At 46.5% G+C, this 72,089-nt stretch overlaps 3 protein-coding genes across 7 annotated transcripts; all 3 read left to right on the plus strand.

Moving 5' to 3' along the window:
• The first annotated feature begins 11,483 nt into the window (after positions 1–11,483).
• LOC123120904 (GBF-interacting protein 1-like) lies at positions 11,484–21,918 on the plus strand. The gene is made up of 11 exons (XM_044540876.1): positions 11,484–11,885; positions 13,925–13,968; positions 14,401–14,506; positions 15,728–15,851; positions 16,436–16,773; positions 16,871–16,975; positions 17,716–18,100; positions 18,923–19,184; positions 19,633–19,791; positions 20,177–20,677; positions 21,096–21,918. Exons 1-11 carry the CDS (start codon positions 11,729–11,731, stop codon positions 21,387–21,389), a joined length of 2,475 nt encoding a protein of 824 aa, XP_044396811.1. The 5' UTR covers positions 11,484–11,728; the 3' UTR covers positions 21,390–21,918.
• A 205-nt stretch (positions 21,919–22,123) lies between these two features.
• Positions 22,124–27,475, plus strand: LOC123120905 (uncharacterized). The gene is made up of 2 exons (XM_044540877.1): positions 22,124–23,473; positions 24,741–27,475. Exons 1-2 carry the CDS (start codon positions 22,851–22,853, stop codon positions 25,366–25,368), a joined length of 1,251 nt encoding a protein of 416 aa, XP_044396812.1. The 5' UTR covers positions 22,124–22,850; the 3' UTR covers positions 25,369–27,475.
• A 4,565-nt stretch (positions 27,476–32,040) lies between these two features.
• On the plus strand, positions 32,041–33,266 carry LOC123124659 (uncharacterized). Of its 5 annotated transcripts, none has more exons than XR_006461185.1 (3): positions 32,041–32,349; positions 32,434–32,674; positions 32,786–33,225. XR_006461185.1 is itself a non-coding variant. In XM_044545238.1 (2 exons), exons 1-2 carry the CDS (start codon positions 32,287–32,289, stop codon positions 33,077–33,079), a joined length of 357 nt encoding a protein of 118 aa, XP_044401173.1. In that variant the 5' UTR covers positions 32,041–32,286; the 3' UTR covers positions 33,080–33,260. The 5 variants fall into 5 exon arrangements, 1 of the variants encoding a protein (XP_044401173.1); XR_006461186.1 differs by having other exon boundaries at positions 32,042–32,349; positions 32,504–32,674; positions 32,786–33,220; XR_006461184.1 differs by having other exon boundaries at positions 32,043–32,384; positions 32,504–32,674; positions 32,786–33,217.
• The last annotated feature ends 38,823 nt before the right edge of the window (positions 33,267–72,089 follow it).

The raw sequence follows: 72,089 nt of genomic DNA on the forward strand, positions 1-72,089 counted from the left end.
TAATACATATTTTAATCATGAGATATGAAACATGGATGACAATAGGATTTCCATCTGATGGAAATGAAACCAAGGACTTACATGTGTTACACTCCAAGGCATTTTGTCTATCCAGAGGATGCTAGTAAGGGTGCAAACTTCACAGTTCCAGCGATGGACAGAAGAGAGCAAAATGGAGTTGGAATCTTCGTGCTTTGATGAAATGGTCAAAGGGGTTTGACTTCATCAATGGGTAACAAAGATGCTTGTAATTCAAGAAAGTAAGTGGGAGCGTAATAATATTTCTAAAAACCTTATGTGCTTGACACATTGTTAATTGGAAATAAATTTCTTGACACGAATTAGGACTTCATTTGAAAATAGTTTTTTGATGAAGTGCTTAGGCTAAATAGCCTCAATATTAGGCATAATGATCTATGGAGATAGATTTACCTAATAGGGCTAAGCAATTAATACATATTGACAAGGTGCTAAAACCTTTTAGCATTTAAAACCGCCAAGGAGTGATTCTTGCCAGAGTCACATGGAAGAGTTTTTTGCCAGCCTCGGTGTCCCAAAACACTGATGAGCAAAATACATGATGCAGATTCCACACACTTTTGTGTTTGGATTAATCATGTATTCCATGGTATGTAAAACAACCAGATATGTCCGATACTCCCAAGGTGTTGCGAGTATGGATACTAAAGTGATCAAAGTACTGATCGTTGGACAATAGTGAAAGATGTCATTGAGTACTAGAGTAAGTACTGATGATATGTTTTCTCGCAAGCGGAGATCATGAAGAGTTCGTTGTAAAATGTTACATTGAAACAATCTTCATCTTTTCTCCATGCGATTTTCGATTTAAGTTAAGGGTTTTGTGTAACACACAATATGGTGGCACAATTAGTTGGAATTTGTTCAAACAAGTTACTGTGGCGAATTCTATAACAAAGGCAAAGTATGTTGCCGCCTTTAAAGCGACAAAGAAGATGTTGAATCATATAGTTCATTCATGAACTTAGTGTGGTTCCAAGATGGCTTTTGTCAATGGGACACTACTGCAAGTAGTTGCTCCATAACTCGGTCTGAGGAATCCAGGTTCGACCTGTGATTCGCATACATACCAAGCCAAGTCCACACAAAATATGAATTTTGTGAAAGCGTAAAAACACGAGGATATGCAAAGATACACACGGAGCTGAAGTCGTCAGATCCATTGGATATCAGGCTATACCACAAGCGAAGCATATTTACACCGGTGTGCCACAGGTGTGAAGTGCATTAGCATTAACTAGATTTTTGACTCTAGTGAGTGGGAGTCTGTAGGAGATATGCCCTAGAGGCAATAATAAATGATATTATTTATCTCCAAGCTCATAATTATGTTTATGTTCCATGCTATAACTACTATGGTTCTCGAGTCTGCAATAACACGAGGCTCGGAGGAAGACTCATATGCACGTGTGGAATAATAAACGGTAAGAAGTATTCTTAGTCTGGCCTCTAAGACTAGCTCAAGTGTTGCATGATGGTTCTGTTTTCCTGATCATGGGCATGTCAATGCTAGCAACTTTGAGGGCACAATGTTAAGAGAACATTTGTGTTGAATCGACCCGGATTGATGTTATGCTATGAGATTCATTCGTCACAAGTTAATGGTACATAACACAGAGATGGTTAATGTTTGCATGATTCCTTAGACCGTGAGAGTATCGAGTTTCTTCATGCTTGCTTCATGAACTTTGGGGTTTGTTAAACGTCATCCGTAAATGGGTGGCTATTACGGCGGCTTACGGGTTCATGGAAAAGTATGTCAAGTAACTTGATAGCTCAAGATTGGGATTCGCTCCTCCGACGATGGAGAGATATTCTCGGGCCCTCTCGGTGTTACGGTATCCATAATCGTCTGGCCAGACACCTTGTGATTTGATCACTGGGATGCCGGAACACGGAAACGAGAAAAGAGAACAAAACCGGTAACGAGGTAACTTGCATGATGGACAAATTGTTCGTCCATGGGTACGCAATAAATCTCACCTCGGGTGTTTGTGACATATCACGAAGCAACAGGAATAGCTCACTGCAACTAGAGGTTCACTCGAATATTTTATTCGTGTGGGTATAGGGGTCAATATGGGTGTCCACGGCTCCGATGTTGATCATTGATCGGAAGAGGTTCCGGGTCATGTCTATACTTCACCGAACCTATAGGGTCACACGCTTAAGGGTCATCTATCTGCTGAATACTAGACAGGGAGTCTGAGAGAAAATCACCGAAAAGTTTCGGACAGCGGAAAAGTTCCGCGGAGAGAGGTCACCGGATGAGTTTCGGTGAAACTGAAAAAGTTGTTTTGGGGTATGCCATTAAGTCAAAATGGTTTCGGCACATGCCTGATAATTCTTGGAGGGTGCCAGAATCATTCTGGAAACTTTTTGGAATTTTCAGAAATAAAAACCGGAAATGTTCCGGAGCTGCAGGAACCGGTTCACATGCTTTTCGCAGATGAAAATCACTAAACGGGGATTGTTCCAGAATGCGTTGAAAATTATTATGGTGGGTACTGGAAATGTTCTAAGCCCACATAAATATTTTCAGTTCGAACGGATGCTGAAAAATGTCGTCGTGAATAGTGAAAGTGCTTTTTGGGATATTTTATGGAAAGCCACCTTTTGGGGCTTTACTCAAAAGATCTAGGGATGACATGGATGGATTGGGAGGCCCTCATGGGGGCCCCCCAAGGGGTGTGGTCGGCCACACTTGGGGCTCCACCTTGGAGCCCCTCTTGTACCTTGGTTTCGCTCTTATGCCCTTGAGGAAGGACTTCATTCATGTGCATTTTGGGTTTTTGTGTTAAACTACCCTACCCCTTGGGATTTCCTATAAATAGAGGTGGAGGGGCAGCCCTCCACACTCACTCTTTCTCGCATACAAGTGCCATGCATGATCTGGCTTCTCTCTCCCTCCCAGCGAAATAGTTTTGTAGAGCCGAAAGGCTGTCTGGGTTCCGGCAGGAACTAGTTCTGGACGGCGAAGCCCTGCTGGATAGATGACACCGTATGTGTGCAACCCCGTAGAGAGGTCGTAGTTTCGATCCTTTTACCCGAGGGGCTGTTTTGAGAGTGCCTCCCGAAGGGCTGTCCAAGTGACGGTCCGAGTTCTGTGAATCCTCCCGAAGGGCTGTCCGAGTGACCGTCCGAGTTTCGATGGTCCTCCCGAAGGGCTGTCCGCGACACCGTCCGAGGGACTGTCCGACCGCCTCCTGGAGGGCTGTCCGTGGGGCGGATGAGGGTATACATCCTCGCGGTTGGGAGGTTGTAAATCCTAGCTGCGGGGATCTGCACCGCTGTTCGTCATCGACTCTACTTCCGCTGCGCTACGAGTCGGTAACGAAAAAGATCAAACCATGTATGCAGTCTCCATAGTGGTCCTGGGCTGGTGCGTAGGTCGGAATTTTTTTGTTTTCTGCTGCGTTACCCTACAGGAACCCCCCCCCCCCCGGGGAAGTAATGGACCTATTGGGCCTTAGTGGAGAAGAGAGAGGGCAGCCAGGAGGTGGCGCGCGGCCCCCCTTGCCCTAGGCCGAATTGGACAAGGGAAGGGGGCGGCGGCCCCCCTCTCCTTCCATCTCTCCACCTCCTCCTTCCCCCCTTCTCCTACTCCTACTAGGAAAGGAGGAGTCCTACTCCCGGTGGGAGTAGGACTCCCACCTTGGTGCGCCCTCCCTGGCCGGCCGCCTCTCCCCCCTTGCTCCTTTATATACGGGGGCAGGGGGCACCTCTAGACATACAAGTTGATATGTTGATCTATTCCAGCCGTGTGCGGTGCCCCCCTCCACCATATTCCACCTCGGTCATATCGTAGCGGTGCTTAGGCAAAGCCCTGCGTCGGTAGCAACATCATCACCGTCACCACGCCGTCGTGCTGACGGAACTCTCCTGTGAAGCTCTGCTGGATCGCAGTTCACGGGACGTCATCGAGCTGAACGTGTGCTGAACTCGGAGGTGCCGTACGTTCGGTACTTGGATCGGTCGGATCGTGAAGACGTACGACTACATCAACCGCGTTGTGCTAACGCTTCCGCTTTTGGTCTATGAGGGTACGTGGACAACACTCTCCCCTCTCGTTGCTATGCATCACCATGATCCTGTGTGTGCGTAGGATTTTTTTTGAAATTACTATGTTCCCCAACAAGTCTGTACTCTAGTTGACATACGAGGTTCAGTAGTAACTTGATCTGAAGTTTCATGATCATCATCATTAACTTCCTCACTAATTGGTGTAGGAATCACTGGAACTGATTTCTGTGATGAACTACTTTCCAATTCGGGAGAAGGTACAATTACCTCATCAAGTTCTACTTTCCTCCCACTCACTTCTTTTGAGAGAAACTCCTTCTCTAGAAAGGATCCATTCTTAGCAACGAATATCTTGCCTTCGGATATGTGATGGAAGGTGTACCCAACGGTCTCCTTTGGGTATCCTATGAAGACACATTTCTCCGATTTGGGTTCGAGCTTATCAGGTTGAAGCTTTTTCACATAAGCATCGCAGCCCCAAACTTTAAGAAACGACAGTTTAGGTTTCTTGCCAAACCACAGTTCATATGGTGTCGTTTCAACGGATTTAGATGGTGTCCTATTTTACGTGAATGCAGCCGTCTCTAAAGCATAACCCCAAAATGATAGCGGTAAATCGGTAAGAGACATCATAGATCGCACCATATCTAATAAATTACGGTTACGATGTTCAGACACACCATTACGCTGTGGTGTTCCAGGTGGCGTGAGTTGCGAAACTATTCCACATTGTTTCAAATGAAGATCAAACTCATAACTCAAATATTCACCTCCACGATCAGATCGTAGAAACTTTATTTTCTTGTTACGATGATTTTCTACTTCACTCTGAAATTCTATGAACTTTTCAAATGTTTCATATTTATGTTTCATTAAGTAGATATACCCATATCTGCTCAAATCATCTGTGAAGGTCAGAAAATAACGATACCCGCCGCGAGCCTCAACACTCATCGGACCGCATACATCAGTATGTATTATTTCCAATAAGTCAGTTGCTCGCTCCATTGTTCCGGAGAACGGAGTCTTAGTCATCTTGCCCATGAGGCATGCTTCGCAAGCATCAAGTGATTCCAAAAGTCCATCAGCATGGAGTTTATTCATGCGCTTTACACCAATATGACCTAAACGGCGGTGCCACAAATAAGTTGCACTATCATTATTAACTTTACATCTTTTGACTTCAATATTATGAACATGTGTATCACTACAATCGAGATTCAACAAAAATAGACCACTCATCAAGGGTGCATGACCATAAAAGATATTACTCATATAAATAGAACAACCATTATTCTCTGATTTAAATGAATAACCGTCTCGCATCAAACAAGATCCAGATATCATGTTCATGCTCAACGCTGACACCAAATAACAATTATTCAGGTCTAAAACTAATCCCGACGTAGATGTAGAGGTAGCGTGCCGACGACGATCACATCGACTTTGGAACCATTTCCCGCGCGCATCGTCACCTCATCCTTAGCCAATCTTCATTTAATCCGTAGCCCCTGTTTCGAGTTGCAAATATGAGCAACAGAGCCAATATCAAATACCCAGGCGCTACTACGAGCATTAGTAAGGTACACATCAATAACATGTATATCAAATATACCTTTCACTTTGCCATCCTTCTTATCCGCCAAATACTTGGGGCAGTTCCGCTTCCAGTGACCAGTCCCTTTGCAGTATAAGCACTCAGTTTCAGGCTTAGGTCCAGACTTGGGCTTCTTCCCTTGAGCAGCAACTTGCTTGCTGGTCTTCTTGAAGTTCCCCTTCTTCCCTTTGCCCTTTTTCTTGAAACTAGTGGTCTTGTTAACCATCAACACTTGATGATCCTTCTTGATTTCTACCTCCGCAGCCTTTAGCATCGCGAAGAGCTCAGGAATTGTCTTTTCCATCCCTTGCATATTATAGTTCATCACGAAGCTTTTATAGCTTGGTGGCAGTAATTGAAGAACTCTGTCAATGACACTATCATCAGGAAGATTAACTCCCAGCTGAGTCAAGTGGTTGTGGTACCCAGACATTCTGAGTATGTGTTCACTGACAGAACTATTCTCCTCCATTTTGCAGCTGTAGAACTTGTTGGAGACTTCATATCTCTCAACTCGGGCATATGCTTGAAATATTAACTTCAACTCCTGCCTCCTGGAACATCTCATATGCTCCATGACGTTCAAAACGTCTTTGAAGTCCCGATTCTAAGCCGTAAACACATGGCACACTGAACTATCAAGTAGTCATCAGCTTTGCTCTGCCAGACGTTCATAACGTCCGCAGTTACTCCTACAGCGGGTCTTGCACCTAGCGGTGCTTCCAGGACGTATATCTTTTGTGCAACAATGAGGATAATCCTCAAGTTACGGACCCAGTCCGTGTAGTTGCTACCATCATCTTTCAACTTAGCTTTCTCTCGGAACGCATTAAAATTCAAAGGAACGGTAGCACGGGCCATTGATCTATAACAACATAGACATGCAAAAACTATCAGGTACTAAGTTCATGATAAATTAAAGTTCAATTAATCATATTACTTAAGAACTCCCACTTAGATAGACATCCCTCTAGTCATCTAAATGATCACGTGATCCATATCAACTAAACCATGTCCGATCATCATGTGAGATGGAGTAGTTTTCAATGGTGAACATCACTATGTTGATCATATCTACTATATGATTCACGTTTGACCTTTCGGTCTTAGTGTCCCGAGGCCATATCTGCATATGCTAGGCTCGTCAAGTTTAACCCGAGTATTCTGCACGTGCAAAACTGGCTTGCACCCGTTGTGTGTGAACGTAGAGCTTATCACACCCGATCATCACGTGGTGTCTCGGCACGGCGAACTGTAGCAACGACACATACTCAGGGAGAACACTTATACCTTGAAATTTAGTAAGGGATAATCTTATAATGCTACCGCCGTACTAAGCAAAATAAGATGCATAAAGGATAAACATCACATGCAATCAAAATATGTGACATGATATGGCCATCATCATCTTGTGCCTTTGATCTCCATCTCCAAAGCACCGTCATGATCTCCATCGTCACCGGCTTGACACTTTGATCTCCATCATAGCATCGTTGTCGTCTCGCCAACTATTGCTTCTACGACTATCGCTACCGCTTAGTGATAAAGTAAAGCAATTACATGGCGATTGCATTTCATACAATAAAGCGACAACCATAAGGCTCCTGCCAGTTGCCGATAACTTCTACAAAACATGATCATCTCATACAACAATTTATATCTCATCACGTCTTGACCATATCACATCACAACATGCCCTGAAAAAACAAGTTAGACATCCTCTACTTTGTTGTTGCAAGTTTTACGTGGCTGCTACGAGCTTCTAGCAAGAACCGTTCTTACCTACGCATCAAAACCACAACGATTTTTCGTAAAGTGTGTTGTTTTAACCTTCAACAAGGACCGGCCGTAGTCAAACTCGATTCAACTAAAGTTGGAGAAATAGACACCCGCCAGCCACCTGTGTGCGAAGCACGTCGGTAGAACCAGTCTCATGAACGCGGTCGTGTAATGTCGGTCCGGGCCGCTTCATCCAACAATACCGCCGAATCAAAGTAAGACGTTGCTGGTAAGCACTATGATTATTATCGCCCACAACTCATTGTGTTCTACTCGTGCATATATCATCTACGCATAGACCTGGCTGGGATGCCACTGTTGGGGAACGTAGTAATTCAAAAAATTCCTACAATCACGCAAGATCTATCTAGTAGACGCATATCAACAAGAGGGGAGAGTGTGTCCACGTACCCTCGTAGAGCGAAAGCGGAAGCGTTTAGTAACGCGGTTGATGTAGTCGAACGTCTTCACGATCCAACCGATCCAAGTACCGAACATACGGCACCTCCGTGTTCAGCACACATTCAGCACGATGATGTCCCTCGAGCTCTTAATCCAGCAGAGGGTCGAGGGAGAGTTCCGTCAGCACGACGGCGTGGCAACGGTGATGATGAAGTTACCGGCGCAGGGCTTCGCCCAAGCACTACGACGATATGACCGAGGTGTTAAATTATGGTGGGGGGCACTGCACACGGCTAAGAGATTGTCTGTTGTGCTTTGGGGTGCCCCCTGGCCACGTATATAAAGGAGGAGAGGGAGGAGGCCGGCGGCCATGAGGGGGCGCGCCAAGGGGGAGTCCAACTAGGATTCCAATCCTAGTTGGACTCCCTTTCCTATTCCAAGAGGGGAAAGGAGGGAAGGAGAGGGAGAGGAAGAGGAAAGAGGGGGCCACGCCCCCTCCCCCTAGTCCAATTCGAACTGCCCTTGGGGGGGCACCCTGTGGGCTGCCCTCTCCTACTCCCTTATGGCCCATCTAGGCCCATAACTTCTCCGGGGGGTTCCGGTAACCCCTCGGTTCCCTGATAAGTATCCGAAATGTCCCGAAACCTTTTCGGTGTCCGAATACCTTCGTCCAATATATCAATCTTTACCTCTCGACCATTTCGAGACTCCTCGTCATGTCCGTGATCTCATCTGGGACTCTGAACAAACTTCGGTCATCAAATCACATAACTCATAATACAAATCGTCATCAAACGTTAAGCGTGCGAACCCTACGAGTTCGAGAACTATGTAGACATGACCGAGACACATCTCCGGTCAATAACCAATAGTGGAACCTGGATGCTCATATTGGCTCCTACATATTCTACGGCGATCTTTATCGGTCAAACCGCATAACAACATACGTTATTCCCTTTGTCATCGGTATGTTACTTGCCCGAGATTCGATCACCGGTATCATCATACCTAGTTCAATCTCGTTACCGGCAAGTCTGTTTACTCGTTCCGTAATGCATCATCCCGCAACTAACTCATTAGTCACATTGCTTGCAAGGCTTATAGTGATGTGCATTACCGAGAGGGCCCAGAGATACCTCTCCGATACTCGGAGTGACAAATCCTAATCTCGATCTATGCCAACTCAACAAACACCATCGGAGACACCTGTAGAGCATCTTTATAATCACCCAGTTACGTTGTGACATTTGATAGCACACAAAGTGTTCCTCCGGTATTCGGGAGTTGCATAATCTCATATTCAGAGGAATATTTATTAAGTCATGAAGAAAGCAATAGCAATAAAACTAAACGATCATAATGCTAAGCTAACGGATGGGTCTTGTCCATCACATCATTCTCTAATGATGTGATCCCGTTCATCAAATGACAACACATGTCTATGGTCAGGAAACTTAACCATCTTTGATTAACGAGCTAGTCAAGTAGAGGCATACTAGGGACACTCTGTTTGTCTATGTATTCACACATGTACTAAGTTTCCGGTTAATACAATTCTAGCATGAATAATAAACATTTATCATGATGTAAGGAAATATAAATAACAACTTTATTATTGCCTCTAGGGCATATTTCCTTCAGTCTCCACTTGCAGTCAATAATCTAGATTACATAGTAATGATTCTAACACCCATGGAGTCTTGGTGCTGATCATGTTTTGCTCGTGGAAGAGGCTTAGTCAATGGGTCTGCAACATTCAGATCTGTTTGTATTTTGCAAATCTCTATGTCTCCCTCCTTGACTTGATCATGGATGGAATTGAAGCGTCTCTTGATGTGGTTGGTTCTCTTGTGAAATCTGGATTCCTTCGCCAAGGTATTGCTCCAGTATTGTCACAAAAGATTTTCATTGGACCCGATGCACAAGGTATTACACCTAGATCGGATATGAACTCCTTCATCCAGACTCCTTCATTTGCTGATTCCGAAGCAGCTATGTACTCCGCTTCACACGTAGATCCCACCACGACGCTCTGCTTGGAACTGCACCAACTGACAGCTCCACCATTCAATAATACGTATCCGGTTTGCGACTTAGAGTCATCCGGATCAGTGTCAAAGCTTGCATCGACGTAACCATTTACGACAAGCTCTTTGTCACCTCCATAAACGAGAAACATATCCTTAGTCCTTTTCAGGTATTTCAGTATGTTCTTGACCGCTGTTCAGTGATCCACTCCTGGATTACTTTGGTACCTCCCTGCTAAACTTATAGCAAGGCACACATCAGGTCTGGTACACAACATTGCATATATGATAGAACCTATGGCTGAGGCATAGGGAATGACTTTCATTTTCTCTCTATCTTCTGTAGTGGTCGGGCATTGAGTCTGACTCAACTTCACACCTTGTAACATAGGCAAGAACTCTTTCTTTGACAGATCCATTTTGAACTTCTTCAAAACTTTATCAAGGTATGTGCTTTATGAAAGTCCAATTAAGTGTCTTGATCTATCTCTATAGATCTTGATGCCCAATATATAAGCAGCTTCACCGAGGTCTTTCATTGAAAAATTCTTATTCAAATACCCATCATAAAGTACTGTGGTAATTTAAAACCTCGGTTTTTCAATATGTGAACAATAAATACTTTGGTTTTCAAAAACCGTAGCTTTCCTCTGTTTTGGCAAAATAGCCTATGCGTTTGGCAAATGATGTTTTACCATAGCTTTGACTCATTGCACCAACCTCAGTTATAATCAGCTAGATGATCAAAACAACTACCCGATGCAAATATCCATGCCATGCACGTCTATTCCTCTCCTAGTTGGGGCAAATCTATGTGTGTAGGTGCGCCATTGTCTAGCTTTTGTTCTACTGCGTACGAGTGTGCTCCAACGACGAATTGATCTACTCCATGCCCAAGCTTTTGACTCATGCGTAATGGGCAGCCGCCAACCAACAACGAATATAAGCGTACAAGATCGCTAGAAAGGCCACAACAGGCATAGAAAAACTAATCACATATAATAGTTAAGAGATATACTAAACTTCGTTTAACAAAAATATACAGAGGGGGAGTCAGAGGAGGGGCGCTCTCCCAATTTCTCTCGGCCCAGTTTAGAAAAAAAAGTCAGAGTTTGTTTTCTAGATAGTGCAAAAAAAAGCGCGCTATGAGAGGCACCAGGGTATTCTGAGCTACAATATTGGTTTCATCCAAATGTCTCAAAGTATTTTATACCACTTTTTTTTCCAGAAACCATGGTATTCCAGAAAAATTGCAAAAACACTTTGCATCCAAATGCACCCTTATTTTGATTCTCATGTTATCAAGCTAAATTTTCATCAATCAATCATCGCAACAACGCGTGGGGTATTCTATAGTAACCGGTAATTTACATGCATTGCATTGGCACCTACTCCTACGCGATACGTTCACCTGCATTGCATTTGCACCTCCTACGTTGAAATTACATTTCATGCCATCGGAAACAGAGGTCCGGAGCCGGAAAGTGAATTTCGTACCCACTGTTCCACCGAGGGAAAAGAAAGCAGTTCTCGCACTGTTCCTGTTCGCGAGCTGCCGCCGCCCCACACACGAACACAAACACAAACACAAACGGAGTCACACGCACATTCCTTTCCTTTGCTCCCCCACAAAACCCTCCCACAAATCTCTCTCCCTCCCTCCCACCTCCCTCCGCTTCTCTCTCCTCCTTTCCCCCTCCTCTCTCCCTCCGCTCTGCTCACCTCTCCCCGCCTCGGGATTCGCGTCCGTCCCTTTCTCGCGTTCGTTCGTGCGGGGGCAGGAAACCAGGGTGGGCAGGGAAAGGGCGGCGGCGAGGAGCGGCAGCGGCGAGGAGCGGCAGCGGCGAGGAAGAGGGAGGCGATGGCGGCGGCTAGGGTTTCGATCCCGGCGGCGGTGCGGCGGACGATCCAGAACATCAAGGAGATCGCGGGGAACCACACCGACGAGGAGGTCTACGCCGCGCTCCGCGAATGCGACATGGATCCCAACGAGACCGCGCAGAAGCTCCTCCACCAAGGTATCCCCACTCCCCCCATCTCGGCCCCCTTCGATTCGATTCCGCGTGGAGCAGGCGGCCTCTCTCATCTCGCGCGGCGTTGGCGCGCTAGGTCTCGGCAGCGAGAAATGAGGGTTTCTCTCTCGTAGGTGAACGCAGGACGCGCGATGCCTAGTACGCCTCTGACGGCGCCCGATTTGACGCGAGCCTGGTTGGTTCTGTGTTCTAGGGTTTGTGCCGTTTCCTCTCGTTGTTTGAGGCTTCGTGATTGCTGCGCCCGAGATCCTGTTTTAGTGTACAACAACCAATTAAGAGTAGTAGAGCTTGGTGAAATCATGTTTTAGTTTTTTTCTCCTGTTGGATTCGGCTAGCTAGTTCTGCAGGGTTGCAATATCTATGGGGGAAAAGCCGAGTAGTTGATACTACGTCATGTATTGATTTTATTAGTGGAAACATGGTATCCTGTTTTGAAGGATAATAGCAGTACTAGTATGTATGTGGGTGCTTCCTGGATCTTCCAATCGTGTGTGTGTGTGTGCTGGTGGTGGTGCGGAGGGGGGGGGGGTGCTGTTTGGTTGCTGCTCCTTAAGAGTAGTTTGTGGCTTGCCTTAATTCGTCGGGAAGCAAAGCGTAGAAGGAACTCAAAGTAAATATTTGATTCAAGCAAAGCAAATTAAACTTGGATACATAAGCATTTGTACTAAATAAGATATGTATGAAACACGCAAGACATCGTTCTCTATGTTCAGTTTCACCTACAAGTTACAAATATCATTTGAATTTTCGTGCTGAAAATGGATTTAGACAAAGGTGAAAAGAAACTGCTAAGCAATAATTATGGGGTCTTACTAGGCAAAATGCCTCAAGGGGCAAGGCCGGGAACCTCGTTAGAAACTTGTGTCATACGAGGTAAAATGCATAGAGTGGCAAGGCTCGTGACATGGGACAATATCTTTTGACCTGAAAGTTGGATTAATTAACCTCCGGTTGCCACAAAGGTTACTGTATGTCTGAGGCCTTTGAGTTGAATCCTAGATGTTTCTGCGAGTTAACGAGGCTGCCTCTGGTTGCACAACTACGCATGTCTGCTGCTTACTGTTCTTTTATGATCGCTTTTGTATATTAGTGAATATTTGAAATTGCCTTTCTACATTAATTGTCACCTTTGTATATGTTTTAGGATCCGGTTGCACACAGCCAGCCAATAAAAGCTAGCCCTTTGTCTGTGCTTTTTTTTTTTGTGAAAATCTGAGCAAAGGCTAACCAAATAGGGATAAATCTTCTGTTTCAGTTCCTTTGTTATTGTATGACAGGGGTGTGTGTGTGTTTGTGCTTCTTGATTATGTTGGCTTAGGTCTTTAGGATTACAACTAGTATTGTGTGCACTCCAGCTAATTGGGGAACTCTTTAAATGCTGGAGTTTAACCAAGGGAGATGGTTTTGAAGATTCCCGAATCCCGATATCAATTGTTGATTCATGTTCAAGACGGATATGTTGGACTTGTGGTAACATGAACTTCGTTTGAGACCTTGTTGAATGGAGTTAGCTTCAACTTAACTAGTATGTAAACTGCAAAAGCTTAAGTCTAGTATTTTTGCTTCTAGAAAAAGCATGTGTTTTTGTATGTGCAAAGTAGATCATTCTAATATCTTACTCGCTGGAGAGTGGATATCATTTTGAGTTAAAGTAGCATATTATTTTGGTTATTCAGTTCGTGATTGATCGATAGGATGAATGTGAGAATGTCTCGTAACATCACTTTCTCCCAATCCTACTTAGTGGAGTTTCAACCTCACTCTATATTTAGAACTGCCAGAGATTAAACTCAAAAGCCTTTTTTCGCTGTGAAAAAAGCTTATGTTCTTGTATGTAGAGAACGGACCACTCTTATGTCTTATTCTCTGGAGATATGTTGAGGTAAACGGAAGTAATGGCTTGTTTGAGGTATCCCTTTCTTGCTTCGCTGCATGTCATATCACCAGTGTGTATTTATTGTCGCACATTTGATGCTAGATCTTTTGGTATAATTGTACCTTAACAAGATCTCTCATTATTTCAGATACCTTCCATGAGGTGAAAAGAAAGCGTGACAAGAAAAAGGAGGTAAGAGGACCCCCCCTATTTTGACGCTCATATTGTTAGTGTGCAATACCTTCCCACATCTTTATCTGGTCTTTAATCTGTTTGCACAATCAAGCTTTCATTATTAGTTGGTATGTCATTGCAAGATAATGATGATAAAAAATAGTTTTGGATAAGTATTATTGTGGCATAAGCTAACATTGGGCGTTTGGCTCATTTCATCGGTGATACTCCCTCCTTTCCAAATTAATCAAAGTTCTAGCTTTGTCCTAAGTGAAACTTGTTTAACTTTGACCAAGTCAACTGTATTGGTTTATAACAGCTACTAAGATGAGCATAAGATGTCATATAACGTATTGACATAGTTACTATATGAGTACCCTTTTCTTTTGCGAAGGTTAACATATCCTTTTCTTTTGCGAAGGTTAACATATCCTTTTCTTTATCTTACAGAGCAACAAAGAATCTGTTGACCCCCGATGGAGACCTGGGACACAGGGGCGAGGTGGAAAAGGTGGCCGTGGGAACTATTCTTCACGCCAATTAAGCAACTCTAGTGGTAAGCTTGCATTACTCTGGAGAATTAAGTGCTGTAGCAAGTATAGAGATGTGGCATTCAGTTTTTGCTTTATGTCCAGTATGATGGCTGTTTTTCTTAGAAGTCTGCCTTTATACTTCATCTTGAAACTTATGGGTAGTTAGATGAAGTTACAATTGGTGGGAATGACGACATGTAATCGATGTTACATGATTGCTATTGCCCTTCCATTTTGTCAGTGCAATGTGAATATGCATTTTACAGTTAGTAGGGTTACATATTCACTACAAAGCATGGATACGGCAGAAACTGCCGAATTGCCGTCCTACTACGGGGGGATACGGGGGCACGCGTGGATACGCTGGGATACACGTATCCCGCAGTATCCCATCTTTTCCGAATTAAAAAAAGAGGGAAAGAAATCGGGATACGGCAGATACGGTGTGGACACGGTGGGGACTCGGGAGCCAGCCTCGCCGCCGCAGCCTAAGCTCGAGGCTGCAGCCGCCTGGACTCACTTCTCTGGTCGCCGGCTCGCCGCCGCCGTTTCCCCCAAGTCCAGCTCTTCGCCCGACGAAGAACGTCCATCCAGCAGAGAGGAAGATGGCAAGGCGTTCGAGGACAAGGAAGAAGGACCGGGCGGGGAGAAAGATGGGGACTGCAGCCAGCAGCGAGGAAGAAGAGCACTTCAAGAGGAGCTGCGGGATACGTGTATCAGGAACGAGAAGAGAACGGGTAGAGGAGAAGGTGGTGGCTGGAGGAAGCGAGAAGAGAACAGCTAGAGGAGCTGACTAGTCTAGGGTTTCAGGAACTGGACCTTATATGGGCTCTCAGTGGAGAGCTACATGGGCCTGAGTGGAGGGTTCGTATGGGACTATGGGCTGCCCCAAAGTCTTTTATCAATAGAAATGAGGCAACATATATCCAGTAATTCCTTTACAAAAAACATATATCCAGTACAAAATCTCTGATCTAAAAATTATCATTAAATCTTTATTGCATGCTGTTATTTTTTTCTATATATTGATATACCCTGCCGTATCCCCAAATGGCTGTTTTTGAAAAATGCCGTATCCCCGTATGCGTATCCCCGTCTTTCCGTCCCCGTGTCCGTGCTTTTTAGCATATTCATACACGATTAACCCATCTATCTTCCTGTATCCATTTCAAAGTATCCCAGAAGTGAAAACTAATTTATAATAAGCAATCCTTTACATATAGTCAAATTTCCTGTTATTGTAGATGGCACTGGGAGAAATGCTCCTGCTGGAAAGGAAAATGACCTGAATCCGAGCATGGATAAATGTACTAGCCCTTCACCTGTCAATCCAAGCACAGAAATGAAGCTATCAACTTCCATTTTAAGGTATTTATGTTGGAAAGGAACACCGTTGAACATTTACTGTTCATCAAGTTCTGTTTTTTTGTTTGCCCTGTATATTGTATTATTGTTTAGCTATCGTATTGGTGCTCTGTGCTTTTCTTAGTGTGGTCCGTTAATATTCTGAAATTGATGACAATTAAATACATGTACGTTTGGCACAACTGTGCTTCTTTTCATTTTCTTCTTCGAAATGACATGTTGGTTCTTGGAGGATTCATTAGTCTTACTATAATACCCTTTCAATTGTAGTGCCACTGCATTTTAGAACAGGCTGTGTGGTTAGATGTTGCAACTTAGTATCTTGATCATTTTTCTAAGGTTTCTTGGATCACCTTGTATGTAGAGAAGTGTAGGACATTTATATTGTAATAGCAAATTTTGCCAAAAAGCATGATCATTTACGAGTTTATACACAAGAAACAGGATAAGAATGACTAATATCAATCATACAATGCACATTTGTGCATTTTCCACATTTTGAAATTTTACAAGTAGGCTTTACAAACGGAGCATGTGCACCTGAGTCCTGCTGCAGCTGTTCAGAAACGCAACTGACTTTTTAACAGTTCGTCAGGTGGCTTATCCAATGGTCCATCACAACCTCTTGCTCCTGTGGCGAAATATTCTCAGCCTACTTGTCATTTGCCACCTTCAGATTCAAAAGGACTGGCGGGTGTTAAAGGTACCCCAGAAGAGGCTGTCTTGGATTTAGGTTCACATGTAAACAACTCATCAATTCAGGCGCTAGGAGTGGGTACTTCTGTTTCAGACCCACTGCTTACGCCGCCCCTTCAACCCCACAGTCATGGTGGTGAGATCGTTGCCAACAAACATGCTGTCAGAAATCAGCGGTCAGCAGGTGAATATAAGGTGGTTTCTGATGATGCATCAGCACTTCCGAAAGGTACATGTATATATGCAGACACTTTCTCCAGTTGGAACCAGTAACCCATAGTTTGGTTATCTTTTGTTATGTTATTAACACATTTTCATGTGTCTAGACACGCCTCAGTCTTCTGGTTCATCTTCTACTGTGCTACCATCTGGTAGCAGGCCATCTTCTAGCTACAGTAGTCGCTCACAGCAGCCAAGTGGCTCGCAGAAAGGTACTTTCGAACTCTAATATATGAGCATTCCTCTGCATTTCTTATTGCAGAACAGCATGCATCCATTGCAAGTTTTGCAACCAGTTCTATAAGTCGTGGGTTAGTATCACTATTACTGTTTTAACTTCAGATGCCACACCATAGAGCACATGCAGTTATTGAATCACTGTTATGGTGGAAATAGCAGTTGCTGCATATAATTTACTGTAGATTATTTATTGGACAAGTAATTAGGCTTTCACTATCATTGTGGGATCTGTGTTGGTATATGGCTTGAGTACTTGTTGTCTTGACTCAAAACTCCTGTAACTATTGTGCTTCTCCGTTGATGAAAAGATGTGAAAAATGTCTTTTGCATGTTCTCTTAAGAAGACCCAGTATGAGGATCAGTGAAAATAATACGAAGCCATCTGAACTATCATAGTTATCTCCTAAATCCTTTCCTTCAATAGACACTGTTGTTTGTAATGGTACACTATATTTCTTCGTTTAATCCTGATCACTTAACGTAATTCTTCGTTTCACCCCAACACTCATTTTTTCTATGTTTGCTTTATACCATGCACTTACAGATTCTTTATAGCTGACAGCTACCTTTCAGACAAATAACAAAGCTTATTAGTTTTTTGTAGTTCTTACAATGTTTGTAGGTCATTGTTCTATATTTGAATGGAACTGTCATCTGTTATTGAAAATCTTTCCTTTGTGTTACTAATAATAATACAAACTTTGTTATCTAGCTGTTCCAAATAAAGAGTGGAAGCCAAAACCAACGAACAAACCCGCCCAAGCTGAAAATGTTACCCGTGATGATGTAGCTGTTACTGTGGAGGTTGTTCCACAGTCAGTTCCTGCACCAACTCCCATTAATAAGGAAGATATCTCTTCGGGATTGGACAAAAGACTCGGTGATATGCAGTTATTCGACAAGCAGCATGTCATTATTCCGGATCATCTTCAGGTCACAGAGTCGGAAAAATACGGACTCAGTTTTGGCAGTTTTGGCACCAGTTTTGAACAAGCTCCGAGCTTTCCAAATGACCATGGGAGCGAGAAGAGCTCTATACTGCCTGAATATGAATCATCACAAGATCTGGAGGAAGTTGCGGAAGAACCTGCCTCTAGGTTTGTATTTTAGTTCCAGTCTTTCATCTGATGCAATGTCAGGTTTAGTAAACCAGACGCTTATGCTTAGTAAACCAGATGCCATGTTTTCCATATTTAATGATGGATTTTTTTAGTGTGTGTGTGGATAGTAAATGTTTGCTCTTAGCAGCAATCTCCTCATTTTTGGTACATAGAATCCTTCCTGATGGTAAAGATATGGACTCAGTGGCAGAAAATTGCTTGCTTCTGCTTCGAGGAGTTTCCATTAGATTCAGTCAATTGATGTTTGTTATGGTTCTATATCTAAATTGTTAACTTCATTTCAGTAGTGTTAGGATTTTGTAGCATATTTTATCCACATTTTAGTTAGTTCTGCGCTTCATTCTTGCCAACCCATGTCTTCATATTGTTGTGTGTGAATCCCAATTTGTCAATCCAGATGCCTGGGGGAAATTACTGTGGAGTAGCGACCCCCCAAAAGTCATCTGAACAAAATGGGGTCTTTCAGTACAAATTTGCTTCTGAGAGGTCATGGAGCTTTCTTGCAGTACAAATTCTCTGCATGCTGGGCTTGCCATTTTCCCCAATATTTTCTTGTAGCTTTCTTGCAGTACATATATCTTAGCATATAACAATAGCTATCGTGGTCCTAAACCAATATTAGTTTTTCACCATTTGTGTATATTGTGATTGAAGTTATTTTCTGTGTCTGAACTGTCATTTTTGTCATGAGTTTCCATGTGCTGTCAGGAAGTTTAGTACCTTTCAGTTTCCATGTACTTAATAATTGTTTGGTAACTTAATTCAGTCCTTAATAGTTGTTCGGTAACTGAATTGCAGTCATAAGAGTGCATCCTCCACTGTTGAAGCGGCAGCTGAATCTGGTCAGCAGCAGCTGACTGCTGAAATGACTGATAATATCTCACCTCAAGAGGCGGATAATTTGTCCAGTACTCCTAAAGTTGCAGAGTTCGATGAATCGAAGGACACAGCAGCTTCACACATGCCCCAAGATTCTGTCCAAAATGCGTACTCAACATTTGCAGTTCCACCACAATCACAAGGGAACCAGATTCCATTACTAGAGACATCTGAATATCAGGCACGTGCTGCACTTATTTGACCTATGCTTGTGTTCATATATTTTCCATTCATATGAAAGTGGTGTGATGCATGACTGCAAAGTCACTTTCATCCCACTAGATTAATTTTAATTTTCTCTGTTTGAAGTTGCATGTTGCATCACTTTACATTGCTCTTCTTTACTGGAAATATTATTCCCTAGCAAACAGTAGGCTTTCTAGCTGGCCTACATTCTTAACCTTAGTGCACTTGTTTACAAGCCAATTGTTCTGTCCCAAAGGGCTGATACAATTGTTGTTGGCCTTGGCCAACCTTCTATTTTCGTGGTGTGCTTCCCAACATGAGGTGCTTCAGAGTAGACTACCCTTTCTAACCTGCCACTACATACTATCCTGTCTCCTGTCTAATTCCTCTAATTTTGAAGTATAACGCTGTTTTGATATAATACTGCCAAATCGCGCATACAGGTGCAACAACCAAACGATTTTTCAGCGAATTATTATACACAAATTTACCGGCCAATGGCTGATGCCGACGGCCATATCTCACCATTTACTGCTCCTGGAGCTGCGATCAAGTCTGGGAACATGCCAGTTCTGCCTTCTCAAACTGGCCAGACTCCAGAGGTTTGCATCTAGACCTTTCTACATATTCAATTGTTCTGTTGCATCTCAGTTGCTGAGCCTGTTGAAACCTTTGCCAATCAATGGTAATTAATCTACGTATTTGATTTAAATATATTTTGTGTTCAGTGGATCACCATGTTTTTCATCCATTTCCTTGATTGCTTTTCATCCTCAATAATAGATAGGTCAAATATTGATGTTGTTTCTCTATGGCGTCAAAATTTCAAATACGAATCTCAACCTGCAGATTTCAGTTTGTTTTTAACAGCTGAACCCAGTAAATAATTTCCAGTATTTCCTTGTCAGCTTTTTTATTTTTCCTCCAAACATCTATAGTTTCCTTTTTCAGTATATCCTTTTGACTGTTCTCTTTTAACTACCACAGGAACTCAACTCAGTGATGCTGTCTTCGTCTGGACCCACTCCACTTGCCACTCCAACTCCTGGAGCTGTTCCAAGTTCTATTTCTATTCCGCAACAACCTCTTCCTATGTTCCGTCAGCCTGTGGGTGTACATGTACCCCATTATCAACCTAGCTTTATCCCATACAATCAGTATATCTCTCCTTTCTATGTTCCACCACATGCCCTTCACCATTTCATGGGCAATGCTGCGTTTCCTCAAGCTCCTTCACCTGGAAGCATGTATCCACCTGTAAGTTCAGCTGTTGCACCCCCAGTCAAATACTCAGCCACAGCATACAAACCTGGTGCCAACACTGGAAGTCAGACATATGCTGTAACGCCTGGTGCCTATGGAACATATGGTTCTAATCCATCAGTCTATACAAATAACAATGTGGTGCCAAGCGGCACTTCGGCAGAGAACGGTGATGTCAGTGGATCACAGTTCAAAGAAAATAACATCTATATTGCCGGACAGCAGGTAAACGTTTATGCATGTCTGTGAAATCGCACTTAACTTTCTTTATAATATCTCAATTCTTGGAATTTCCTTGCCATTGACGAGTAGAAGCTATAAGATCTGTTTTGGGATTATTTTAGTTGAAGTACTTGCTTGGAGATGTAGTATATGGAAACTTCATGTGTGGTTATTCGCATATTGGGCTGCTAAGAGCCATTCTGCTGTTAATGTTTGCTCTTTTAATGGCTTCACGTCCTAAATTTATGGCTTATTAGCTTGAACTGTGATGCAAATGCACAATAACTAAGCTCTCTGAAAAACTTGCTAGTACTACTGTAAAACCAGGATAAAGTTCATAAACATATGCAGTAGGCATTTTGTCTTCTTAGTGTTACTTAGCAAATACACTTGTTTCTCACTACTTGGTACATCTTGACAGAGTGAAGGCTCCACTGTCTGGATTCCTGCACCTGGACGGGACCTATCTGCTCTCCAATCTAGCTCCTTCTATGGCCTGCCTCCACAGGGGCAGCACCTGGCATTTGCCCCTGCCCAAGCTGGTCATGGTGCCTACGGAGGGATGTACCACCCAGCACAGACTCTTGCTGGAGCTGCCGTTCATCCTCTTCTCCAGCCATCGCAGACAATTGCTGGAGCTGTTGAAATGGTTGGGCCGCCTGCCAATGGTTATCAGCAGCCGCAACATGCTCAGATGAACTGGGCTAACTATTGACCACAGGCAGTATATTCTTGCGAGTAGCCACCATAGGATGAACAAAGAGAGCAGTCATTTGTTGGATACCTCGAAGTGTTGGTAAAGGAAGTTTTCCAGAGTTTTCAGCATAGGGGGTGCCTGATCAAGAGTGTATATATCATCAAGCATGGGTGATTTGCAGGGAAGGGTTGCAGATTCCCAGATGGTCTAAGTGTTCGTTCGTCACTGGTTTGATTTGTAGCAGGAACTGACCATTATGTTAGACAACGAGGGTCTACGCAGGTACCCGTTCTTTTGCCTCGCACCCCCACATCATTTTAAGTTTTGCTGCAAGAAAAGTTCCGAGCTTCGACTCTTTCTGAGGTAATAGATGCTCTGGACTTCGGAGTCATGGTATGGAAGTGAGCTAGGGGGATTTTCATTCTTTCCGCTGCTTTACATGTAAAGTAGTAAATTTTGGTGCTACGAGGACATGTCTGTACTGTTTGTACTTGGGTGTAATATGAACAGTAGTATAAACCAATCCCGAAGTTGCAGCAAAGCTTTATTTCTTTTGCGTTTTCTGATATTCGGTTTAGTAATAACATTCTGACGTACGTACCAACGAGGTTTTGACGGTTGATGTGCTGCATGGTCCTATAATAAAAGCAGAAGTGATTACTACTCTACTGCTAATAGGACAGGAAGATTGTCAAATTGAGGTAGTGAAATTCGCGTTAACATGAAATCAGGATCATTAACCACATGCTCCGTTGAAATGATGATGAAATTAGTTTTGAGCAAAATGTACTTGGTCAATGCCAAGTTTTTGTGATGGACACGGTTATGTTGGGGTTTTTTATTATCGGTTGTGCCACTAGTTGTGCCAAATTTTGGCACTAGAAGTTTCAAGTACTTGAAAAATGCCATCCCTCTGTTAAGTCTGTGCTTAGAAATAGTGGCAGAACTGATTATAAAAACCGTTGGCCGTGGTATTTGGGTCATTTCACTCCAGTCAATGGGCCGATGGGCGAGTTGCATTTTTGAGCACCTATTTAACGAAAGGATGATATTTTTGAGATGTTGAAACTTATAGTGGCAAAATGAAGTAGTGTGACCCAACTAACGGTAAAATAGATAAAAACCCTCGTGTCAGTAAATAATTTTGGTCACAGGCTGTATTGAATTATAACGAAAAAGCTTAGCGATATGGATGTGAACTAGAACAATTCTTGTTTTAGGTAGAATCAGAATAATTCTTTATTCGCTATCAAAAGAATTAAGCAGAGCATTTCAAATTTCATATTTCGAAGAGAGTTCACCCAAGGTGAGTGCTGTGTCAAGTTCAAAAATAGAGTAAGTGGTCTGGTCAACAGTACTGTAGCTGTAGGCTGCTTTTCCTTCCCAAAGCCTGATCCGAATGTACTCCGCTCTTTTCGTCGGTACAGAAAAACACCTCCCTCCGTCCCTGCTACTGCTCCTTCCCTGCAAAGCCAAACCATGGCCGGACCACTCCCCACGCCACCGCCGGTGGAGGAGCCACAGACGGGGGCTGCAAAGTCGGGGACGACGGTCGATGCCCTCACCGTGGACACGCTCCGCGACATTCTCCGTCGCCTCTCCGTCGCCGACCTTCTCCGTGCCGCCCTCGCCTGCCACCGCTGGCGCCGCGTCGCCGCACGCTGCATCCCCCGCACCGCTCCTCTCCTCGGCTACTTCTTCCACCCCACCGCCACGGGTTTGCCGCCACCCATGCCCAAGTCATCCAAGGAAATTGACACCCCCGCCGTCTTCGCTCCCTTGGACGCCTCCGCCCCGAACCTCTCCCTCGACTTCGCTCCGGGGGCCTCCCGCTTCGTGCTCCACGACTGCCACCAAGGCCTCCTGCTTCTCGAACCGTTCGCGTCGCTCCCCAAGGGGACCATCCCGCGCTTCCTCGTCCTCGACCCGGCCACCCGCCGCCGCGTGCTCCTCCCGCCGCCACCGCGCGACACGGTGCCCGACGACCACCGCTGGCGCCGCTCCAGGTACTACGTCGGCTCTGCACTGCTCTCCCGCGCGCACCCGAGCAGGCTCTGCTTCGAGGTCGTCTGCTTCGCCATCGACGGCGGGCACCCGCGCGCGGGTCGCGGAGAGTAAATTGTATAAAACCACCTTCGAGGGTTAGGTTTGCGAAAAACATTAGGATACATTTTCTCTGCAGAAGACACCACATCTTGCGTAATTGTTTTGCAAAAATCACTGATCGGCGGATCTGGCCCTGTTAAGTGAGATTATGACAGGTGGTTCCGTTTTTGTATACGTGGCGTAACGGCTCCAGCCAAACGACGTTAGGCGGGACACGGGGCTCACCTGTCAGTTGGGTCTTCTCCAATTCTTCTTTTTATCAAAAATATATATGAAAAGACCTCCGCTTTCTCACTCCACCGCCGGTCAAATCCGTCACGAGCTCTTCCCTGAGGTGAGATGCTGCAGCCACAACTCCTACTCTGGCCGAGCCGCCTGCACCCTTGCCGAGCCCCCTCCTTCTCTGGTTGCCGGAGCATCACCTCGGCCCTCCCGCGCTCTTCTTTCTCAGCTCCGGCCACGAACTCCACTCCTCGGAGCCGAGCTCGCCCGCCACGGTACGCCAACGAGCAGAGGGATTTCGGCAACGTGAGGTGAGCCCCTGCACGTGCACGTCGTCCAGCTGCATCATGGGATTTCAGCGATGCCACGGGCTCCTTGACGCTTCCCCGCAGGCTCCTTGAGCAGAGGGCACTTCACCGCGGGCTCCTCGACGATGCTCGCGTGCCCACGCCGCCCAGCAGAGTCACCAGCGCCCGACGGCCGTGCGTCTCCTCTCCCCTCCCTCTGCTCCTCCTGGTCGGGCGGTTCGTGGCCCCGAGTCGCAGCCGCTGAACCACAACGCCACGGGCGAGCGCCATGGACGCCGCCGCCTTGCCCGCGCAGCCACGCCGCCCGCCGACGACCATCTCCCTCGCCACCGCCCCAAGCATCCACGGCTTGCTGCGCCGCAGCCACTCCTCCCAGGTCTCGACGGCGCGCCCCCTCGCCGGCGACGAGACACGTCGTACTACTTCTTTGCTCGCGTGCTTGGGCCGACAAAGAGCTGATTGCTTTTCTTATTTTGATTGAAGGGTGTCCCTGTAAAATTACAGGGACTGGTTTGCAAAGCTAGAAAAATTCATCGTCAAACGTCGTTTGGCTGGAGCCGTTATGCCACGAATGCAAAAACGGGACCCACCTGTCATAATCTCACTTAACAGGGCCAAATCCGCCGATCAGTGATTTTTGCAAAACAATTACGCAAAATATGGTGTCTTCTACAGGGAAAATATATCCTAGTGTTTTTCGCAAACCTAACCTTCAAAATGATGGTTTTATGCAATTTACTCCGTCCGTGGACGACGGCCGATGCAGCTGGCGCGCGCTCCCGCGTACCATGGAGGTAGAGGTCGGTTTTGACCCCTGGTGGTTCGAGCGACGCTGCGTGCACGCAGCCGGGAAGCTCTACTGGCACATCTGCAACTCCTACCGCATGCTCGTGATGGACCCTGCCACGCTGCACTTGTCCTACCTGCTGGCGCCAGCTGCACTGTCGGACGATTTCTGCACGTACCGCGTCGGGGAGACGCCGGAGGACGGACGGCTTTGCCTCCTGGCCGTGGAGAGTCGTTCGAGGCAGCTGCAGCTCTGGGTCCGCGGGCAGGCCAGAGGGAGCGACAATGGGTGGCTTCTGGAGAGGGAGATGCTCAGCATGCGTGTGGTGTGGGACGCAGTGCCAGGCCTGCCCAATGACCTTGCCCACAGGGTCTACAGTGTTTGGCCCAGCGACATGGACGCGGGGCGTACCGGCAAGGTGTTCATCAAAACCATGGGATATGGGCGCTACTCCTTACATCTGGACACCGCCAAGATCGAGCGCCTGCACACCAAACATGGCAAGGAGTACGGCCACCCGATCTACGCCTACTTCCTCGCGTGGCCGCCTGCGTTCCTCGCTCCAGAATACTGACTTCCCGGTGATTGGTAAAACCTCCTTCCCTCTTAAGATACCACTCATCGACGTTGCTTGATCATGTGCTTAATGCTGCCTTGAGTTGTTCCTTGCATGTGCATGTGATGATAGGTGCATTCGATTTAGTTTACACTGCTGGCGTTGGTAGCAGATATATATCCATTTGTTGTCGGATTTTGCAAAGTTGCCAGGATTTCTTATTGCAAGACAGGCCTCTGAAGCCACTGTGCTCAAAGTGGTAACAAATGTGAAGCAATCATTCAAAATACTTGTCTGTTTTAGAATTTCTAGTCATGATTTCTTTCTCGATTCCGGTTTCGATATATGCTGGTGGTAGAAGGTCTAATGCATACATATACATTATTCCTCTACATGGATCATAGTCTCTAGCTACACTGCACGCATGTTCATTTCTATCCTGGTCTGTCATATTTCGCATACCAAAGTTTTGGCAATTTGATGGAGTTTTTTGAACGAATCAAATATTGCTATTTGTTACAGCCGTTAACAAGTATAGAACGAATAGAGTAAACATTCCTACTTGTTCTGCTGGTCGCAGCCATTAATTAACCATTAGCTAAACTCTGCCTTAAAAGGAGAGAGCCAGAAATAACCATAACGGTGTGTTTCCTAAAATTTGGTCATTTTTTTATTGAATGAGTAGTATTTGGTCACTTAGAAGAGCAAAGAAAGCTTAATTATGTTCATCGTCTCATTAGCACTTAAATAGTTTTTTTTTCCGCGGAAGTACCTTATATTTTGAATTTTTGATTGCTTGAAATCATTAAATGCTGTCAGCGGTCTTTTGCTTTACCTGTACATGGGCTTAATGTTGTTCATCATCTCATTAGCACTTAAATAGTTTTTTCCCGTGAAAGTACCTTATATTTTGAATTTTTCATTGCTTAAAATCATTAAATGCTGTCAGCATTCTTTTGCTTTACTTGTACACTGGCCTAATGTTTGTGATCGCAGTTTGCTTGTACATAGTCATGGTTTAATGTTCTGAATAGCAATCTACTGGTCAATAGTTTTTCAGTTTAGCAAACAGCCCAATTGATACAATATTCTTCTCAGAATACTCAGCACCTTTCAGTTCAGCTGAAATTGTGCAAACTCTCAGAATACTCTTTCAGAAAAATTTTTATTGGAAAAGTGAGTACTCAGGCCTGTTTCATTTTTTGTAACACCATCTATATATAAGCTTAAAATTTTCTTTTGCTTATCAGTTTAGCTTTTATGGCTTAGAGCATTACTAGTAGAACCCTCAAACCCTCAAATCCTTAAAGCAGTTTTAAGGGTTGAGAAGTGCCACTTTTTGACACTTTTAAGGGTTGAAAAACAGGGGCAAATACTAGAACCCTTAAACCCAACCCTTAAACTGCTTTTAAGGATTAGATTTGAGGGTTCTAGTCTTTGCCTCGACCCCAACCTTTAAATCTATCATTTGACATCTCATAATTTATGACAACAAGAACACAATCAACTTCCAAACAAACTACCAAATGACAATCATTGATGCATGGTTTAATAGTTTACATCACAAAATCATCATCTTCCTCCTCTCATCGGCACCATCACCAAAAAGTTGCACCTCGGCGCCATCTCCTAGACCACAAGCGGGCTCCATCAAGCATCTCCATCGGCACCGGTGGAGTCGTACACACCGCCATCACCACAACTACTCATCGGAGTGTCACCTCGAAAAGTAGAGGACGCAACACGGAACATCCTCTTCCTGTCTGCGATGTCCTCCTTGGTGTCCTTCCACCATTGCAATTGGTCTTGATCCATGTCCTTCTTGGACATCATAATGTGCTCTTTCTCTTCCACCATGAGTTCTTTCCATACCTTTGCCTCTTTGAGCTTGATCATCCTCTCCTCCAACTCGGCCTTGCGCTTTGCTTCTTCACGCTTTGCTTCAACTTGTGCAAGCTTGACCTCTTTCTTCTTCTCGGTGATAAGAAGCTTCGTCTCCAATGTCTTCGTTGTCAATTCCTCTCTTGCCTTCATCATGTGGTCCATCTTCTCCCTTAGGCTTGACGCCTCTTCTTCCATCTTCACCCTTAGCTTGCCCTTCTTGGTTCCCTCGGGCTTGCCCAAGTTCCTCTCCTCCTCATCTTCACTATCATCCATCCTTAGCATTGCCGACTTCTTGGGTGCGGTCTCTTGATCCCTCAACTTCCACTTGTCAAAGGTTTGAAGAATTGACCAAACATGCTTAAATGGGAATGGCTTGCCCTTGGAAGCGGCCATCTCCTTGTACCTCATGCCGGCAATTGTCTCCTATCAACCACACATAAATCACATAAGAACCCACCAATAGCATAGTGCACACACATAATCAAAATAGTGAAGAAATATGTACTCACATAGTCGCTCTCCACGGTTCCACTAGGTGGTGCATCCCTCACTTGGTCCATGGCCGCACTCCAACGAGCACAAGCGGGCTTGATCAACTCCCACCGGCCTTGAAGCGACCGGAAAGTGCGATGGATGAACCCACTATTCTTCGGCTTGATCCTACAATAGACGTCCTCGATCCTTTGCCAATACCGTTTACCGGTTTGATCGGTGCCGGTGGTTGCATCCATTCCCATAGCTGCCCAAGCACGAACCAAGAGGACATCTTCCGGCTCGGTGTAGTTTGTCGACCGCGCGTGTGGGCGGGAAGCGGCGGTGAATGCCTCCTCCCCTATCTCGGCCACCTCCTCCTCGTCATCCCCTTCATCCTCCTCATCTTCCTCCTTTTCCTCCAAGTCGTCACCAACCCTAAAGGGGTCTAGGGGCGGAGCTCCGAGGTCCACCTCCGCGTTTTGGAGGAGGTCCATGAACGAGGATGGGGTTGCCATTTCCTCGAACACCTCGTGCGCAGCGGGAGGAGGTTCGGCGACGGCGGCGGGCGGGGCCGCGGCCTTGTTCCGCGGCTTGGTCACGGCCGGGGACGAGCCGGCGACCTTGGAGGCCGCCCCTCGCGGCCCATAAGAGGCCGCCTTCGGCCGGCTCTTCTTGGTGGCCGGGGCGGGAGCTGGGGAGGCGGCAGGAGGAGGTGCGAGGCCCGCCCGCCGCCGCTTGGCCCCGACGTGGGTCGCTGCCACCACGTCGGCCACGGTCGGGTGGGCGGGGCGGGGGCGGGGGCGGGCGAGGCGGGCGGGACGGGCGGGGCGGGCGCGGCGGGCGGGGGCGCGGCGGCGGCGGGGCCCTCCATGGCCGGCGCGGCAGGAGGCGGCGGGAGGAGGAGGCAGTTGGCTCCCGCGCGAGAGAGGAGGAGAAGTGCGGGTTGGGGGGAGATTTTCCTCTCAACCCCTACTTCTTCAGGTTGCAAAGTGGTTTGAGGGTTGGACCTCTAATTTTTTTTACGGGTTTGAGGGTTTAGAGGTTCTAGTCTACGGCGTTTTTTCGGCAAAAACTGTAAAAAAGCGGTTATTTTTAGGGGTTTGAGGGTTTGAGGGCTCTACTAGTAATGCTCTTATATCTGCAATTTATGTGAATCAGGTTCCTGACTTCTGAGATGCGGAATCAGCACAGTTTTTGTTTGAAGTCAGTTGGAATCCTGTCACCTCGGCTCACTAATGCCATGTGCACCTTCACTCAACGCGAGAGGAAGAAGCGCTCCTATTACCTTGTTTAATTAGACTATCTAAGCAATGTCAGCTCTCAGCTCCTATATTTGTATTTTATCTAAGCATCATTTAGACTTGATATTCTCTAACTGTTATCTAAGCATGCCAGTAATACTCATCGCGCTTTTGATTCTTAACATTCTATTCTCCTGATTTGTTGAACTGCATGGTTGTGTACCGTGGACACACAACCAGATTTAATTGTCTCCGTAGGGACTGGTTCAAGTCTTCAACCTAGGTAGTTCGACGTTCTAGCTTAGTTTCAAAAATAAAATAAAAAATGTTGTAGCTTAGGGGCTGTTTGGAGTCCCTCTGCTCCACGCTGCCGCTCCCGGAGCTGATGGAGTTTTAGTTCAAAACTGTGGAGTGAGTGAATCCGTACTCCCCAGATTCCAAAAATCCAGGGAGCTGGTGGACTGCCGAACAGCCCCTTAGGCCAACTCCAGCTCGCGACCTCATTCCGTCCGGCCCCGTCCGTTTGGGGCAAAAGGGACAAACCAGACGGCCCAGCGCGTGATAGCCTGAACCCATCTGGTCCGTTTTGTGTCCGGGCCGACCCATTTCGAGCGCATACATGCGCCGGGTTTGGGTCGCGGCGAACAGCAAACGGACACGTCGCTCGTCCGCTTCAGGGCAGCGTGGCAGACGGCCACCTACCTTCCACCGCCCGACATTAATGCGCATGCGCGGTCGGCCTCACCTGTCATCCGCCCAGGCGAACGGTCGCCGTCCTTCTTAAATGGGGAAGCCGTGGACCGGTCGTCGTCCACACTCCCCACTCCAGCCCGTGCTGCCACCTCGAAACCTGACACGCCCCAAACCCTAGCTTATCCTCTCCCCGTCCTTGATCTCGCCGGCCGGCCGCCTCGCAGCCATGGGGTTCTGGAACCACGGCCGCAAGGGGAAGCACGACCGCGAGGCTGGCTCGTCCTCGGGCCACCGCCGCGGCTCCGTGAAAGAGGAGCCCGCATCACCACCGCGTCGGGCCCCCGCACCTGCCCCATTCACCATCGGCCCTACGGCCGGCGGCGAGCGCGACCGCGTTATTGGGAGACGAGGACGCCGCACACGTGGAGCGACGTGCACCTTCCAATAACTGGCATCTCTTCGCCGACCGGGTCCCGATCCTGCCGGTCCCGACGAGCGGCCGTGCGCGCTGCGAGGAGATCGAGCGCCACCACCGCCTCCTGCCGGACGACCTGTACTACGACTCCAGGTACACCCCGACTCCGTGCTCTGGGACACGTGGTTAAGGGACGAGCACGACGTGCGACGCCCCTCTTTCTTCGTCGGTACCTCGTCGGGGCCGCGGCGGCCACGTCGAGAGCGCGCAACGCCTGCTTCCCAGGTGCGTGGGCGTACGCGGGTGCGCGGCCGCACGCCCACGCCGTCGCCTTCACCATCTCCGTCGCCACCACCACCTCCTCGCATGACAGCGGAGGAGGAGGCCCGGCTCATGCAACGTGTCATGGAGGACTCCATGAACACCCATGATGAGCGCCAATGGGAGGGCCTCGAGGAGATGATGGCCCTCTCTGCGCCCGGCGACGTCGCCATCCCCGAGCTGGAGATGGTGAGGGCGGAGGAGGTGATGGAGGAGGAGCCCGTGGCTGCGTTCCACCCGGCCCTGGTGGGCCAGCAGTGGAGCTGATCGTGCATGGCTCCGGAGATGGCCGACGCCGTGGGGGGCGTGAACTGGTGCCCCACACCGCCGCGGTCACCGGAGCGGGAGGCGCCGCCACGGGAGGAGGTGGTGCAGGCACCTCCTGCCTTCCAGCCCGCCCTCGTGTACCACGCACCGCCGTCCCACCTCTGGACGCCGCCCTACGTCGACCTCATCAGCGACGACGACGACAACGGCGGCCACTAAGAAGACGGCGACGGCCACGACATCGACGGGCACGGCAGGAGCGCACGGGCGGCGATTTTATTTTGTTTTTTATGTTAATTATGTTTATGTGAACCGTGAAACTGGGCCGTTTTGTGGCCGTGATGGTTAATTTATGTTTTATGTTTTTATATTTGCGTTTATTTACTTTTTTCGGCATTTCATTTTAGTTTTTGTATTTTTTTAATCACGTCCACACCGGACATGATTTGGGGTGCGGCCGCGCATTGGGTGCACCGACAACCCAACGGATAGAAGTGGACATGTGCGAACCTATTGCCGCCCTAAAGGGATGAAATCCAGTCAAACCGGACGTCCGTTTGGGGTCGTGCGGTGGAGTTGGCCTTAGTTTCAATACTGCTCTTGAGCGAATTTGTGTAGAACATGTAGCATTCATCATTCAGCAGAACATGTAGTTTTGTGCTACATATGCTCGCTGGACTGGAACCCGTGAGCTTGTGTTCGTCGGGAAATAGGTAGCATGCGCTTGTGTCACCACGATTCCGTCAACCCTGCCACGAGCCAACTTTGTTCGCCGGGAAGCAGACCACGTAAAGCTATGCTCAATTAGTTTCGCAGTTTGGGGCAAGCCTTTTATACTTGCTTGGGAACCAAAGGGAGACAGTTTCCTATCTGGTGTAAGTTATCGCCTTTCAGTTTTCACTGTGCAAGCCAAAGCTGAGTAAAAGAAAAAGAAAAAGCGAGGGTGTGTTGTCTACATACTGCAGGACCGGACTGTGGGCTGAGCGAAGATAAAGGATGGTGCCGGACAGAGCAGTTGAAGCTCTCTACCCATAGCGTTGCTTTACATTGTACAGACTACATACGCTTTCTGTTGTTGGTCAGCAATGCAGTTTCCAGTTCGGTGAAAGTCTAATTTACGTAGCCAAAGCTAAGGAAAAAGCGAGGATTGCAGTTAGATGAGGTGCTAAGCATTATTGGACTTGTTGTAGTTAAGCTCCCTTCACTTAAATTATTTAGCAAGTTAATACCACAATTGGTACATAAACTTATAGGGGTGGGAACAGATTCATAAATGAACTAAACCCCCCAGAAAAGTGCCCCTCTACGCGGATTCAGTTTGGGTCCAAAACGGTCTGGACGCGACATTTGGTTCAGCTTATGGTGATTCTACAGAAAGCCCCTGCACTTTTTTGTTTTTATGTTGCAGTCGCTTCCTCTGTCTACATCCGCTGCACCCATCCATTCCCCACCTCCAAATCCCTAGCCCGGCTGCCGCCAGCTCCGCCCAGCTCTGCTGCCGTCACCGCCACCAACTCTCACCGTCGTTTTCTCCGTTGGCCTCGTGCGACATGAAGGGGTGGGCATCTTGAGGCGGGAAGTAGCAGGTTGGCCGCTGTGGGGCAGGGGCAGCTTCGTCGTTGAGCCATCCTCGCCCGCTCCATGGGTGTGACCTCGCCGGCGCCGACAAGACGAAGGACGACAAGCCCTGGGCGAAGATCACAGGTGAGGTGCGGTACATGGATGTTGATTCTTTCAAGGTGCGTGCCGTCCCTCTGCTGATGCTGTTGTAGGATTGTTTGATTGTAGGGTGATCTTTAGGCTGCCAGGACCAAAACATTTCATGCATTCAAATCTTGAAGTTGTTGTATGATTGTAGGGGACAGAAACATTGCCTGAATTTGACTAGAGTATACTTGTATCCTCTCCTGATGCTGTGTTCAATGGCACTGACAATAGTGACCAATGTTGTCATTTTATGAACCCAACATGAAGAGTTTGTTGTGAAGGATACAATTATGGTCGTAGATTCCTTGTCTGTCATGTTAAGGTTAGTCAAGTGCTAAACTCTTCCTTAAAGTGACATTGTAAAATGTTTTATCCAGTTAAGAATTCAGTTGTGTTTGTACTGAATGTGTGTTCCAAAATGCTATGTTTTCAGGGTTATGATACATGTGCTTATCTGAAGTGGGTGGACAAAGAGCGGCAGGGGAGGCCTAGGCAGGTGATTGGCAAACTTGCTGAAGAGAATTTGGCTCTACAAAAAACTGTGTTTGCCAAGGATGCTAAAATTATGAGGCTGAAGGTAGATAGGAAGGCCATGAACATGAAGCATAAGAAGGAGATGAAGAGTAGGGATAGTAGGGAACTTTGGTTAGCTTCTTTGGTCTGCTGCTCTGTAGTGCTGTATGGTGTTGTAGCTTTGATGATAAGAGGTTTTGTGCAAGTTAGGTAATGTACCATTTAACATTATGTTAGGGGTCAAACTATCTGTAATCAGTGGCTACCTATTAGCTATAATGTTGAGTGTTGTAAACATGCCATATTGTTTGCTGAAATCATTGCCTACCTATTATTCTTGAAAAAGTTTGGATTGTACTTGTAATGATTCTCTTATTTGACATGAAAGTACACTCATTTGAGAGGCATAATTGGCATGAAGTAAAATGGATTTGACAGAGAAATTTCTGAAAAACTGAATTTGACAGCACGCAAATTCATTGTCATTGATAACATAATTTGAAAGGCACAGTAACATTACAAGAGCACACATGCACAAGCATAACAACACTGTAACATGCTTTAACAAACAAACTTATTACAAGAGCACACAGGCACAAGCAAAACATATTTTCAGAAGCCAACATCACAGAGATTCAGAAAATGGGCAGACAACTTCACATAACTTTTATCTTAGCAGACAACTTCAGAGCTCGTCGTAGTCTAGGCCTGGCCGTGGAGACAGAAACAACAGTGGATCCACCGGTTCAGGCTGCGGTGGAACGCTGGTCGGCATCCGACCTGCCAAGCACTCCCACCTCGCCTTGCCCAGTGGCCTCCTTGCATCCTCCCTTTCCCAGTTGATGACATCCAGCGCATGCACACTTGGGGACGGCATCTTGGCTCGCTCCTCCGCTGAGCTCTCGAAGTAGATTCTCTGACCTAAATTGCGTAGTTCCCAATCGACGTGCTTCTTGGCCACTTCAGTGAATCCTTCCCGTCGGACACGCGAGATAGTTGCATCTGCCTCCATCTTCGCTTGGACCTTCTTCCAGTCCCTCACGCTCTGCGACCACGCCCGAGCATCGTCGTGGATCCCCTCTACCCTCTGCTGTCACCGAAGTGCCCTCGTAGCCTCTAGGACCTCCGGTGAGACAAATCCCACCGCCTGCAGCAGCTTGGGGAAGGCCTCGTATACGTACGGGAGCGGCATGGCCGTGGGAGTGTTGGGGAACGTAGCATGCAATTTCAAAAAAAATTCCTACGCTCATGCAAGATCTATCTAGGAGATCCATAGCAACGAGAGGGGGAGAGTGTGTCCCCGTACCCTCGTAGACCGAAAGCGGAAGCGTTTGACAACGCGGTTGATGTAGTCGAACTTCTTCTCGTTCTGACCGATCAAGCACCGAACGTACGGCACCTCCGAGTTCTGCACACGTTCAGCTCGATGACGTCCCTCGAACTCTTGATCCGGCAAAGTGTCGAGGGAGAGTTTCGTCAGCATGACGGCGTGGTGACGGTGATGGTGAAGTGATCCGTGCAGGGCTTCGCCTATGCACTACGACAATATGACCGAAGGCGTAAACTGTGGAGGGGCCCGCCGCATACGGCTAACAGATGTTTGTGTGTCCTCTAGGCGCCCCCTCCCCACATATATATAGGTAGGGGGAAAGAGGCAGCCAGGGGGGCGCCCAATTAGGCCGAGTCCTACTTGGGCTCCCCCCCAATTCGGCCCCCTTCCTTGTTTTGGCACTAGGAGAAGGAAGGAGGAGGTGGCGCCCCCCTTTCCTCTCTCCCTTGAGAAGGGGAAGGAAAGAGGGGCTAGCCCTCCTCCCTTGCCTTCCCTAGGGCTAGCCGGCCTGGTGGAGGGGCGCACCAGCCCCCTGTGGGCTGGTCTGTCCCTCCCTAGGCCCATTAAGCCCATATAGCTTGCCGGGGGTTGCCCGGAACCCCTTCCGGTGACCCGATACGTACCCGGTACCCCCGGAACACTTTCAGTGTCCAAATACTATCGTCCTATATATGAATCTTTACCTCCCTACCATTTCGAGACTCCTCGTCATGTCCGTGATCTCATCCGAGGCTCCAAACAAAATTCGCTCACCAAATCACATAACTCATATAATACAAAATCGTCATCGAACGTTAAGCGTGTGGACCCTATGGGTTCGAGAACTATGTAGACATGACCGAGACACCTCTCCAGTCAATAACCAACAGCGGAACCTGGATGCTCATATTGGTTCCTACATATTCTACGAAGATATTTATCGGTCGTACCGTAATGACAACATACGTTATTCCCTTTGTCATCGGTATGTTACTTGCCCGAGATTCGATCGTCGGTATCTTCATACCTAGTTCAATCTCGTTACCGGCAAGTCTCTTTACTCGTTCCATAATGCATCATCCCGCAACTAACTCAGTAGTCACATTGCTTGCAAGGCTTATCATGATGTGCATTACCGAGAGGGCCCAGAGATACCTCTCCGATACTCGGAGTGAGAAATCCTAATCTCGATCTATGCCAACCCAACAAACACCTTCGGAGATACCTGTAGAACATCTTTATAATCACCCAATTACTTGTGACGTTTGATAGCACACAAGGTATTCCTCCGGTATTTGGGAGTTGCATAATCTCATAGTCGAAGGAATATGTATTGGACATAAAGAAAGCAATAGCAATAAAACTTAACGATCAACATGCTAAGCTAACGGATGGGTCTTGTCCATCACATCATTCTCCTAATGATGTGATCCCGTTCATCAAATGACAACACATGTCTATGGCTAGGAAACTTAACCATCTTTGATTAACGAGCTAGTCTAGTAGAGGCCTACTAGGGACACTGTGTTTTGTCTATGTATCCACACATGTATCAAGTTTCCGGTTAATACAATTCTAGCATGAATAATAAACATTTATCATGATATAAGGAAATATAAATAACAACTTTACTATTGCCTCTAGGGCATATTTCCTTCATTCTCCCACTTGCACTAGAGTCAGTAATCTAGATTACATTGTAATGATTCTAACACCCATAGAGTCTTGGTGCTGATCATGTTTTGCTCATGGAAGAGGCTTAGTCAACGGGTCTGCCACATTTAGATCCGTATGTATTTTGCAAATCTCTATGTCTCCCTCATTGACTTGATGACGGATGGAGTTGAAGCGTCTCTTGATGTGTTTGGTTCTCTTGTGAAATCTGGATTCCTTTGACAAGGCAATTGCTCCAGTATTGTCACAAAAGATTTTCATTGGACCCGATGCACTAGGTATTACACCTAGATCGGATATGAACTCCTTCTTCCAGACTCCTTCATTTGCTGCTTCCGAAGCAGCTTTGTACTCCCTTCACACGTAGATCCCGCCACGACGCTTTGCTTGGAGCTGCACCAACTGACAGCTCCACCATTCAATAGAAATACGTATCCGGTTTGTGACTTAGAGTCATCCGGATCACTGTCAAAACTAGCGTTGACGTAACAATTTACGACGAGCTCTTTGTCACCTCCATAAACGAGAAACATATCCTTAGTCCTTTTCAGGTACTTCAGGATGTTCTTGACCGCTGTCCAGTGATCCACTCCTTGATTACTTTGGTACGTCCCTGCTAGACTTATAGCAAGGCACACATCAGGTCTGGTACACAACATAGCATACATGATAGAACCTATGGCTGAGGCATAGGGAATGACTTTCATTTTCTCTCTTTCTTCTGCAGTGGTCGGGCATTGAGTGTGACTCAACTTCACACCTTGTAACACAGGCAAGAACCCTTTCTTTGACTGGTCCATTTTGAACTTCTTCAAAACTTTATCAAGGTGTGTGCTTTGTGAAAGTCCAATTAAGCGTCTTGATCTATATCTATAGATCTTGATGCCTAATATATGAGCAGCTTCACCGAGGTATTTCATTGAAAAGCACTTATTCAAGTATCCTTTTATGCTATGCAGAAATTCTATATCATTTCCAATCAACAATATGTCATCCACATATAATATTAGAAATGCTACAGAGCTCCCACTCACTTTCTTGTAAATACAGGCTTCTCTGAAAGTCTGTATAAAACCATATGCTTTGATCACACTATCAAAGCGTATATTCCAACTCCGAGATGCTTGCACCAGTCCATAAATGGATCGCTGGAGCTTGCACACTTTGTTAGCACCTTTAGGATCGACGAAATCTTCTAGTTGCATCATATACAACTCTTCTTTGAGAAATCCATTAAGGAATGCAGTTTTGATGTCCATTTTCCAGATTTCATAATCATAAAATGCGACAATTGCTAACATGATTGGCACAGACTTAAGCATCGCTACGGGTGAGAAAGTCTCATCGTAGTCAACTCCTTGAACTTGTCGAAAACCTTTTGCGACAAGTCGAGCTTTGTAGACAGTAACATTACCATCAGCGTCAGTCTTCTTCTTGAAGATCCATTTATTCTCTATGGCTTGCCGATCATCAGGCAAGTCAACCAAAGTCCATACTTTGTTCTCATACATGATCCTATCTCAGATTTCATGGCCTCAAGTCATTTTGCTGAATCTGGGCTCATCATCGCTTCCTCATAGTTCGTAGGTTCGTCATGGTCTAGTAACATGACTTCCAGAACAGGATTACCGTACCACTCTGGTGCGGAACGTGCTCTGGTTGACCTACGAGGTTCGGTAGTAACTTGATCCGAAGTTTCATGATCATTAGCTTCCTCTCTAGTTAGTGTAGGCATCACTGGAACTGATTTCTGTGATGAGCTACTTTCCAATTTGAGAGAAGGTACAATTACCTCATCAAGTTCTACTTTCCTCCCACTCACTTCTTTCGAGAGAAACTCGTTCTCTAGAAAGGATCCATTCTTAGCAACAAAGATCTTGCCTTCGGATCTGTGATAGAAGGTGTACCCAACAGTTTCTTTTGGGTATCCTATGAAGACGCACTTCTCCGATTTGGGTTCGAGCTTATCAGGTTGAAGTTTTTTCACATAAGCATCGCAACCCCAAACATTAAGAAACGATAGCTTAGGTTTCTTGCCAAACCACAGTTCACACGGTGTCATCTCAACGGATTTAGACGGTGCCCTATTTAACGTGAATGCAGCTGTCTCTAATGCATAACCCCAAAACGATAGTGGTTAATCGGTAAGAGACATTATAGATCGCACCATATCTAATAAAGTACGGTTACGACGTTCGGACACACCATTACACTGTGGTGTTCCAGGTGGCATGAGTTGTGAAACTATTCCACATTGTTTTAAATGAAGGCCAAACTCGTAACTCAAATATTCGCCTCCGCGATCAGATCGTAGAAACTTTATTTTCTTGTTACGATGATTCTCCACTTCACTCTGAAATTCTTTGAACTTTTCAAATGTTTCAGACTTGTGTTCATTAAGTAGATATACCCATATCTGCTCAAGTCATTTGTGAAGGTTAGAAAATAACGATACCCGCCGCGAGCCACAACACTCATCAGACCGCATACATCGGTATGTATTATTTCCAATAAGTCAGTGGCTCGCTCCATTGTTCCGGAGAATGGAGTCTTAGTTATCTTGCCCATGAGGCATGGTTCGCAAGCATCAAATGATTCATAATCAAGTTATTCCAAAAGTCCATCCGCATGGAGTTTCTTCATGCGCTTTACACCAATATGACCTAAACGGCAGTGCCACAAATATGTTGCACTATCATTATCAACTTTGCATCTTTTGGCATCAATATTATGAATATGTGTATCACCACGATCGAGATTCAACAAAAATAGACCACTCTTCAAGGGTGCATGACCATAAAAGATATTACTCATATAAATAGAACAACCACTATTCTCTGATTTAAATGAATAACCGTCTCGCATCAAACAAGATCCAGATATAATGTTCATGCTCAACGCTGGCACCAAATAACAATTATTCAGGTCTAATACTAATCCCGAAGGTAGATGTAGAGGTAGCGTGCTAACGGCGATCACATCGACCTTGGAACCATTCTCGACGCACATCGTCACCTCGTCCTTAGCCAATCTTCGTTTAATCCGTTGCCCCTGTTTTGAGTTGCAAATATGAGCAATAGAACTAGTATCAAATACCCAGACGCTACTACGGGCATTAGTAAGGTACACATCAATAACATGTATATCAGATATACCTTTGTTCACTTTGCCATCCTTCTTATCTGCCAAATACTTGGGGCAGTTCTGCTTCCAGTGACTAGTCCCTCGAGTCATCTGAATGATCATGTGATCCATATCAACTAAACCATGTCCGATCATCACGTGAGATGGAGTAGTTTTCAATGGTGAACATCTCTATGTTGATCATATCTACTATATGATTCATGTTCGACCTTTCGGTCTCCAGTGTTCCGAGGCCATGTCTATACATGCTAGGCTCGTCAAGTTTAACCCGAGTATTCCGAATGTGCAAAACTGTCTTGCACCCGTTGTATGTGAACGTAGAGCTTATCACACTTGATCATCACGTGGTTTCTTAGCACGACGAACTGTCACAACGGTGCATACTCAGGGAGAACACTTATACCTTAAAATTTTAGTGAGGCATCATCTTATAATGCTACCGCTGTACTAAGCAAAATAAGATGCATAAAAGATAAACATCACATGCAATCAAAATATGTGACATGATATGGCCATCATCATCTTGTGCCTTTGATCTCCATCTCCAAAGCACCGTCATGATCTCCATCGTCACCGGCTTGACACCTTGATCTCCATCGTAGCGTCGTGGTCGTCTCGCCAACTATTGCTTCTACAACTATCACTAACGCATAGTGATAAAGTAAAGCAATTACATGGCGTTTGCATTTCATACAATAAAGCGACAACCATTAGGCTCCTGCCAGTTGCCGATAACTTTTACAAAACATGATCATCTCATACAATAACGTATATCACATCATGTCTTGACCATATCACATCACAACATGCCCTGCAAAAACAAGTTAGACGTCCTCTAATTTGTTGGTGCAAGTTTTACGTGGCTGCTATGGGCTTCTAACAAGAACCGTTCTTACCTACGCATCAAAACCACAACGGTGATTTATCAAGTTTGCTGTTTTAACCTTTAACAAGGACCGACCGCAGTTAAATTCAATTCAACTAAAGTTGGAGAAACAGACACCCGCCAGCCACCTTTATGCAAAACTAGTTGCATGTCTGTCGGTGGAACCGGTCTCATGAACATGGTCATGTAAGGTTGGTTCGGGCCGCTTCATCCAACAATACCACCGAATCAAAATAAGACATTGGTGGTAAGCAGTATGATGATCACCGCCCACAACTCTTTGTGTTCTACTCATGCATATCATCTACGCATAGACCTGGCTCGGATGCCACTGTTGGGGAACGTAGCATGCAATTTAAAAAAAATTCCTACGCTCATGCAAGATCTATCTAGGAGGTGCATATCAACAAGAGGGGGAGAGTGAGTCCACGTACCCTCGTAGACCGAAAGCGGAAGCGTTTGACAACGCGGTTGATGTAGTCGAACTTCTTCTTGTTCCGACCGATCAAGCACCGAACGTATGACACCTCCGAGTTCTGCACATGTTCAGCTCGATGACGCCCCTCGAACTCTTGATCAATCAAAGTGTCGAGGGAAAGTTTCGTCAGCACGACGGCGTGGTGACGGTGATGGTGAAGTGATCCGCGCAGGGCTTCGCCTAAGCACTACGACAATATGACCGGAGGCATAAACTGTGGAGGGGGGGCGCCGCATACGGCTAACAAATGTTTGTGTGTCCTCTAGGTACCCCCCCTTCCCACATATATATAAGTTGGAGGGGGGAAGAGGCAGCCAGGGGGGCGCCCAAGTAGGCCGAGTCCTACTTGGGCTCCCACCCCAATTCGCCCCCTTCCTTGTTTTGGCACTAGGAGAAGGAAGGAGGAGGTGGCACCCCCCTTTCCTTTCTCCCTTGAGAAGGGGAAGGAGAGAGGGGCTAGCCCTCCTCCCTTGCCTTCCCTAGGGCTGGCCAGCTTGGTGGAGGGGGCCACCAGCCCCATGTGGGCTGGTCTGTCCCTCCCTAGGCCCATTAAGCCCATATAGCTTGCCGGGGGTTGCCCGGGACCCCTTCTGGTGACCTGATACGTACTCGGTATCCCCGGAACACTTCCGGTGTCCAAATACTATCGTCCTATATATGAATCTTTATCTCTCAACCATTTTGAGACTCCTCATCATGTACGTGATCTCATCCGGGACTCCAAACAACATTCGATCACCAAATCACATAACTCATATAATACAAAATCGTCATCGAACGTTAAGCGTGCGGTCCCTACGGGTTCGAGAACTATGTAGACATGACCGAGACACCTCTCCGGTCAATAACCAATAGCGGAACCTGGATGCTCATATTGGTTCCTACATATTCTATGAAGATCTTTATCGGTCATACCATAATGACAACATACGTTATTCCCTTTGTCATCGGTATGTTACTTGCCCGAGATTCAATCGTCGGTATCTTCATACCTAGTTCAATCTCATTACCGACAAGTCTGTTTACTCGTTTCGTAATGCATCATCCCGCAACTAACTCAGTAGTCACATTGCTTGCAAGGCTTATCATGATGTGCATTACCGAGAGGGCCCAGAGATACCTCTCCGATACTCGGAGTGACAAATCCTAATCTCGATCTATGCCAACCCAACAAACACCTTCGGAGATACCTGTAGAGCATCTTTATAATCACCCAGTTACGTTGTGACGTTTGATAGCACACATATGCCCTCTCCTATGCAAATTCACAAGAAAGACAAAGAGATATGAAATCAGTGAAAGACATGTAGGGGAGGGGGAGAACCCTACACTATTGCTTGAATGCCTAGTAGTGGTGGGCACCTAAAGCCTAGTAGTGGAGGGCGATCCTCTTTGGGCCGCCCGCCACTGACCTCCCACCACTGCTAAAGTGGCATCTTTTAATAATTCCAATTTCGAAAAAGAATTGATAGTTTCTACCTCTGAGCTAAGTGGGCTTACATAACGGAAATAGTGTAACAAATAGAAGAAGAAGAAGAAGAAGAAGAAGAAGAAGAAGAAGAAGTGGTAGGCGCCCACCCGCCAGTGGTAGCTCCATAACAGTGGCGGGCAGTGTACATTGCGCGCCAGTGGAATCAGTCTCATAGCAGTGGGCGACTTCACCAATGGCGGGCAAGTTGCAGCGCTCGCCACTGCTGTATATAGTATGTGCGGCGGGGCTTATTAGTGCCTGCAACTGATAGTTGCACCAGGATAGAATAAAATGTTGCCATGGTAGCATATATTATTCTGCCACAACAACGTTAGCTGATGCAAATAGGGAACAATTCTCAATAAATGGGAGCAAATCAGGAATAAAACTAGTGGCAATAACTTAGAATAAAGAACGAGAAGTACATTAAGAATAAACGAATAACACAAAATACACCGCCATCAAATATAGTTTGCTGATAAAGTTAAACAACATAGTTAGTATGCCAAATATGTTTAGTCACGATTTCAGTTGTGCCCGCTGCAATAAGCTAGTTTAGGCTCTTTTGTTGGTTGGCTCATCTTAATCGGTGTTATTATAGAATAGGCTGGACTATGAGCGGACCTCCTTGTTTATGATAGTCGTGAACTTGAGTTTTAGTTCTTCTAGCACTATGCCAGCTTCGGCGGAATTGTTTTGTACTTCTTGACCCCATTTGAGGATTTCATCATGCTGCTTTAATGTTTTCGCGGACCGTATGAATTCTTCCATGTGAATGCAGATGTAGAAGCCACAAGTCAGACTAGTGAGCGAATGTTACATACAAGATAGATTGTTCCATCCGAAGGTAATCATTTTACTTCCACTTACTTTGTAGTTTTTTTTCAATCGTGAGGCCTCCTGTATTATTTCAACCAAAAAGACAATCATCGAGAAGGTCCTTCAGGAGCGACCAGTATTTTCCCGAGCTCTTCGTGGAATCCAGAAATTAACATTTGCACCTTTGTGGTCTTAGCACTAGGAGAACCTAATGGTTGCAGCGCAAAACAGAATAAACATGTCGCGATCGTGAGAAAGTTATAAATTTTGAGACGTGAAAACATATATGAAGGAAAAGGTATAAAAGCGAAAGCGTAAAGCCAGAGAAGGATGTACATGGGTCGATACGACATGAGGAGGAAGTTTTAAACCTTTTTTAGTTGCATGAAATCCAGAAGGTAATTCATCATGCACCGCCTCCCTTCCTCATTTTTAGGTTTCGATCATTCATGAGATAAGGGTCGACTATGGCGACATCGGAAATATTCTTGCTTCTTACCTCTATGGCTTGAAAAGCGCCCATAGCCTCATTAGGCAAGTTTCAAGATTATAGAATCTGAACATATAGAAGATCTCTTTGAAATCTACATATATTTTGTCCCCGCTGAATTTTTCAAAGAAAGTATATCCCTTTGGCACCTTCGCAGTGTGAAGTGTTGGGTTAACGATGGATGCTTGCTTGTTATTGGCTAGTTCTGAATCCACAATTTTGTCATGTAGAATATTCATCTCAAGCTTAAGGTGCACGCACACTTTGTCTGGTAGCATTCTCTTACCCGGAATATAGACATGTGCTTTTGGGTTGTCAGCACATTGTTCATATGCCAATGACTTCTTTGGTGCCTTCTTCTTTACTGGTGGTCTACCATTTCCACATGTGGTGGCAGAAATGTCTGCCTTAGTATTCACTTTCGCATCCTTTAGATGCATGTTTCTTTTTTTCATTGGTTGGACAAAGACGAGCGGATAGGACATCGCTTCTTTGGCCACCACATTCTTTAGTGTTGTTAGGTTAAACTTTGGTTTTTTGCAAGGTTGCGTCTCAGGATGGGCTGGCGGCGTCTCCTCATCTTCAGCATAATTAGAATTTTGTGATTCTTCAAGCATGTGCTCTTCCCGCACATCCATAGCTCATACGGGGTTGCGAAGACCTAGAGGAGATCGTCTAGGTGGTGGTCCAACATCGTGGATGTTTGAAGATGGTTATGGTGCTGCAATGCTGGGGATGGTCGGAGATGGTGTTTTGTTTGGGGATGGCTTGTCCATTATGATATGCATTGCAGGCCACTTGAGGTAACCAGCAAAGAATTCCAAAAGGGGCTGCGGCTCATCGCCCTCTTCCATAATGTTTTGTGGCAGAATCAAACTGTGGTATTGTGGGAACACCCTAAGCAAACAAACCTTCCGCACGTTCTCATCTACTTTGTTGTTGTGCATGACATTCCCTGTAAAGACTCTAGCTTTTGTAACCTCCAACAAGTCGCCACTCACTCTAGCTAGGAGAGGGTAAGGATTTTTTTCCTCCAATGAATGTGGTGATCCACCATGACCATCCATGACATTACTGACCGAGGGGCTTCTGATCTTTGTGGGAGCAAGGGGTGGCGGCGTATTGGTATCCACCATTTGTGGCATATTTGTCAACCCTTTGGACTGAATATGCTTTTGAACCTCTGCCAGAAAATCAGGTAAGGCTTCCTTTAACCTTTGTTGACTAACTGATCTATTTTGTCTTTGTTCCTTCTTTCTCTTTCCAACTTAGTCATCCTTTTCATGGAGGGATAGTAGGCATCCCAGAAAGGACTGCTGGCGTCGAGCTTATGACCTCTTGTGGGCTCCCTCTTCTTTTGTAGGGTGTAAAGAATTGGGTCGGATGACCACCTTGGGGCATCCGGTGACTCTTCAAAGCTTGGTGTGTTTTGGGTAAAATTTGCCAGCATGAGCAAACCAATATCATTTAGAAACTGCTCCTAAACATATATGATGGAAAGTGGTTGTATAGGCTAATTACGTACTTCTCTTTCAGCCGCCTTCGCCACCTCAGGGTCCTCGAAGTAGTTGAGTCTGGTTTCTTTATTAAGCACCGCTAAGGATCGAAATATTTCTTGGCACACGGGTCCAGGATATTACTGAAGGGCATCGATTAACCTTGTGAAGAAATCATAGCATCATGCTTATCCTAGATTGTCTTCTTCCCTTCATAACCACATGTGCCTAAATTGTGGTTCCCTATCATTTGGCTTCGGAGCTTTGCAAGCTTCTCTTTGTCCTGTTTGTATGCATCTAAGTCTCGGTAATCAAGGAACTCTTTCCATTCCTCATCGGTAGTGCTAGGATATAGCTTTTTGATATCCTCTAAATCATTCCCGTCGTCCAGAAGCCTGTTTGCACTATATCTATTAGTACTCAAGGCCTTAGTGAACACGCACATGGCATGGATTTCTGCAAGTGCATTGTCTTGGTCATTGAACTTAAAAAATATCTCTCATATTTCCTAATAGGAGGTTGGACCATTGTTTGTATCTAGAGCCCCTTAAGGATCTAAGGTTGATGCCATAGTTTTCACGGGTGATGGCACCTAGGACCTTACCCCATTTTGTTACATTCTTGATCGAACTAACGGGTCTCCCTTCTTCGTTAATCCGTTTTATTATGTAATTAGCTATAGGCACCTTATTCCGCAACCTACGCTTTCGCGGCTGAATTTCCAAATCAGGTTATGCACCATTGAGGTCTCCTTCCTCTTCAGCACCATCCAAATCTGCTCCCAATTGTTGGCCTTCGTCTTCAGCACCATCTGAATATTCTTCCCCATCTTGCAGTTCCTTTTCAGCACCATCTGAATCTTCTTCCCCATCTATCCCTGCATTTGCAGCACGATCGGTCTCCTCGTGCAACTCATAATCAATATGGGAGGTGTCTTCATTGCATGCCCGATTTGGCTCATCCTGTTGGGATGTCAAAGCCTCACTCCGAGGACCGTGTATGTCTTGCCATATTTTATCTGCAAAATGAAGACTGCATCGGTAATGAGTAAAAAAGAATTAGAAATTCATAAAACAAATTGGCAAGATGAGTGCTAAATAAGAGACATATTAAGTGCCAGAACTTTCATGAAATGGAAGTGAATCAATATTTCGTCAAAACTTTGGCACTCATTTCTATTCCCTGTAAAAGATGACAACAACCCGCAATGAAATTCACCACCGGTGACGGTGTCCTGGACTAGGGGGTCCTAGCCCAGTCGGAGTAATGTGTGCGCCGGACCCCCAACCCGTTAAGGAGAAAGGACACCGGAGGCCCTCAAAGTGCGGCGACCGAAGACTTGTTGTGTACTTCAAGCATTTGTGATTATCTTTGGCATGTAAATTCTTAGATGCCAATTGACCATGTGTAACCCTAGATACCCCTAGTGCCTATATAAACCAGGGGGTTTAGTCTGTAGAGGGGATCCATCCATACACCCATTCATCATACCCCTAGGGTTTAGACCACAACTTACGATATCGAGGTAGATCAACTATGTACTCTGATACCTTCATAATATAAACAAGAGCAGGACGTAGGCTTTTACCTCCATAGAGAGGGCCCAAACCTGGGTAAACTCCTTGTGTGTTCTTCTCCTATTACCCACCAATCCGATCTAACAACTCGGCCCCCTACCCGAGATCTGCCGGTTTTGACACCGACATTGGTGCTTTCATTGAGAGTTCACCGTTTGATCACCTGGGGCCGATGGATCGTGTGCAGATCGACATCAGCATTGGCTGTGGTGACATCTTCATCCTCGACCAACTTTTCACCTTCGACAACATTGTTTTCCATGCCGATCCGACCGGCCACCTAGGCCGTGTGGAGAATTTTGCTCCAAACCAAGTCATCATGTTCGGAAGCCTGGAATACACCGCAGATGCTCGAGGAGACCCGGTCCTTTTGGGATGGACCTCAGACCAGCATGATCCCTCTGGCGTCATGATCCCGGAGCCGGCTTACGACGGGATCCTTGGATCCCTCCTCTTTCCAGAGATGACCCCGGAGATAGATCTAGTGATCACTACATCTGGCCTAAATGCTAGGCCCATAGACGCCTCCCTCGAGCCGAGCCTGTCTTCGGACCCAGCAACTCCGTTCGTATCCCCCATGTCCGATGCAGTAACTACTCCCGCCGCCCAGGGATCAACCCCGGGCGAGCAAGAGGACGACACCACTTCAAGTGGCCCGAACAACTTATTTAAGATCAGCTCGGCCTATAGCCAGGCCCTGGACGCCAAGGAGCTCTCGCACTTAAATGAGGTACTGGACCGGATCCAAAACCTGGCGATCTCACCCGCCGTCTATGATCAGATCGGATGTAAATCCGATGATTGGGATATTTTTATCCCACCCAACACCCACCTAATCGCCACAGTCGAGGACTCGACCGATGCGCTCGACTACGACTCCGATGAAGCCATCGACATGGACAAAGATGTTGGTGTTGATTGCGAAGCAGAACCACCCACGACCATGCTGCTACCTCTTGAGCACTGCGTTGGTTTTCCCTTGAAGAGGAAAGGGTGATGCAGTAAAGTAGCGTAAGTATTTCCCTCAGTTTTTGAGAACCAAGGTATCAATCCAGTAGGAGACCACGCTCAAGTCCCACGCACCTACACAAACAAATAAGAACCTCGCAACCAACGCGATAAAGGGGTTGTCAATCCCTTCACGGCCACTTACGAGAGTGAGATGATAAGATAATATTTTTGGTATTTTTATGATAAAGAGTAAAAGTAAAGATTGCAAGGTAAACGGTAATAGAAATAACGGGAGATTAATATGATGGAAAATAGACCCGGGGGCCATAGGTTTCACTAGTGGCTTCTCTCAAGAGCATAAGTATTACGGTGGGTGAACAAATTACTGTCGAGCAATTGATAGAATTGAGCATAGTTATGAGAATATCTAGGTATGATCATGTATATAGGCATCACGTCCGTGACAAGTAGACCGACTCCTGCCTGCATCTACTACTATTACTCCACACATCGACCGCTATCCAGCATGCATCTAGAGTATTAAGTTCATAAGAATGGAGTTACGCTTTAAGCAAGATGACATGATGTAGAGGGATAAACTCAAGCAATATGATATAAACCCCACATTTTTATCCTCGATGACAACAATACAATACGTGTCGTTTCCCCTACTGTCACTGGGATCGAGCACCGCAAGATTGAACCCAAAGCTAAGCCCTTCTCCCATTGCAATAAAGATCACTCTAGTAGGCCAAACCAAACTAATAATTCGAAGAGACTTGCAAAGATAACCAATCATACATAAAAGAATTCAGAGAAGATTCAAATATTGTTCATAGATAATCTGGATCATAAACCCACAATTCATCGGATCTCGACAAACACACCGCAAAAGAAGATTACATCGAATAGATCTCCAAGAGAATCGTGGAGAACCTTGTATTGAGATCCAAAGAGAGAGAAGAAACCATCTAGCTAATAACTATGGACCCGAAGGTCTGTGGTAAACTACTCACACATCATCGGAGAGGTTATGGTGTTGATGTACAAGCCCTCCGTGATCAATGCCCCCTCTGGTAGAGTGCCGGAAAAGTCCCCAAGATGGGATCTCATGGGTACAGAAGGTTGCGGCGGTGGAAATAGGGTTTTGGCTCCGTCTCTGATGTTTCCAGGGTATATGAGTATATATAGGCGAAAGAGGTCGGTCAGGAGAGCTACGAGGGGCCCACGAGGGTGGAGGGCGCGCCAAGGGGGGGCAGGCGCACCTCCGTGACTCGTGGCCTCCTTGTTCGTTTCTTGACGTCCACTCGAAGTCCTCTGGATCACGTTTGTTCCGAAAATCACGTTCCCGAAGGTTTCATTGCGTTTGTTCTCCGTTTGATATTCCTTTCCTTCGAAACACTGAAATAGGCAAAAAACAACAATTTGGGCCGGGCCTCCAGTTAATAGGTTAGTCCCAAAAATAATATAAAAGTGTATAATAAAGCCCATTAAACATCCAAAACAGAATATATATTAGCATGGAACAATAAAAAATTATAGATACATTGGAGACGTATCACATGCCCCATACTGGAAATTGGGCTGCCGCATCTATTTATGATGTCTACATGGTCGACACTCCAAAGGACAAGTCCAAGGATAAGCCCAGTGAAAACCCTAAGCGTCATCACCCTAAAAGGCGACCCAAGGGCCACAATGGAAGTAGGAGCACAACCAACACCTCGGGCGCCGCCGACAATGGTGCTGCCCACGAAGCCAGCGAGAACCTGGGCGAGGACATTCAAGCCTCACCCACCTAGCATAACGGACCCGCTGGAACACTCGCCGAGGAAAATCTCGATGACATGTGTACTTTTGATGACTCGTCGGACAAGTATTATATGCCGAAGTCCGAAGACGATGTAAGTCTCGGACCCAAAGACTTCGTCGTCCCAATAGACCCATCCGAACAAGCACGGTTTTAGCGATAGTTAATCGCAACCGCACAAAGCATGAAAAAAAGCGGCAGGAGCTGTATACTCACAAGAATGAGCTTAACGACAAATGGATGAAAATCCTGGCGCTTGAAGCAACCTCGAGACTCGAGGCGCAGCCCCCAAATCGTTCCTGAAAAGGCGATTGTTGCCTGACTTCAACTACGAGGCAACAAATAAGGTTCCACTCGCACATGGCCACACAGGCCAACCTAACCGACCCCCTAGAGTGTGAGATCGACCAATAGGGGCACTCAATGAGCCCCTTGCCAAAACCCACCCTCACGGCAAGAGTGCGATCGAGCACCCAGGGATCTTCGACCTACATGATAAGCTACAGGCCAATAAAGTTCCTTCCCGATCCATTTACGGATCACATAGCCACGCACCAGCTGGCTTTGAGGGCTACGATGCCTGGTTAGACAGGCACGAAAGAGCTTTGGAGCAGATCCGAGCTAGGGCAATGACTCATTCCCAACCAGACGCGACTCATTTTCAAGGGCCCATGCACCCTGTATGTTTTACAGATGAGGTGATGGAGCACCAGTTCCCAGAAGGATTCAAACCCATCAATATTGATCAATATGATGTGACAACTGACCCAGCGGTCTGGATAGAGGAATTCCTTCTCCACACCCACATGTCCTGAAGAGATGACCTCCAGGCCATAAAATATCTGCCCCTCAAGCTCAAAGGGTCTACAAGGCAGTGGCTCCACAGCCTCCCTCCAAATTCCATCGGAAGCTGGGAGGACCTCGAGAAGGCTTTTTGGGCAAACTTCCAGGGCACTTATGTTCAACCCCCGGATGCCCACGACCTTAGCCATATAGTCCAGAAGGATGGCGAATCAGCTCCGAAATTCTGGAATCAGATCCTAACCAACCAGATCATTGACTATCCTGATGCCGAGGCCCTCACAACATTCAACAAAAATATCCGGGATGAATGGGTCGCCCGTCTGCTCGGGTAGGACAAGTCGAGGACCATGGCATCTCTCACCTCCTTGGTGACCCACTTTTGTGCGGGCGAGGACAGCTGGCTGGCCTGTAGCTCCCACAGGAGCAACTCCGACACCTCAGAAGCACGTGAGGGCAATGGGAAATCTAGGTGCAACAGGAATAAGCGTCAAAACAAAACATCGGCTGCGACACCGAGGACCCAACAGTCAACACAGGGTTCAGCGGCTCACGAGGCGGACCTAAGAAGAGGCCCTTCAAAGGGAACAAGGATGGCCGTAGCGCTTTGGATAGAATACTCGATCGGTCTTGCCAGATTCACGACACCCCAGACAAGTCCGCTAACAACACCAATCGAAATTGTTGGGTGTTCAAACCGGCCGGTAAAACAAATATGAGGAAACCGTCAACGACCGCTCTTGCAGCGACGATGAGGATGAACCTCGCAGGCCCAATAACGGCGGCCAAAAGCAGTTCCCCTCTATTGTCAAGGATGTCAACATGATCTACGTCACACACATTCCCAAAAGGGAGCGGAAGCATGCACTTCGGGACGTCTACGCCTTACAGCCTGTAGCCCCAAAAAATAACCAATGGTCGGCTTGCCCAATCACTTTTGACAAAAAGACCACCCAACCAGTATCCGTCATGGCGGGTCGGCTACTTTGGTCCTAGATCCCATTGTCGATGGGTTCCACCTAACCCGCGTTCTTGGACGATGAAAGTAGCCTGAACCTGATCTACACAGACACGATCAAGAAGATGGGCATTGATTCGTCAAGAATCGAACCTAGTAACACCTCTTTTAAGGGTGTCATCCTTAGCATCGAGGCCCGATGCACGGGCACCTTAACATTGGAAGTCGTTTTCGGCTCCCCTGACAACTTCGGAAGTGAGGACTTGATCTTTGACATAGTTCCCTTCTGTAGTGGCTATCATGTGTTGCTTGACCGTACTTCATTCGCCCGCTTTAATGTGGTACTGCACTATGCCTATCTAAAGCTCAAAATGCCGGGGCCCAACGGTGTTATCACCATCAATGGTAACATGGAGCGCTCTCTCCGAACAGAGGAGCAAACGGCTGCCTATGCAGCCGAGGAAGAGGCCCGACGATCTGCTCGACTGGATCTATCAGGTTCTTCCAAACATGTCTGCATTCTCCCTTCGGCTCTAGGACACACTTGCGTACATCCTAAATAGGGACACGTGCTCCCTAGCTCTCGCTTCATGGTAGCAGCTTACGTACCTAGAGTGCACAACTTTGCACTTAATATACCTTGGGAGCCTGGGGAGCATAAAAATAGGGCGTGCTATTTTGGATCAATTGAACACACCCACCGCCTAGCAATCTCTTCGGCACAATCAAGGCCCGCCAGGAAGTACGTTTCGGCAGCGTCAAGCTGTCACTACGGCCCTAGCCCCATTAAGGGCCCCACATTTCAGATGCATCCAGCAAAACCCACGTAGAGTAACCGGACGTCTTCTTATACCCTTGGCATCAACAAGGCAGAGCTGGTCAACAACACGGAGGCGCAGACGTGCGGCATGGAAGGATACAGTTCAAATGGACGGTCCATTCAATCCCTGTATCACACTTCATTATTTTTCTTTCTCGCATACTCTCTGTATTGGTTATGGTTCTCCCATGTAAACAGCTTGGCATTTATTATTGAGCCTCATGAATAATAAAACATACCTTTTCTCGGTCCTAGCACACATCACTCTTCCTTTTTTTCTTTGGCCCTTTAGCTGTACTTGCAGATGACCCCGACTTTCAACCAGTGGCTCGGATTTAGAATCAAGCCTATGCTCAAGTCCGATAAATTGTTCGACATCTCGGATATAGCATTATATGCATTAGTTTCGAATTGTGATTTTGGTCAATGAGTGGGTTGCCCGACTCCTGTGTTTACCTCCTACGTTCCCTATGTTTAGCTAGGAGCATAAAGGGAGAACCACTGCGATTGTAATTCCAACTCGAATGCTCAAGTGCCTCAGTGGAGAAAGCCAAAAATCAACTGTCACAATAAGCACAAACTGGTCGGCAATCCAAAGATAGTGTCAAACTAAAAGCCGCTAGGGGTTATGCCATGATAAAGGAAGGGTCCTTGTTACAAGGACCGAGGTGTTAATCTAGGTACATTTCGACTGAGCCGATAGCTACTTCACTGGGGGCTAGATAAACTACGTCATGAATCGAGTTCCTATGACTAAGTGAAAGTTATCAAACCTTTATAGTCTGATTGCCAGGTTCTCTAAACACGCCGTCGCCTCCGGGCCCCGAGACGTTGGCCGTGGGTGTACGTGTTTTAAAGAAACACCATGTGTGGCATCTACACAGGGGCTGAAGCCGATGATCGGCCGCTTTAAGGATCAAGAACAGTTGCATAGGAAAAGCAATACACATTGGATAAAAATGATCATTTAAGAGGATAACTTGTTTTATACACATCCTCCTCGTGATACCAAGGGAAAATCAGAACATAAGTTCTGCCTTGCTACATTGGGCCTTGATACGTCTCCAACATATCTATAATTTTTGATTTTTTCATGCTATTATATTACCAATCTTGGATGTTTTATGTACATTTACAAGCAACTTTATATCATTTCTTGGGACTAACCTATTAACTTAGTGCCCAGTGCCAGTTGCTATTTTTTTACTTGTTTTTGACTTTGCAGAATATCAATACCAAACGAAGTCCAAATGCCATGAAACTTTTTGGAGATTTTTTGCTGGTGATACACTGGTGCGCGTCAGTGCTATACAAACGGTTTTTAACCCCTTTCTGTGATGGCATTTGGAACCGTCGCCAAGTGAGTGTGGGTGATAGGAGGGTCCTTCCCACACGACCCAAAAATCGTCGGGGATAGGCTCCCCTGGGACACAGGCTGGGGCTATGTGCGATCGGGCGAGGCATTGAAACCCAATCATTTCCGTAGGTATGTACATCCCACACGGTAATCGGAACTGTTTAGAAGTGTGGCGCCGACCGTCGATGGGTGGAGCCAGAGATTCGAAATAGACTTTGGCATGATGAGACACATAATCAAAGAGGCCTTAGTGCCATTTGTTGATCGGGTAGTTGACCTGATCTAGTTTACATATCTATACCTTTGATGTATAGGGCTACTCTTTCTCCTCCTGCCCCTATGTAATTCCTATCCCATGTAATCTTGTGTCTTGAGATCTAATACACAAGTCAGTGGGGGGTTGCCCCCACTGTCCCAAGCTTTAAAAAAAACGGTAATCCAAGAAAATCATTTCCGTAGGTATGTACATCCCACACGGTGAATCCCAGAAAAACATATCCATTCGTATGTATATCACACATAGTCAATCCAAGGAATACGTTTCCGTTCTTATGTACATCCCACACAGTCAATGCAGGGACGTTTCCGTTCGTATGTACATCCCACACAGTTTTATGTGTAGGCTCGTGTGTGAAAGGTGTAACTATCACACACGGTCTGCCTTGGTTAACTGTTTGCTTTTATCAACTATATCACACACTATTTAATGAAGAAAACTGTGTGGCATTGGGCTATCCATCGCAAGCGCTTTTACTGCTAGAACCGTTTGCAAAGGTCCATGACACATTTAGCAGGTTTATTAGTTTACAATTAATAATTCCAGTATTACGCAAATTCACATTTCATATTGAACATCTGTTTGCCAATTTCATACCAGGCACATAAATATATTATAACATCACAGTACGGTAGCTACAAGAAAACAACACAGTACAACATATAGCTAGTTCAACTTCATAAGAACAATATATTCATTTCTCTAATCGAGATCATCCAGGCTCGTCTTATCCACCTCTGCTTTCAGTTCAGTAAGAACCTGTTTTGCACGGGCCAACTGGGAAAGTGCCTCCTCCTTCGCCAACACCATCTTAGCAAAGTCTGATTTAAAAAATCTGAGCTCATTCTCCACCTTCAACTTTTTATCCTGCATCTTCAAATATTCTTCAGCGTTGACAACAGTTTCTCTAAGCCTATGTCTATTCTCTTCCTCATACATGCTCCAGAGCTTCGCTAGGCACATCTTCAAAGGCTGTGGCCACTCTTGATCAACCCACTCCAAGTAAGAACACTTCCGTTCATCCTATAATATTTAAAACTAGATCAGTAACAATTGTAGGGGAAATGGGTTTATAGCAACAAAGAAAATCACCAATGCTTATTTTGAAAAACTGAAGAAACATGTTAATTATGACATATCTTCTCAAAAAGATCAATGTGCAAATGAATTAATTGCTACTGAGACAACAACCAAATTCTGGAACATCAGAAGCTATAATTAAGTAAACGACGCTACAAGTTCTTACTCATGTACAATAAATAACAAATGAACATTTTATGAGGAAGGTAAATATAACTGCAACAGCATAGCGACAGTGTTTGGATGACACAAATTGATACTAACAGGTGTGTACATTCACAAATTTAGTAACATAGAACTAATAGCACTAAGGCCGTCCACTATGTATGCCAAAACTGGGGTAAGACAACTGTTGCTACATCTCGCACCGGTGCCCTGCACTGGCGAGCCAATGCAGCGTAGTTGCTCCGATGCCCAGTTCCTTCGTGCCATAAAGATTTAGTATTTTACTGCTTCGCTGCCCGGATGTGTGGACCAAAGTTGGCTGCACAAACTGCTGAAGCGGTGCCAAATAATTTTCTAATGGCACCGCTGATGAGATGGCAACAATTTAAGATACTAGGTACAAACTGTGACACTGTCTACGATGCGTTTGGTTGAAGGTGTGGTATGAATGGGTTGGGACCGTGACAGTGTCTGAATCACATCTAACAAATGATTTGTAACAACGAAAGAGGGTCTAACCTTCTCTGCACATGCCAGAAACTTCCTCTCACTGTCCATAGATTCAAACACAACTAGCTTGAGGCATGGAGATTGATGGTGACAACGAGCAGATAGATCTTCAGCCACCCCGCTCCATTCGTTGCCACTGATGGTCCTAGGGAGCTACAAGAAATGACTCAAATCGACCGTCGGGTAAAAATCCTTCATTCCAAGTCATAGCCTGAGAGAGAGAAGAGAGGGATACCCGGGTGGTGAAGGAGTCATCGCCGGAGGAGGAACCGCCGGAGAGGTCTTTGAAGAAGACCATGGCGACCCCGGCGGTAGGATGCGAGACGAGAGAGCGAGGAAGCGGCTATAGCTTAGGAAGGAAGGAAGGAAGGAGGAAACATGGGAAATGTGACTTGTGGTCGGGGAGAAAAGGGGGTGGGGAAGGGGGCGGGGGTAGATATTTTGGCGGTAGGCCAAAATTTTGGGAATGTGGAGGGAAACTTTGCGCGCGGTGCCGCCGGACCATTCACTTTGAACGATTGTGTGCATCACAAACGATTCTTCTGCTTTATGCGCATGGATGAGTTTGATAATTCAAATTTTGGTGGAAATTTCCCCGGGTACGTCATTGCATAATTTAACATCGCTTGCTAATTTGGGCACACGAAAGAGCGTACAGCAGACAGACCACACTTACTGAATCGAGCAATTTTAGTAATTAAACAGAGCCAGTTGACATAAACATTGCTCTAACAAAAGACCAGCATTAAAAACAAAGCCTAAGTACACATAATCTTAAAAAATCCACCGCCGCGCCGGCCTATGCATCGCCGGTGTGAGATGAGACGTTGATGAGTTGTCCTGGCGACATGCCGCCGTTGGTGGACTCCGTGTCCCCCCTGCTGAAGTCGACCGCATCCTCGTCCTCGGCGCCGCCCTCAAGGTTGTAGTACTTGTAGTAGTGGCTACGCGAGAGCTCGCGTTGGTACTCCACCGCCGATTCCTCGACGGACAGAATCTTCTCTACCTCGACCTCGGCCACGCACAACTTCTCCTCCGAGCGCTCCTCGATCTTCGCCGCCTCCTGCATCTCCAGCTCCCGCTCGGCGACCTCATGAGGAAGCAGGTGCTCCATGGCCACCGCCGCCTTTTCAGACGTGGGTTGCATGCTGGAGTCCGAGGTGGCCTGGAATATCTTGGCGTGTGCATCCTCAATCTTGGCATGGATGGCCTCGACCCGGGCCAGGGCGACATCGGTAGCATGAACGATAGCTCGAGCGCTCTCGGCGTTTGCAGCCGCCGTCGCAGCAGCAGCTGCAGCCATCTCGGCTGCTGCAGCTGCCCTGTCGGCTGCCGCAGACGCCCTCTCAGCGGAAGAGGCCGCGCTCAATGCGGATGCGGCGGCATCCTCGGCGTAGGCGGCCGCGCTCTTGGCGCAGGTGGCGACGCTCGGGGGGGAGGGGGGGGGGACGCGACCATCGTACGGGCCTTCACAAAGCGTTTCCACGGCATCATCTTTGCAAGAAGGGGGTGCGGGATTTGGATCGGGATTCGTTGATTCGGGGGTTGCCGGCACTGGAGCAGACGTGCCGGCGAAGCTTAAGGAGGGAGACTTAAATAGACCCAGATATTTTCATCGCAAATGGTTCCTAGAGAACAACTGTGTGTGATGTTGTAGATATTTTTTATTAGCTGTGAAAGACGAATTTGGAGTAAAGTGGCAGCGGATGGTGTTTTAAATGTACAAGAAATTTGTAGTACTAATACAACTGTCATGTCAAATTTTGGAAAATTTCAGGGGTCATTTGACCTTTTAAGACATTTAAGTGATTTTCTAGCCATTTAATGACCATAATTCAAATTTGAACTACATCTACATGCAACGGCTAACCAAAACGCTTTGAAAAATCATATTTGAGTACTTGTGTGCGAGTTAATTACATGTGCAGTAAATTAGAAGGAATTTTCAAACATATTTGTCTCGCGACATGGACACATGCATATGTATGCATGGAGTGACATGGCATTTTAATTCCAAAAAAATTAAAAAAATCAGAAACACATGAAACCTTGGTTGATGTAATGTCATGCCACGAAGATGATGTGGTAAAGAAATTGGCATGTTTGACGAAAGTTTGGACACACAGCCCTCACAAACCGGAGCAACTCACTAGAAGGCTCGTGGTTCCGAGAGGGAACAATGCATGTTTGATGACGAACGAGAGATAGCTTCCACTTACGGCCTTCAATTTTTTTCTACGTCTAACGGGCACTACTACAACTGTCATGTCAAATTTTGGAAAATTCTAGGGGTCATTTGACCTTTTAAAGACATTTAAGTGATTTTCTAGCCATTTAATGACCGCAATTCAAATTTGAACTACATCTACATGCATTGCCTAACCAAAACGGTTTGAAAAATCACTATACTTGTGTGCGAGTTAATTCCATGTGCAGTAAATTAGAAGGAATTTTCAAACATATTTGTCTCACGACATGGACACATGCATACGTATGCATGGAGTGGCATGGCATTTTAATTCAAAAAATCAAAAAATATCAAAACCACATGAAACCTTGGTTGATGTAATGTGTGACGCCCCCGATTTGACCGTACACTAATCATGCACGCAAACGTGTACGATCAAGATCAGGGACTCATGGGAAGATATCACAACACAACTCTAAAACATAAATAAGTCATACAAGCATCATAATACAAGCCAGGGGCCTCGAGGGCTCGAATACAAGTGCTCGATCATAGACGAGTCAGCGGAAGCAACAATATCTGAGTACAGACATAAGTTAAACAAGTTTGCCTTAAGAAGGCAAGCACAAACTGGGATACAGATCGAAAGAGGCGCATGCCTCCTGCCTGGGATCCTCCTAACTGCTCCTGGTCGTCGTCAGCGGGCTGCACATAATAGTAGGCACCTCCAGTGTCGTAGGGGTCATCGTCGACGGTGGCGTCTGGCTCCTGGACTCCAGCATCTGGTTGCAACAACCAGGTAGAAAGGAAAGGGGGAAAAGAGGGAGAGAAGCAACCGTGAGTACTCATCCAAAGTACTCGCAAGCAAGGAGCTACACTACATATGCATGGGTATATGTGTAAAGGGCCATAACAGTGGACTGAACTGCAGAATGCCAGAATAAGAGGGGGATAGCTAATCCTATCGAAGACTATGCTTCTGGCCATCTCCATCTTGCAGCATGTAGAAGAGAGTAGATTGAAGTCCTCCAAGTAGCATCGCATAGCATAATCCTACCCGGCGATCCCCTCCTCGTCGCCCTGTTAGAGAGCGATCACCGGGTTGTATCTGGGACTTGGAAGGGTGTATTTTATTAAGTATCCGGTTCTAGTTGTCATAAGGTCAAGGTACAACTCTGGGTCGTCCTTTTACCGAGGGACACGGCTATTCGAATAGATAAACTTCCCTGCAGGGGTGCACCACATAACCCAACACGCTCGATCCCATTTGGCCGGACACACTTTTCTGGGTCATGCCCGGCCTCGGAAGGTCAACACGTCGCAGCCCCACCTAGGCTCAACAAAGAGGTCAGCACGCCGGTCTAAACCCTATGCGCGCAAGGGTCTGGGCCCATCGCCCATTGCACACCTGCACGTTGCGTACGCGGCCGGAAGCAGACCTAGCCCCCTTAATACAAGCGCGAGCTTACGGTCCAATGCGGCGCGCGCCACTCAGTCGCTGACGTCAAAAAGAGCTTCGGCTGATACCACGACGTCGAGTGCCCATAACTGTTCTCGCGTAGCTGGTTAGTGCGTATAGACCAAATGGCCGGACTCAGATCAAATACCAAGAACTCGTTAAGCGTGTTATTTTAAAGTAACCGCGGACGCCGTCTAGGGCCAGGCCCACCTCTCACCTAGGCGGTCTCTACCTGCCCTGTCGCTCCGCCACAAAGATCCACTTGCGGGTACTCCTACGAGCCGACTCGACTTTAGTCACCACAGGTGTCATGTATAGAGTATATAAGTATATACCCGTGATCACCGCCCAAGTGATCACGGCCCGATAGTATAGCACAGCAGACGGACAAGAATGTAGGGCCACTGATGGAAAACTAGCATCCTATACTAAGCATGTAGGATTGCAGGTAAAGGTAACAACAGTAGAAGCAAGGACAGGCTATGCATCAGGATAGGATTAACGGAAAGCAGTAACATGCTACACTACTCTAATGCAAGCAGTATAGAGAAGAATAGGCGATATCTGGTGATCAAGGGGGGGCTTGCCTGGTTGCTCTGGCAAGTAGGAGGGGTCGTCAACTCCGTAGTCGAACTGGGCAGCAGCAGCGTCGGTCTCGTAGTCTACCGGAGAGAAGGGGGGGGGAAGAAACAGTAAATACAATGCAAACATAAGCATGACGATGCGTGACATGACAATGAGCGGTGCTAGGTGTGCCCTAACGCGGCAGTAGGTGGTACCGGCGAAGGGGGGAACATCCGGGAAAGTATTCCCGATGTTTCGCATTTTCGGACAGATGAAACGGAGGGGGAAAGTTGCGAGTTCGATATGTTAGGGATGTGTGGCGGACGAACGGGCTGCGTATCCGGATTCGTCTCGTCGTTCTGAGCAACTTTCATGTAGAAAGTATTTTCATCCGAGATACGGATTATTTTATATGATTTTCTAAAGATTTAATCATTTTAGGATTTATTTAATCATTTTAAGTCAACATTATCCAGAATAGTAAAAGATGACGTCATCATGACATCATGCTGATGTCAGCAATCAACTGTGCAGTTGACTGGGTCAACTACATGTGGATCCCGCATGTCATACACTACTTAGTTTAATTACGGTTTAGCTAATTAATTACTGTTTAATTAAATTAACTAATTAATTAGATTAATTTAAACAGGATTAATTAACTTAATTAATTTAGTTAATTAATTAATTAAATTTATTTTTATTATTTATTTTTTTTAATTCCTTTTTTTATACGTTCTGAGGGCGGGGCCCATATGTCATAGGCCCAGGGGCTGGCGGATCAGGCCGTTCGGGTGCGGGCGTGCGCCCGAGCGGGCGCAGCGGGCGACGGGCGCCGTGTGCAGGGGGTGCGGGCGCAACCCGAGGGGCGCATGCCCGAGGGCGCTGGGCGCGCGCGGCGCACGCCGGCGCCGGCGGCTAGGCCAAGGGAGGCGGCGGAGGGACGAATGCGGTGGCGGGCGAGGGGGGCCGCGGCCGCGGCGAGGCCGGTCGCTAGTGGCCGGAGCGGGTGGGACGAGAGGAGCGACGGGCGGCGCCGGAGCGGGGTCGGGCAAGGCAGGCGGCGAGCAGTGGGGTGCGCTCGCTGGGCCGGTGAGGACGACGAGCACGGGGCCGACGGAGAGCGGGCACGGAGGAGGCGAGCAAGGTGAGGCGGGCGGCGTGCACGCGCGAGGGCGCTGCGGGGCAGGGGCGCGGTGGCAGGGGCGCGAGTGCGGTGCTGGCGTCGGGGGCGAGCGAAGGCCAGGGGCGCGCGAGCGCAAGCGGCGATCGCCGGGGCGATGCGTGCGCGGGCGCGCACGGGGCGCGGCGAGCGCGTGGGAGACAGGGGAGAGAGAGGAAGGGCGCATGTTCACGGTGGCCGTAGGGGAGTGGCAGTGGGGTGCGAGGTGGTCGATGGGGACGACGGCGTCGAGGGGAAGCAGGCCGGCGGGGGAGCCTGGTGGCCCGGTTGGGCTGCTGGCTGGGCCGTAGCCGAGTGGGGTGGCTTTTCTTTGTCTTGCTTTTGTTTTGTTTTGTTTTCACCTTTTCTTTCTTTTATTTATTTTCTTTTCTGTTTTAAATCATTTTAAATTATCTAGGCATTTTATAAAAATGTGTTTATTACACCATATTTACTTATGCAAAATATGGCACCTCCCGAACATTTTTGTTTTAAATTTTGAAAAACTTTTATTGTTGACTTTAATTTGAATTTGAATTTTGAAAGGGTTTGACCTCACGGTAGATTAGCAACAGTAACCATGGTGACGTGGCATCATTAGCATGGGATTACTGTAGCTTAGTTACCCGGGCGTTACAAAACTCCTGCACTACAAGAAATCTCGTCCCGAGATTTAAGGGGTAGAGCAAGGGGGAAAGATTTGGTTACGACATCCTAATGGATCTTCTCATTCATTTTTGCTCTCCCTGAAGTAGTTGACCCGCTTCGTTGATGTCCTTATTTCTTTGCTTCAGATCATCATGATGAAGTCGACATCCTTTCTTCGGGAACTCCATCGTACTTACGAAAGAATAAGGGTGGTTATTCCAGAAGAACAGACCTCTGCAAGGTTGACTAACTGGTCGATAACATCGAGGATGGTGGCGGGAAGTAACTCTCGAACTAAAACTTAAGAAAATATCGAGAGCAAAGTAAGGAGGTATCATGGGAAGTTTCGAGCGGGCATGCAATCGTTCGTTGCCTGAAACGAAATGTGACAGGGGTTCAGAGCAAATGGGAAAGTATTGCGTCTGGTACCAGAATAGATCACTAGGCAGGTGGCCCGTGAATCACATACGAAGTCAAGCTCGAGGAATAACTTCGACAACAGGGTGTATAGGAGAGTCAGGTTTCGATCCTGTGGAACTGTGGGTTATGTGCCCACCATGTGGGTTAAAAGTAGGAAGGGCGGAGACGTCTTGCGTGATCACGTAAGCAAGGCATGTCAGAGGATAGCCTGTCTTCTATGTCGGCAACAACATCGGTACCAAGGGCGAGGGACGAAGCGAACCATTTTCCTGCTCGTCGAAACGAGGCGGACCAATAGGCAAAGTTCTCGTCCATCGGTGGTTACCGGAATATCATCGACAATAGTAACAGGGTCTTACTGACAGAATTGTACACCGAGGTGTTTACATAAGCAGGAGAATACTACTGCTTAGATCATATAGATCACCAGAAAGGTTAAACCAAACAATGGAAAGGAAAATATGATTATCAGATTAAACAGAACAATGGAAAGGAAAATGTGTTTAAACACACATTTCAAGGGTATATCCTTCCCAAGGACAAGCAGAGCATGATATCCATGACAGGATATAATGTAGAAAACTCTTTTAGGTACGGGAGAGAATTTTCATGACATTACCCATACGGCGGTGTTTGGATAATTGAGCAGGAAACATTTAGCATTGGGCTTCAAATGTTCATGTTGAAAATCGGAGTACCATAGACATGCTTCGAGATAGCATTGACATGGTCAACAGGTGAAGATCAGACTTTGGAAACAAAAAGGATCCATCAGGAACAACCTATAGAATAAGTCTTACAATTTCCTCACGGAAGAATGACTAACCTTGCCAAAAAGGAAACTATAACAATAGGTCCTCCGGCCAGGTGTGCTAGGCATGACATCACCTTACCGGGTCATATAAAGACCAATGTTATAACTCTTGGAAATATGTTCCAACCATCATATCTGACCGAGATTCGGTTCTGATTGGTGTCAGGATACCTCAGACTTAGGATGCCTGAGAAGAAAAGGTGCGGCACAATTTGACGAGATGACATTGTAAGATTCTCGGGAAATGAACTATGGAAGCGAGTTCCGAAACAAGAGTCCATCAGTAAACCAACGAGAGGATGAGGAGGTGGCTGATGGAATCAGCGACAATTCATCGAGATCAACAAAAGATGGATTTCCACAACTATGTGAACAAGGAGATAACATTTGTTAGATCAAATGGTATAATTATGTAGGTTCGAGGAAAACATACACAATTAAACATTGGTTGAAAGGTGCACCCAAAATATGGGGTTAGGTAGCATGATCAATGTTAGAATGGTGGTTTAGCAACCGATAGGCTAAGAATGAATTATCGATCATTAACTTCAAAGCAATAGGGTTGCTAGAAGTGCAGAATCCAAACAACACCGTCCACTTGTGGGTACCCCGGTTGGAATCAACACGAGGACCAAGAAAGAATGGTGATGGTGAGAAGTATCATTATAGCAAGAATTCTTAAGAGGTGGAGCAATCCTCACAACATTCTTGACATCAAAGATGGTAATACTCCGCGGTAGAACTTAACATAAGTTGGATAGCAGGGAAATCAAGATACAACACAAAATATGAACAAGTTTGTGTTGGGGGGAGGCAAGAATGTTGTTGATGATAACACAATTCATCGAGGGGCAAGGATGGTATTTCTCATCCTGAATTTCGACACACAACTTGGAAGAAGTCAAATTGTTGACAATGATCACGACAAATTTGTTGAGAGGTTTTCAAGAAGATGTAACTGATCGACGATGACATCAAGTCAAAGGAATGATGACAGCGAAAGGTTATTGGAACCACGGGTAGGACACAAACTCGAAATCAAGTTTGCTGTTCAAGGAGAAGTGATATGACGAGGAAGATCGACGTAAGATTAGCTCACTGTCGAAGGTTGTGCTCCGTGATTAAGGAACAGGTAGCACCGTTAAAATCAGCACGATAATGATGTGGCCGAGTAGGCTAGTAATGACGTGATCGAGTTCAAACTCGTAAGTAATGAAGGTTACCAAGAGTTGTTGAATCGCAGTGCGGACTCGATTCAGTTGTCGGTGTCCTTGAGGGGTTCTAACAACTCAAAACCCGTTGGAAAAATGGAATCGGCAAGAATATTAGTTGATGAAGAACTCATAAGAAGTTATGTTGCTCGTGATAATCTCGAGATACCAGGGGGTAATACTCGACGACAGATCAAAGTAGAGGTTAGATTGGGTTTTGCTCTGCAGAAGTCAAGTGCTTAAACTTGCACGAGAAATGGTGTTTAAAGGAGAACGTGGTCGGAACCACGATTGCAAAAGGCCAGATCCCAGATATAAGATGAACTTATACCAAGGGAATAACTAATTTTAAAAGAAGCTTCAATGAGAAGATCTACATCGTGTCCATGGGCATGAACACAAAGTTCAAGGTCGACTCCCACTTCTCCAATGCATATCCTTTCATTTACTTCTCACGTTCGATGAAGTTGTAGTGTTGAAATTTTATATGGCAAAATAGCAGAAGAGTATGACTCGTGAAAACTTTCGAGTTCACACATATTAAGGAAGGCATAGGTTCAAGCCATTGGGGCTTCTTAGAACGTATACCACGAACTTCAGAAGTAAATAACACAAGCTCAAAAGTAGATCATGGTTGACAAAGCAGAGGATACAATTTACCAAAGGCATTATGTATCTGAGAAGAGACTCACAAACTTATTGAATATGAAGGACGTCGTCGGATAAAATCCAATAAAGGTTTTGGTGGTCCTCAAGGGATCGGATGTGAGCATCGGTACTCAACCAGAAGAAGAATGAAAGCAAGGCAATCGGAATATCAAAACAACTGACTAATTCAAAGCTCAAATGCAAAGGAATTATGAGTTCCAAATCAAGGGATCAGAAGCAATGTTCTGATTAGGGATGGATAAGTTGAATAGTCTTAGGGGTACAATCGACGACAATTGGATTGGTTGAGAACCAGCTCATGTTCAAAATGACATCTGAGCCAGATAGATAATTTAAAAGGATCAACTGATGATTGCGTGCATTCGCACTCATGTTGAATCAACAGGGTCAAAATGACGGTGTCAAAGGAGACTAATGAATATTGCCAGATATATGGGAAGCATCCATAATAAAAGTAGACAAGTATTTGCAGAGCAATAAAGCTGCTGAGGATTTTCGGAGGATTGAATAGTATTTCAAAGACTTTTGTGAAACACCTGAACAACTGGGGATGAGCGGATACTCGGAAGTGCGAGAAATTATTCTTAGGGGTATTCAGGTGGCAAAAACTGTATAGCAGTAAGCTCAAAGGATTCTTGGAACAACGGAGAGCGGTTCGGGGCATCTTGTCTTAACAAGATCAACTTGGAATAGAATTAAGAACGACGGTTGTAAGTATTTATCCATAGGGATAGATCAGTGGTAGGGAATTGCAAAAGCAACGAGCACAAAGTCTCGAAAGAGTATCGGGGAGTAACTTCGAAATCTTCTGGTGCAGTAGGCGATCATCTATGATAAGGGGCTCTCCGGGAGACGTAGTTACGAGAACCTAGAGTCAGATTTAGTAAAATCATTTAACCCGAATAGAAGAGAGATCAGAGTCCCAGAGTAAAGGTCGAGGAGTAAAAGATCCTAGTACCACCCAATGGCGACGTGGGCCCATAAGATGCACAACCATGTTAGTAAAAGTTTTGTAATGTCTAGACTCGACTTCGGCCAAGGAGTGTGGAAAGGGGGAGTCCTACAGGCAGTTGGCTCTGATACCAACTTGTGACGCCCCCGATTTGACCTACACTAATCATGCATGCAAACGTGTACGATCAAGATCAGGGACTCACGAGAAGATATCACAACACAACTCTAAAACATAAATAAGTCATACAAGCATCATAACACAAGCCAGGGGCCTCGAGGGCTCGAATACAAGTGCTCGATCATAGACGAGTCAGCGGAAGCAACAATATCTGAGTACAGACATAAGTTAAACAACTTTGCCTTAAGAAGGCTAGCACAAACTGGGATACAGATCGAAAGAGGCGCATGCCTCCTGCCTAGGATCCTCCTAACAACTCCTGGTCGTCGTCAGCAGGCTGCACGTAATAGTAGGCACCTCCAGTGTCATAGGGGTCGTCGTCGACGGTGGCGTCTGGCTCCTGGACTCCAGCATCTTGTTGCAACAACCACGTAGAAAGGAAAGGGGGAAAAGAGGGAGAGAAGCAACCGTGAGTACTCATCCAAAGTACTCGCAAGCAAGGAGCTACACTACATATGCATGGGTATATGTGTAAAGGGCCATAACAGTGGACTGAACTGCAGAATGCCAGAATAAGAGGGGGATAGCTAATCCTGTCGAAGACTATGCTGCTGGCCATCTCCATCTTGCAGCATGTAGAAGAGAGTAGATTGAAGTCCTCCAAGTAGCATCGCATAGCATAATCCTACCCGGCGATCCCCTCCTTGTCGCCCTGTTAGAGAGCGATCACCGGGTTGTATCTGGCACTTGGAAGGGTGTATTTTATTAAGTATCCGGTTCTTGTTGTCATAAGGTCAAGGTACAACTCCGGGTCGTCCTTTTACCGAGGGACACGGCTATTCCAATAGATAAACTTCCCTGCAGGGGTGCACCACATAACCCAACACGCTCGATCCCATTTGGCCGGACACACTTTTCTGGGTCATGCCCGGCCTCGGAAGATCAACACGTCGCAGCCCCACCTAGGCTCAACAGAGAGGTCAGCACGCCGGTCTAAACCCTATGCGCGCAGGGGTCTGGGCCCATCGCCCATTGCACACCTGCACGTTGCGTACGCGGCCGGAAGCAGACCTAGCCCCCTTAATACAAGCGTGAGCTTACGGTCCAATGCGGCGCGCGCCACTCAGTCGCTGACGTCAAAAAGAGCTTCGGCTGATACCACGACGTCGAGTGCCCATAACTGTTCCCGCGTAGCTGGTTAGTGCGTATAGACCAAATGGCCAGACTCAGATCAAATACTAAGAACTCGTTAAGCGTGCTATTTTAAAGTAACCGCGGACGCCGTCTAGGGCCAGGCCCACCTCTCACCTAGGCGGTCTCAACCTGCCCTGTCGCTCCGCCACAAAGATCCACTTGCGGGTACTCCTACGAGCCGACCCGACTTTAGTCACCACAGGTGTCATGTATAGAGTTTATGAGTATATACCCGTGATCACCGCCCAAGTGATCACGGCCCGATAGTATAGCACAACAGACGGACAAGAATGTAGGGCCACTGATGGAAAACTAGCATCCTATACTAAGCATGTAGGATTGCAGGTAAAGGTAACAACAGTAGAAGCAAGGACAGGCTATGCATCAGGATAGGATTAACGGAAAGCAGTAACATGCTACACTACTCTAATGCAAGCAGTATAGAGAAGAATAGGCGATATCTCGTGATCAAGGGGGGGGGCTTGCCTGGTTGCTCTGGCAAGTAGGAGGAGTCGTCAACTCCGTAGTCGAACTAGGCAGCAGCAGCGTCGGTCTCGTAGTCTACCGGAGAGAAGGGAGGGGGGAAGAAACAGTAAATACAATGCAAACATAAGCATGACGATGCGTGACATGACAATGAGCGGTGCTAGGTGTGCCCTAACGCGGCAGTAGGTGGTACCGGCGAAGGGGGGGAACATCCGGGAAAGTATTCCCGATGTTTCGCATTTTCGGACAGATGAAACGGAGGGGGAAAGTTGCGAGTTCGATATGTTAGGGATGTGTGGCGGACGAACGGGCTGCGTATCCTGATTCGTCTCGTCGTTTTGAGCAACTTTCATGTAGAAAGTATTTTCATCCGAGATACAGATTATTTTATATGATTTTCTAAAGATTTAATCATTTTAGGATTTATTTAATCATTTTAAGTCAACATTATCCAGAATAGTAAAACATGACGCCAGCATGACATCATGCTGACGTCAGCAGTCAACTGTGCAGTTCACTGGGTTAACTACGTGTGGGTCCCGCATGTCATACACTACTTAGTTTAATTAGGGTTTAGCTAATTAATTACTGTTTAATTAAATTAACTAATTAATTAGATTAATTTAAACAGGATTAATTAACTTAATTAATTTAGTTAATTAATTAATTAAATTTATTTTTATTATTTGTTTTATTTTATTTTTTAATTCCTTTTTTATATACGTTCTGAGGGCGGGGCCCATACGTCATAGGCCCCAGGGGCTGGCGGATCGGGCGTTCGGGTGCGGGCGTGCGCCCGAGCGGGCGCAGCGGGCGACGGGCGCCGTGTGTAGGGGGGTGGGGTGCGGGCGCAACCCGAGGGGCGCTGGGCGCGCGCGGCGCACGCCGGCGCCGGCAGCCAGGCCAAGGGAGGCGGCGGAGGAACGACTGCGGTGGCGGGAGAGGGGGGCCGCGGCCGCGGCGAGGCCGGTCGCTAGTGGCCGGAGCGGGTGGGACGAGAGGAGCGACGGGTGGCGCCGGAGCGGGGTCGGGCAAGGCAGGCGGCGAGCAGTGGGGTGCGCTCGCTGGGCCGGTGAGGACGACGAGCACGGAGCCGACGGAGAGCGGGCACAGAGGAGGCGAACAAGGTGAGGCGGGCGGCGTGCACGCGCGAGGGCGCTGCGGGGTAGGGGCGCGGTGGCAGGGGCGCGAGTGCGGTGCTGGCGTCGGGGGCGAGCGAAGGCCAGGGGCGCGCGAGCGCAAGCGGCGGTCGCCGGGGCGATGCGTGCGCGGGCGCGCACGGGGCGCGGAGAGCGCGTGGGAGACAGGGGAGAGAGAGAGAGGAGGGGCACGTGCTCACGGTGGCCGTAGGGGAGTGGCAGTGGGGCGCGAGGTGGTCGATGGGGACGACGGCGTCGAGGGGAAGCAGGCCGGCGGGGGAGCCTGGTGGCCCGGTTGGGCTGCTGGCTGGGCTGTAGCCCAGTGGGGGGGCTTTTCTTTGTTTTTCTTTTCTTTTGTTTTGTTTTCACCTTTTCTTTCTTTTATTTATTTTCTTTTCTGTTTTAAATCATTTTAAATTATCTAGGCATTTTATAAAAATGTGTTTATTACACCATATTTACTTATGCAAAATATGGCACCTCCCGAACATTTTTGTTTTAAATTTTGAAAAACTTTTATTGTTGACTTTAATTTGAATTTGAATTTTGAAAGGGTTTGACCTCATGGTAGATTAGCAACAGTAACCATGGTGACGTGGCATCATTAGCGTGGGATTACTGTAGCTTAGTTACCCGGGCGTTACATAATGTCATGCCACCAAGATGGTGTGGTAAAGATATTGGCATGTTTGATGAAAGTTTGGACACACCCCTCACAAACCGGAGCAACTCACTAGAAGGCTCGTGTGGTTCTGATAGGGAACGATGCATGTTTGATGACGAATGGGAGATAGCTTCCTCTTACGGCCTTCAATTTTTTCTACGTCTAACGTGCACTACTACAACTGTCATGTGAAAATTTGGAAAATTCTAGGGGTCATTTGACCTTTTAAAGACAGTTAAGTGATTTTCTAGCCATTTAATGACCGTAATTCAAATTTGAACGACATCTACATGCAATGCCTAACCAAAATGTTTTGAAAAATCATATTTTTGTACTTGTGTGCGAGTTAATTCCATGTGCGGTAAATCAGAAGGAATTTGCAAACATATATGTCTCACGACATGGACACATGCATACGTATGCATGGAGTGACATGGCATTTTAATTCCAAAAAATAATAAAAAATACCAGAAACACATGAAACCTTGGTTGTTGTAATGTCATGCCACCAAGATGATGTGGTAAAGAAATTGGCATGTTTGACAAAAGTTTGGACACAAACCGGAGCAACTCACTAGATGGCTCGTGTGGTTCCGAGAGGGAACGAATGGGCGATAACTTCCTCTTACGGCCTTCATTTTTTTCAAACATTTCTCACGACATGGGCACATGCATGGAGTGCCATGGCATTTTAATTCCAAAAAATAAAAAAAATCAGAAACACATGAAACCTTGGTTGATGTAATGTCATGCCACCAAGATGATGTGGTAAAGAAATTGGCATGTTTGATGAAAGTTTGCACACACCCCTCACAAACCGGAGCAACTCACTAGAAGGCTCATGTGGTTCCGAGAGGGAACAATGCATGTTTGATGACGAACGGGAGATAGCTTCCTCTTACGGCCTTCAATTCTTTTCTACGTCTAACGTGCACTACTACAACTGTCATGTGAAATTTTGGAAAATTCTAGGGGTCATTTGACCTTTTAAAGACATAAGTGATTTTCTAGCCATTTAATGACCGTAATTCAAATTTGAACTACATCTACATGCAACGCCTAACCAAAACGGTTTGAAAAATCATATTTGTGTACTTGTGTGCGAGTTAATTCCATGTGCATCAAATTAGAAGGAATTTTTAAACATATTGGTCTCAAGGCATGGGCACATGCATGGAGTGCCATGGCATTTTAATTCCAAAAAACTAAAAAATGATCAAAAAAAATGAAACCTTGGTTGATTTAATGTCATGCCACCAAGATGATGTGGTAAAAAATTGGCCTGTTTGACGAAAGTTTGGACAGACACCCCTCACAAACCGGAGCAACTCACTAGAAGGTTCGTGGTTTTGAGAGGGAACAATGCATGTTTGATGACGAACGGGAGATAGCTTCCTCTTACGGCCTTCAATTTTTTTTCTATGTTTAACGTGCACTAATACAACTGTCATGTGAAAATTTAGAAAATTTCAAGGGTCATTTGACCTTTTAAAGACATTTATGTGATTTTCTAACAATTTAATGACCGTAATTCAAATTTGAACTACATCTACATGCAACGCCTAACTAAAACGGTGTGAAAAATCATATTTTTGTGTACTTGTGTGCGAGTTAAAAAATCATCAGATGATGTAAATATCTGGTGTTCAAAATAGAAAATGTAAAGATCTAGCAAGACAACCGCCCCCCCACACGATTGGCACTCTATCTCGCGGCTCGAGGTTTGGTAGTTGAGTGGCGGGGATCATTAATCAGACACGGTTCTGTATTGGAAACCGTCAGCTATTATGTTCACACACGGATTTTGCTGCGGGAATCGTGTGTAATTCAAACTATAGTACTTGTAAATTCCGGCAACCGGCGTGTGTACTGTCCCTGTCGATCTAGATTCCGGCCGCCAATAAATACTACCTTGCTCATGTCGTCCCGCCTACATTCTCATCTACATCCTCCTCCTCTCTCTCTCTCTCTCTCAAATCTCTGCCATGGCGCCGCCGGTCTGCCCACGCGCCGACGAGGAGTCGCCGCCCCCCGAGGACGCTCACTCAATTAGCAGCGACAAGGACCCCTACGCGCCGCCTGACGAGGTTGCGCTGGACCCCCCAACTTTGGATTGGTTTTGGGGCCAGTACAATCTTTGTCTGTGGAAGTCGCTGCCGCCGGCTGAGAAAGGCAGGCAAGTGGCGTTCAAGATGGAGATGGCGGAGGAGGAAGCCAGGTACCAGGCGGCCTTTGAAGCCCGTGATGCCGCCTGGAAAAAGGAGGCGGCGGAGCTTTGGGGACGGGCGCGTCGTCGTGCCGAGGAGGTGTACGAAGACGGGTACTTCGCGAGGAAGGTCATAGGCGATGTGCGTCTCGTCGCTGCATGGTGGTGGGCCGATAAGCTCCAGCGTGCCACTGAGGAGGAGCTCCGGTGGGCGCCCAATGAAATGGCAAGATCGTTCGCGCGCTTCCGCCATCAAGAGGCAGATCAGTACGTCAAGCGCTGCGAGGCGGAGGAGGTGGAGTACTGCCTCTGCACTGGGAAGACGCCGCGCACCAGGGAGCTGCTCGCGAGGGGCTGCCGGAATACTGGCCCCAGGAGGGATCATTAGTTTTAGTATTGTTCGTTTTCAATTTTATGCATTGTACCTAGTAGTTAAGTATCATCACATATATGTGATGATATTATATATATATATATATTCTGTGATGAACTAATGAATAATTAATATATATATATATATATATATATATATTATGAATTCCATTTTCTATCTGTTTTTGTATACTAATTTGAATCTAGCTGTTATCATCCACATATACAGAATGGAAAGCGTATATACACACATTGAAACAGAACATATAAGAATGGAAAACAGAGTACACACATTGAAACAGAGCAATACTATGATTGCTGTGAATACATAGCTATCCACGTCGAAACGACTCAACAAAACAAAACGCGTCCATGAGACCATGACCAGCAGCCCTTGCCTACGGTAGCTCTTGGCTCTGCCTGAACTCGTGCATGCGTTCGTCCAAGCGGTCTACCGCGATCTCGAGCTCCAAGTTGGCTTTTTCATTGGAGATCACCAGCTCGAGGATGCGACGGCCATGTTCCTCTACCGCGCCCAGGTGGACACCTGGGTCAAGGAGGCGGTCGAGCCTACGGACCAACGCTTTGGCATCCAGCGGGCCGCGGACAAGGCGAACGGCGGCACCCATGTGAACGGCGCGGTGAGCGTCTGGTGTAAGTACGGCGTGGCCGGCCTCTGGTGCAAGTACAGCGCTGAGGGCCTCTGCCCACTCCTGGCGTGGAATGGGGGTACTGACGGGACGTGCACCGAGCTGCGACGCCGTATCGACAGCAGGCAAGCGCCGATGGATCCGCTCTTGCTGTGCGGCGCGCCGCGCCTCTCGCTCTGCGGCGCTCCAACGGTCTCGCCGTGCGGCGAGCCGCAGCCTATCGGCGCGGACGC

The sequence above is a fragment of the Triticum aestivum genome, chromosome 5D (genome assembly GCF_018294505.1).
Source record: "Triticum aestivum cultivar Chinese Spring chromosome 5D, IWGSC CS RefSeq v2.1, whole genome shotgun sequence".
In the NCBI taxonomy this organism is placed as follows: domain Eukaryota; kingdom Viridiplantae; phylum Streptophyta; class Magnoliopsida; order Poales; family Poaceae; genus Triticum; species Triticum aestivum.

Coding starts and splice junctions, on each gene's coding strand:
- LOC123120904 (XM_044540876.1), top strand. CDS start 11,729: ATGGCGGCGGCTAGGGTTTCGATCCCGGCGGCGGTGCGGCGGACGATC. Junction 19,185..19,632: donor TAGAGACATCTGAATATCAG/GCACGTGCTGCA, acceptor TCGCGCATACAG/GTGCAACAACCAAACGATTT. Junction 19,792..20,176: donor AAACTGGCCAGACTCCAGAG/GTTTGCATCTAG, acceptor TAACTACCACAG/GAACTCAACTCAGTGATGCT.
- LOC123120905 (XM_044540877.1), top strand. CDS start 22,851: ATGGCCGGACCACTCCCCACGCCACCGCCGGTGGAGGAGCCACAGACG. Junction 23,474..24,740: donor GACGGCGGGCACCCGCGCGC/GGGTCGCGGAGA, acceptor TGGTTTTATGCA/ATTTACTCCGTCCGTGGACG.
- LOC123124659 (XM_044545238.1), top strand. CDS start 32,287: ATGGGTGTGACCTCGCCGGCGCCGACAAGACGAAGGACGACAAGCCCT. Junction 32,350..32,785: donor GCCCTGGGCGAAGATCACAG/GTGAGGTGCGGT, acceptor CTATGTTTTCAG/GGTTATGATACATGTGCTTA.